This window comes from Phragmites australis, chromosome 17, assembly GCF_958298935.1.
Source record: "Phragmites australis chromosome 17, lpPhrAust1.1, whole genome shotgun sequence".
Taxonomy (NCBI): domain Eukaryota; kingdom Viridiplantae; phylum Streptophyta; class Magnoliopsida; order Poales; family Poaceae; genus Phragmites; species Phragmites australis.
In genome coordinates this window covers 16,997,823-17,069,911 of record NC_084937.1, presented here as the reverse complement: position 1 = coordinate 17,069,911, position 72,089 = coordinate 16,997,823, and the positions used below count along the sequence as shown (strand labels likewise).

General features: G+C 41.7%; 1 pseudogene; it reads right to left on the bottom strand.

Annotated features, from left to right (window-relative positions):
- Positions 1-14,991: 14,991 nt before the first annotated feature.
- On the bottom strand, positions 14,992-49,745 carry LOC133896922 (ABC transporter A family member 7-like; annotated as a pseudogene).
- Positions 49,746-72,089: the final 22,344 nt, after the last annotated feature.

The window sequence follows — 72,089 nt, the reverse complement described above, 5'->3', positions numbered from 1 at the left end:
GAACGACCGAAAACGTTTGTTGTGCAAATAGTTGTCCAAACAACATCATGGAGTGGTTCATGTTTTTCCTAATTTTGGTTCGATATAATTTTACCGACATTTATTTATTTAGTTGATGTAAAATTGTGTGAATAATTTTTTAGTGAAGTAACATTGGGATGATACAAAATCTAAATTTTTGAACAATAGTAGTAGTGAAGTACAATTATCATAGAACTCAGCATAGATGTTACATACGGCACGGATGAGGACAACAAACGTTGGTATGTATATGCCTAAAGACTAACCTAACAGCGTGCTGCTGTTAAACGTAACATGTCTTAGGGAATGAAAATAGGCCGGGTTACAATAGATGCTCTCTATTTAGTGCACCTAGGATATTTTCCCCATTTAGACGTCTATGGTAGAGATTACTATGGAAATCACAATGATCTTCCTTGCTCGTTTAGACGTCAAGTCGGCATGGAGATAATGTTGTAGTCTAAGTTTATGAGTATTTCGGTGACGCAGGCTGTCGATTCTTCTGTTGTCCATATTTCAGAGTACGAACAAATAATACTCACTTTCTTTGCGATTTTCTCCACACCATTTACTTATCTCATAAACCACTTTTCTAGATGGATGATTGTGATTTCCAATAATGGATTGACCCATGGATAGAACCACACATTCAAGAATTCATCCATCACCTCCACGTCGTTGTGGCGAAACTACAGGAACAATTGCACCAAGAGAGAGATAACAACATCAGAGGCCGCTATATCCCTCCTCGCATGATAGGTTGGAGGAACAACTATGAGTAATATGGATGTGTTCTAGTGGTCGGTTGAGGATTTGATTTCGTATATGTACCCAGGAGCCACCAAAAGTTTGGTCCTCCTCCAGAACCCCCGGTGCACTATGGTCAAGAAGGATGCTGGGAGTAAGGAAAGCCTTCACAGTTCATTCTTAGTCAGTATGACTAGAAGAAATGTCTCACAATGTACTGCCTTAGTCTTATGTAATATTTCATTATACTGTGTTGTCTGTAATTGAATAAATTGTACCCTGTCATATAATGTTGTATTATTTTGTTTACACGCGTACTAGTACTAGGGTTCGTAATGTGAATGGTTTTGATGTGGAAAGTTACAAGTCAACGATTTATTGCCTGACAGGCTGGCATGCACATACATTCAAAAGCGGATAAGATTGTACGATGCTACGCTTTGTGATGGAACGAGAATACGAGTAATAAAAACATGGCTGATAACATAGTATCAAAATAAACATCCTACATGACCACATACTAGAAATAACATAAACATGTCTGTCGGAGGATGAACTCCTGTCGCAGGGATCCCGAGAGACCCCTTTTTAGAGATTCGGCCGGGGGGATGATCCTGAATGAGTTCGTCGGAGAAATAAATGGAACTGAAAATAAATGCAACGGCCGATGGTGGGGGATGATCGACCTAGTGCAAAGAGAAATAAATGCACCGGAGTTTAGACAGGTTCGGGCCGCACGGGGGCGTAATACCCTACTCCTGTGTGGATGCAATATCCTTCCCCGAAGGGGATCTCTCAGGGATATGTCTGGTTACAAGAATATATTGTCTAACTTTGAGCTTGAGGCTCCCTTGTTCTAGCTCTGCTCAAGCTTGCTTGCGGTGTTCTTCGGATGATGTCTTCGATCGTCTCGATCTGTCTTCGGATGTTTTCTCGTGTGTTCGGGTCTACCTTCGATCATCTTCTTCTTTCTGTCCGCCCATCCTTTTATGCACTCGCCGGCCACGACATACCCCAAACAGGAAAGAAGGGGCACATGTTCCAAGACACCACGACTGAGAAAGGCGTCATCATTTCCTCTGGGCGAAGTGACAGGGGCGGTGGAAAAACGCGGCGCGCGTCCGACCACCCGTCACTGTGGACGCCCTGGCGCCGGGCGCCGTTGAGAGGGCCCACCGGGCAGCCACAGAGGCACCTGGCGCACCCACCCTGTCTTGTTCCTCTGCCAGGGCAGGGTGGCAGGTGGAACACTTTGATCCTGGCAAGGTTATCCCGAGATACACCGGATGATACGGGACGGGACCCGTGCAATTAATGGACCAGAGGCTGTGGCCCCGAGCACCTTCTCCCGGAACTTAGATTTTCCTCATCCCGCAGGAGGGACCTCACAGAATGGTGACACGTGGCGGACGGCTGGCCTGGCCTCGGGACTCAGGGACCCCCGGTTCCTGATACATCGACAATGTCCAAGTCCTATCTAATGGCGCAGTCAAGGGCGTCGCCATGGCCATGGGCGTGCTTGTCGGCCACGCTTGTCCCCCTCTGCCTTCCTACTGCTCTGTGACGCACCTAGTCGGTGGAGAACGTAAAGGGGTCGCACGGAGGGTGCCGAGGCCGTGCAGCATCTAGAGGGGTGCCAGGGTCGGGCTGCAACAGCTGCGTCGATGGAGGCACCCTGCCATCTGTGACGGGCCCTCCTTGTCGACCGTGAATGCCAACCAGTCATCCAGTACGGAGTGCGTCGAGCCAGACGTTGCGTTGTAGGAGGTTGGAAGTGTTGCATGCTATAACTATGTCAAAGTTCATGCATCACATTATAATTGACTTGAAAGGTGCAATCCCAAGTGATAACATTGATAGTGACGGACCTAGAACTGTACTACCAGAGTGGAAACCAGGAGTCGACATGTACCGTGACGGTGGTGGCTAAGACGACGAGGCTGATTCAGTGTAGAAGCGTGGTCATGTAGCCTGAGCATGTGGCGACGACCTCATCTGTGTGGTAGCCTCGACGACGTTTGGTAACCTCTCGCACGAAGCACGTTGAAACCCATTGAGGCAATGCCATGCCAACTGACGCAGACCGGCCATCAGCTCGCCTGGGTCAACCCACGGTGGGATCGACTCCCAGCGGTCCATGAAGTCTAGTAGCTCAATGCCGACATCCCTGCACGTGTCCAACTGCAATGCACGAGAGAACACATTTAATATAAGAATGAAAGTTAGTACAATCTAACAAGCCTCACGTACCATTGCGTGGTACGCCACTGCAGGCTCCATAGCCAAAGTGTCAGTGACCTCTAGCTCGTGTTGTGGTGGCTCCGGAGGCACTGGGATGCACCTAACTTTGACTTTATGTTGCCCTTCGAGCAACAAACAAGTGCACTGGCACTTGTTGTTCACTGGTCACAACCTGCATTCCATTGTAATTTCCTGCCTTCTGATACCCAGTCCGCCTTTGTTACACATCATCATCTCTAAGATGCGCTGACGGTTACCAACAACATGAAATCTATGGGACTTACCCTTCCCATTCTTCTCTTCCATATAAGACGTTATCTTCTCCGTGTACAACCCTTTGCGGGTTCCCCATATGTAGTGTGTCCTTACTGTAGCGCTCTCAGAGATACCATTGTGTCCCACAAGTGAATCCCTCCACAATTGCCACCAATGGTAGTGATCTATTCCCCATCATTAGCCAATTGTAAACCTCGGCGAGGTTAGTTGGCATAATCCCATAACGTGAACCATCAATATCCGCAATGAGTGCCCATTTCTCCAATGGTTTGTGTTTGATCAGTGTCCGCAATGAGTGCTCGTTGTCGCTGCTCCACCATCGCGTGTTGCCACTGTTGCCGCTGAGCCACCACCGCGCTCTGCCACCTCGTCGCACGCCCGTGTGTGTGGAAGACGGAACTCCGAGAGGGAAATCGGTGGCCTCCTAATTATTATAGGCTTGTCGGCATTCCACATGCCGATAGGCCTAAGCTGGCACCTATCAGCATGCAGAATTCCAACAGGTCATGAGGTGTTACCTGTCAACACGTGGAATGTAGCCATGCCACTACGTTGCACGAAAAGCCTATGTGGCACCCCCTTTAGCCAGGCCCACCGCCTGTCAGCTTATCGTGTGCTGATAGGTCCCCAGACCCAGTGTCACGTAGGATGTCGGCATTCGGAGTACAGACAGGTCACTAGTCGGTCCGCGGAGTACAGACAGGTGCCTATTCTTGCAATTTTATGAATTTGACTATTATTTTTGTAATTTTCCAATAAAATTAATATTATTAATTTTTTGTCTTCATCAAGGTTGCTAGAGGAGCACAAGGATTCAATGAGTTTGCGTAGAAAACTAGTTTGTACTCCCGAGAGTACATACTCCTAGCTCAATTCATAGTTGATCTCGTTAATAATTGAAGTATATACTAATTTTTGATATGTATATACTATTTTCTGAGATATATATACTTGAGTAAATTTCATAAAACTACAAATGTAAGCAATAGTTTCACAAAACTACAGATTTAGTGCTAATTTTATCACAAAACTCATATACTTTGGTCAAATTATCGCAAAACTACAGATTTAAGCAACAATTTCATAAAACTACAGATTTAGCGCCGATTTTATCGCAAAACTACAGATTCTAAAGGAGCTGTTCCCAACTTCGTTACCATGACGACTGGGCCCTACTTGCAGTCTCAAAGCAGCTGCCCAGCTCATGAAACGAACCATTCGAGAGTTCATGTGACTACAAGTAGGGTCCATTCATCAGGTTAACAGATATATGATAGAATCTGTAGTTTTACGATAAAACCGGCGCTAAATTTGTAGTTTTGTGAAACTGTTGCTTAAATCTATAATTTTACGATTTGCGATAATTTTGCCAAATTGTCTGTAGTTTCATGAGCTCATAGATGGTCCGTTTCATGAGCTGGCAGCTGCTGTAAAACTGTAAGTAGGGTCCGGTCGTCATGGTAATGGGGTAGCTCCTGTAGAATATGTAGTTTTGCGATAAATCAGCGCTAAGTCTGTAGTTTTGTGAAATTGTTACTTAAATATGCAGTTTTGCAATAATTTTGCCAAAAAATCCGTAATTTTATGATAAAACTGGCACTAAATCTATAGTTTTGTAAAACTATTGCTTAAATATGTAGTTTTAAGATAATTTTGTCAAAGTATCTATAGTTTTGCAAAATTTACTCTATATACTTCTTTATAAGTGAAATATATATTTTTTCTAAGATGTATATACTACTTTTAAAAATGTATGTACTCCTTTTTGAACACCCATTAGAAGGGGAGTATATACATCCGACAATATAGAAAAAAGGCTTCATATATATATATATATATATATATATTTCAATATTTGCATAACAACACGGCTGTTTAAAAAATTACAAGTCTACCCTACCATCACCTATTGGAAGGGTGACAACAAGGTGTCGCACATGATGTGGTAGGCCAGCATGGCGTGCCCATTGGATGGGCGATATCTTCCTATTGCCCGTTGGATGGGCAACATCTTGGTGTCACCCAACCAAGGGGTGACATCTTTCTAGGGTTTGCTAAATGTTGATTTTAGGGTTTCACCGTGTTTGTTTTGGTTTGTGCTAGAGTTAGTGTTGTCCATTTGGTGCTATTTGGATTTTTCAAAGTATTTAAAAGTCCATTGCCATATGATGTTTTTGAGATATTTTGATATGTGGAATTGTCGAAAAAGGATGGTTGAACACGACAATTTTAATCGGAGCTGCAACATACACGATGGTATGTACGTTACACGATCATTCTAACCTATCCATGTACCACCTCTAGCCTAACATGCCTTAGGGAATGTAAACAACATGATTACAATATCAACTCTACTGAGTGCAACGTAGGTACTTTCCCTTCCTAGCAGCTTCCGGTCCTGCCTCACACGCCTGACGTGCCCTCTCACGCTTCCTCTCCCTCTCTGCCTCATGGGCCTCCTCCTTCTTGCGGTTCTGCTCCTCCCTCATCTTCTGTTGCTCATCATGAATGTGTTTGCACTCAACCTCCCTCCATTCGTCAGCTTTCATTTCATGAAAGCGTATCCAAGCGACCTAGTGCTGCTCGTGTAGGAGGAACACATCTGTTGGTGACTTCTCAGTATCCAACCACTGTACGATGTCACATAGTGGTGGCGGAGACAGTAACAGAGACCAAAATGATCAGTGGTAAATCTTAGTTGTATTTGAAGTAGTTTGACGAGAAGTGTTTACCTGACAGCGGTTACCACCATGGATACTGCCCTAGGGTGAATCATACTTGTAGTTCTGGCACATGAAGAATCTCCTTTCGTAGGTGTTGGAGAATTCAGAGGACTTCATCACCCTACAAAGGTCTCCACGCCAGCACATGGGCACTTTGACCCGAGCAAGCATAGTATCTGGTAAATATTTCTTGAGGAGAGGATTAGATGCTATTGTAGTAGGAGTTGTGGAGGTTGAGGCTACTTATTTGGTTCTAGCTGTGGCCATCAACTTTTCTATTTATAATGTAGTTTCTTGTTGGTTCATGGACTATGTCTATGGAGATTGAACCTGGGAAATCAATTGATTCTACTGTATGGAGAGATCATGTTAACTGAAAAGGTTACTTCCACTAAGTGAAAAAAGTCATTAGTGACAGATGACAACCGTCATTAGTGATGGGTCCCATACTTGTCACTCTTACGCATCACTAATGACCTCGTCACTAAAGATAGGTCATTAGTAACGGGTTATAACCCGTCACTAGTGTTCAATCAATAGTGACGAGTCACTAATGACTGATGAACGATTTTCGTGTTTTTGGATATGAAAAAAGTCAAAAAAAATATATTATTACTCGAGCCATCCCAACGCAGGTCCATCGCATATGCCTCTCAAGTCACGCTATTTTTCACACTATTTTCAAGTTTGCGTTCCGTGAGAATCGAACCCGTGACCTCCCCTCATGCACGTAGCCACCTTACCACTATCACGTAGTTGTGATAGAAATCGAAGATTTTATCCTTTGAACTTTCTTTGCCGAAGGTCATTTGTGATGAGTCATAACCATAACCCATCACTAATGACTGATTTTGCCAAATTTCATTGAGGGTTATCATTTACATATAAAATTTTTCTTCATCCAAATTTGTATTAATATATGTGATGAATTTATGAATATGTCATGCAAACGATCACAATTTCATAGGTGACCCGGAGTGCCTTTGGTAAAATGGGCATAACTTTTGCATACGAATTCTGATTTCAACATTTTTTTGACTCTAAGGATACCTACAGAAAAATTACATCAGTTTCTCCCCCACTTTGTCAGGTTTGGCAAATTTTTCGAGGCCATATTCGGCCTAGAAGATTGACCCCCTGAAGTTTCTACATGGTTTTCAGAACATATGTTTGTGTCCATAGCTACCACCCCTTACATCAAACTTGAGCACAAATGTACAATAGTTCCTATTTTAGTGCTGCTGAGGTGAGAGAAAATAAGAGAAAAATAAAAATATTTGTGAATAACTCAAGATCAGATTTGCATTGCTGAGAATTTAAATGGAGAACAAAAATAACATATTTTATTTTAGTAGGGAACACTTGTTGAGTAGATGAAGACTAGCACATTATAAAACAGTCGTATGATTCTATTTCCATGTTTTTTTTTATCTATGGCAAATACCAAAGTTCCGCACTGATGAATACCGTCATTAGTGGCGGGTCATAACTTGACCCGTTACTAATGATTGGACTAGGATGACCCGTTACTGATGAGTAGGTCATTAGTAACAGGTCACAACTTGACTAGTCACTAATGATTAGCCTAGAATGACTCGTCCTTGATTAGTTAGTCATTAGTGATAGGTCATAACTTGACCCGTTACTAATAACTAGCCTAGGATGACCCATCACTCATGAGTAGGTCATTAGTAACGGGTCACAACTTGACCCATCACTAATGACTGATCTAAGACAACCCATCCCTGATGAGTTGGTCATTAGTGATGGGTCACAACTTGACCCATCACTAATGACTAGTCTAGAATGACCCATCACTGATGAGTCGGTCATTAGTGATGGGTCACAACTTGACCCATCACTAATGATTGACCTAGAATGACCTGTCACTATTATCATTAGTAACGGATCACAACTTGACTCGTCACTAATGACCACTCATTAGTGATGGGTCTATGCTAGAGCCTGATTAGAAGACACATTAGTGACACGTCCTTATTGGACCCGTCACTAATAGGACATTAGTGACGCGTGCTGAGCAGCCGTTACTAATGTGGTGTCTCATTTGCTAGTTTTTTACGTAGTGTTTTGAAAAGGCTACTTCTAAAAAGCATATCTCTGAAAAGGCTAGGTCTGAAAATGCTAGTTTTGAAAATGCTAGTTCTGCAAAGGCTAGGTTTGAAAAGACTACGTTTGAAACGAGTACAAGTGTATTAATTGGACGAGTATAGTAGAAGCCGTTAATTTTATTAGCATAGTTGGACGTCTACAAGTAAAATAAAGTTCACGATAATATTACAATGCTTTGAATTAAAAAAGAATTATACTGGGTGGACCGGAGATGTTTCCCCTTTCTTTCATGTGTAGCTTCGCGCTCAGCCTCTTTCTACCAACGCAGGAGTGCTTCACACCTTCATAGTTGTTCCTTACACCTTTGAAGCTTGGCCTTCTACCTTCTTAAAATGTCCTGTTGGAGACAGTGTTCCTCTTCACACCTTTGAAGTTTCTTGGCTTGTCGCTTGCAGTCCTGTTCTCGGTGTTGACATTCCTGTTGGCGCTTGTGACATGCCTCTTGCCATAGGCATGCTTCCTCCATCCTAATCTTGTACTCACATTTGGTTTTAGCCTCTTTGATGTAACTCCTATTGTAAGGTGGCCTGACAAGGTCAATCTATTCCTTGAAATGACAAGACTTGGGACAATAAACATGGCGTCAGTAGTGCTATCCACAATATATAGTTGGGAGGTGTGAACAAAGTGCAAAAGTACACACCATGAAATAATCATCAAGGTCCGGACACATGAAGAAACTTCTACCAAAAGTCTTGACCTCGAAGGACATCAACATTCGAGCTCAGTTGCCCTACCTGCACAAAGGATGCTCATGGCATTGTGGCACTCCCATGGTGGTTCCTCCAGGAATCCATAATGGCCCGTTTTAAGATGACATAAGACAATAGTTAGTAAGCAAAATGATGGCTTGTACGATACTAATATAGTTACAGATGTATGCATATTTGTTGTGTACTTTTATATGCTGCTTGGTGGAGTCATTTTGGTTCAAAAATGGATTGTGCGTGGTGTCAACTATTTGTAAAAGGCACAACAGTATCTTGTCATTCGATCAAAAAGCAATTCCTATTTGGCGCAACAAAAAAATTATGGCATGGTAAAAGGAATTCTGTTGCTCCCAGGCATCTATAAAAGACTCATGTATCTTCAAACCGAAACTATAGCGATCAATGGAGGCTAAGGACGGGAGGGGCTGAGGAAGAAGGGGGGCGGGGAGGCCAGAGGTGAGATGGGAGGGTTCCTTTGGTCCAACTGAGTATGACGATTTGCTCCACAACTTCCCTTTGCAGGATAAGAGTGAGTTTTGTCCTACAAGTCCCCTAGGGCATTACGATCACTTGAATGAGGCATGGCTCAAGTGCTCACATGGCTTGTCCAGATGTACAATGGGAGCATTCACGGGGGGCGATGATTCTTCTGATGTCCACTTGGGAGGGTGAGAACTATAACAACTTGAACATCAATATCGTATTTTTTTTTTGAACCAATGAAGATTGTGACCTCCATATTTCTGCAGGCCTTGGACGATGACCTCAACAACTGCCAATACATGAGATGGGTTTATCCTCTTGTTCTACAACATATCAAAGATTACACCCACCACATCCGAGACCATATGTTCAACTTGTAGTGGGAGGTTGATGCTATTCCAAGTCCTCTAGTCATACACTTCGAGGACCCTAATATATGCATCGATCCACGGCGCCCCTGCCTATGCCACAAAACAGCTCCTCCTCCGGCAGCGCAATATGGTGGTGGAGCATATTGGGAGTCAGGATGCTCCTCACATTTCACTCTAAGTCAATACAATTAGAACGACTGTTATGGTAGAGGGGAATGTCACTATTGCAATGTTTGTAGCGTACCTTTGATTGGTGGCATTTTACATTCCCTAAAGCATGTTAGATGAAACTCCGGTACGCCATACACGCCATTGTAATTTAGGTCGAGCGTGTTTATTATGTTGGTTATGTAATGTTCATGGTATGACTATGGTTAGAATAGCAGTACTAACAAAAACATAGTAGATAAAAGATAATATGACACTGATAAATAAATAGTAGCAATAACATAGAACAATAAGGTACTACTAAGTCATGACTGGTACAATTAAGGTACTATGAACATGCCAACTAAATACATCACTACGAGAGGAACCTAAAAGCGGCTCCACTTAGGGACCCTACGCCTCTGTGCTCTAATATGGTGAGCTGAGTACATAAATGGGTCAGGGAGGAACAATTGGCCGCATAGGTCGTCTATCTGGTGTGGCATCGCGTAGTCATCCTAGCTAGGCTATGCCCTTGCTTTTGGTGTGCCACGTAGCTGCGAAGCCCCGAGCTTGTCCCCAAGGCCAAAGATGAACTCGTAGCCAGGGACCTGAGTATCATCCTTGATCATCTGCTCCACGTACTATGTCATCGTATGCACATCCCCAAGATTTGGGATCTCTGCATGTGGAAAAAGGAGGAAACCATCTTAGCAAGAATGAAGATTGAGATATGTAACAAATACTTAGTCATGAAGTGGTTGTTGTACCTAAGCTGGGGACGTGAGGTCCCATCGAAACATTCGTGGAGGACCTACAGTTGGCAATCCTGAGGACCTTCTAGACTTTTCGGAAGCGACGTAAGCCTCATCAAAGTGAGGCCGATCCTCGTCAAAGATGTCATCGACAGGTTGTTCCCATTTGATGACCCCACGACTGCATATGTGACATAAAGGTGCTTGTCATATTCACCTTGTTATGTGTCAGCCTGCATAAAGATAAGGAAATGAGATATGCTTGGAAAATCACGGAGTTTAAAAAGTAATTACAAATTTACCTATGGATGTTAATAGGCACCGTCCGAGTGGGTGGGAGTAGGAACACCTGGAACTGCCAAAACTGCCACATCACACGATGCCAGGAATACTCCTTGACCCATATGTCGAACACGAAGGCACTCCTTGTCAGCCAGTACCCCCTGTCCCATGTGCACATGACAGACAGTCCGAGGGGGGGGGTGATTGTGCGTGTACCTCATCATCGATGTATGACCTCCACCTCATGTCGTGGACCGTCAGCTCATCGAACTGGGCAATAAAGTCAAGGTACGTGTGGTGGGTTTGGACACTAGACCAAGTTGTTTGTGTACAAAAAAAATTGTTAGACGAACAAGGTAATGGAAGGATGTAATGAATTCATGAAGAGTTGATAGCTCTTACCCGTCGTCAGCACCACAAAGACCTTATGATGGGCCCGTCGATGCCGTCTACTGGAAACGTGTACGTGGTGTGGTCGACAACTGGGTAGCCAATGGTGAGCATCTCGTAGGACCACAATTACAGGAGTAGCGGACACCCAGTGAAGACTGCATTCGAATCAACCTTCATGCAGGCCTTGCAAAGCCCCATGTAGGTAGCGGCAAGTCCAGCTATACTTGGGGACCTCCCCAGATCTAGCATCCGCTATCTCCATGGCGTATGGGACCATGCTCCACGACACCGAGTTGTCATAAGTCTCGGTGAACATGATCCACCCGAACAACCACAACAAGTACGCCTCCAAGTACTGTGAGACGTCATCATTGCTCGCTAGTGGGTGGATGTTGTCCTCTTGTGAATTATGAAATGACAAACAATATGTTAATCAGTGAGGAACATGAAGCACATGAATGAACATTACACAAACGATGTACCACAAACTGTAGGAGGAACGCTCTCCAGACAATGGTTCCGAATAGTCCAAGGAACTCCTCGTGCCACGCCTATGTCCCTTGTGCCAACTGTGGTGCCCACTCAAGGCAGGCTTAGCAGGAGGGAGACACCATCAAGTGTGGGCTCCATCTTGTTGCACGGGAGGTGGAAGGTATGCGTCTCGAGCCATCACTTGTTGATAAGGGCTGCTAGGAGGGCCCTATCATAGCTGAAGCACCTTGCTGACTCGGCGCCCCCAACACCGTGTCCACCTCCACCATCTTGCACATCGGAAGAAGCCTAGCAACACACAACATATAAATGAAATACATTTAGCGAAGTCTTTTGAGAATAAGGTGTACACAACGAGAGAGAAAAGTGATACAAACCTCATGATACACTGATTGTCAATCCTCATGAGCTCATCCGACACACGAGGTCGTAGTACCAGGATCTCGTTAGCCTGCATAGCAGTAAAGTATGATCGGTGCCTTATGTCGAGCTAAGGGTCAAGTAGTTCCAAGTGCTCTTTAGCCATACCTGCAAGTTGGAAAGTTAATTATACTTTGTTAAGTAAAACAAATAGAAAGTAACAAATAAGGGTGCTACATATGACATGACATATGAAAGTGTTGAATACACACAAACATATGTTAGCATATCCCATACATACATAACACATCACAAAACTTACTCGACAAAATAACAAGCCCGACTTAACATAGTCCCGTGCAACGTAACACATTATAACAACATTCATAATAACAGCCTCATGACAAGAATTGCAAACTACAATGTTCCATACACAAATAGTCCTCACATCACGGATTACAACATAAAGCAAACTCATTGAGTTGACGAAGCCAACGATTGATGAGCATGAGGACATCTCCTATCTCTAGCTGAGCCCGAAGGATCTGCATCAGCGAGGTTGGCACCTAGCACACCAACGATGTATTTTCTTGTAAGTGTGGCATGTTCCGTTGCACTTGCCGCAACATTTGACACAACGCCCGACTTCTGATTCGTCCATGTAATTATGGATCCTTATCATCCTATGCCATCCCTTCTTTTGCTTCATCTTGTCCGGATCAGGGATGAACACTTTGTCTAAGCCAGGGTCCTTTGTGAATGAACCATATTTCCGAAACCATATAGCTCAAGGTTCCATGTGCCGAAGAGATATTTTTTCTTGAAGTAGTCGGAGATGTACCTTCGAGTCCTCGTGTCTGTCATGGCACGCGCAGCAATCACATGCGAGCATGGCTTGTGCAATAGCATTGGGTTGAAGCAACTGCAAATGCACCTGTCATCAAATAGGGTGCACTCTTGAATAACTCTCTCACGCTCCTCCCGCCTGCCTTTGTCCCTGTATAGAACTTTGTATCTATGCTGTGCAGTACCCATAGGCTTCTCCCTGTGCATCTTTTCCTTCTCTATCTTATCTTCCATGTACTGAGTGATCTTCGTCCAATATATCAGATGAGCATCATTTTGTGGCGGCAAAGCTAATGCATAACGATTCATGAAATACTTGCATGTTTCTTGAAGAATGAACTCTACAATCCTGACTAGAGACGGGCCTCTCACACATTTCATAACCCAGTTGTACACCCCTGCTAAATTTATAGTTATAATTCCATACCTAGTCTCGTTGGTGTTGTAGAGTAGAGCCCACTTCTCCATTGGCTCATTCTCAATCCACTCGCTGAATGACGTGGTAGATGACCCGGTCCTCCTAGTCATTTCTTTATGGCTCATTAACATGGCTTCAAGAGCAACTAGTTCATCCTCTGGTCCCATTACCATCCTCAATGCACACTCCTATGTTTTCTTCTTGGTCAACACAACTAGTGTCTACCAAAGGGTATCAAACTTCCGCTGCTAGTTTTGATAACACAGTTTCTTAAACATATTTATGAGATTCTTGTTCTTAAGTTGCTGGAAGAAGTTAGCACCAAAATGCCTCATGCACCATATACTCTGCAAATCTAGCCACAAATGACCCATCATGCCATTATTCGTACCATTGTGCAGTTCCTAAATTACCTTCAGCATCCCTGCATGCCGATTATGTATACTGCACATGTCCGATTGAGCACCCACAATTATCATCCTCACATGGTTCAGGAACCAATAAACTGCTGGTGTTCTCACTCTCCACAAATGCAAAGGTCAATAGTAACACTTGGTTGTTTTCATCAACCCCAATAGCAGTACAGAAAGTCCCGTCGATGTAGAGGATATGGTGATAATGCTCAAAAGCTTTAATACATGCTCCTAAGGAAAAGAAAGTGCGCTTCAGGACGAACTTGCCAGGTTTAGACAATAATGGGTACTTATCAATGTCATAATAAGTCACAGGCTTCTTGCGAGAAATGGTCTAAAGCAACCATGGTAGATTTTCATATCATGCTTTATAGGTCCCGAACATCATCTCAATTACCTTATTTTTCGCCCTCTAAGTCTTGTTGTAGCTGATATTGTACTGGTACTGCTCCTCAATTGCTTTGATTATGGACCCTGGTTGGTAGTCCAGGTTGTTCATAATTTTGGCATACATGACATTGGCAATAAAGACTAATGTCAGGTTCTTGTGGCTTGGCTCAAGTTCATCAAGCGTGCAATTGTGGTCCACCACAATCGACACTTCCCAATAGTCAACACACTTTCCATTGAAGCCATGCACCCACCACGGATAACCATCCTTCACGGACTTCACATCGTACTACTTGTTGCTGGACTTCACAACAACAAATTGCTATCGAATAAATGTTACCCATTGAATCGCATCATATTTCATGGCCTGACTAGTAGGGTACCTAGCCCCCTCGGCCACCTCATTCTAAGTATACTCCCACGCCATCTGATTCCCTTCATTCACCACTAGGTTGTTAAAATCCGGATTGTTCCAGTTCGTAGGGACATGAGCATCGTCCTCATCATCCGATATGTCATACTTAGGGGCTTCGTCGGCCTCAAGATCACCCCGTTCCATCTGTTAAATTAAACCAGGGATACGTTCCCCCTTGTCTGCCTCATCGCTGAGTTCAATCGAAACATCTGATGATTTCCCAACATATGGTTCGCCAACCTCTTCTTCCTGTACCTCATCACCCTCCTCCTCCACATACCCTCCACCCTGCATCTCCCCAACTCTCTTCTTGTTCTTCCATTGTACAAGAAATATAGGTGACCAACCCCTTTGCACTACATAATGTAGGTATCTCCTCTAAACCTGGTTTTCCCTGAGCAAGTACACCTCCCAGTATACATCATCAGTCATATGGTTGCGCACAATGCTAATGGTTATCTCTTGAACCTCAAGGTCTATTTTGAAACCCTGCATCAACCAGTCGTATAAATATCCGACACTCTTTTAAATATCCTATTGACTCAAATACCGCTAACACTACCCCTTCCATACCATAAAAATGTCATAGTACCACTTATCCGACATCCCTACCAACAATCAACAAAAAAAACTCTACCATTATTACATGTATGGACAACTATATTCGATACATTTACAACTACAAAACATAAAAAATAACATATGTAAACCTACATCTAATAGTGCAAAAATGCTTAAGTCTTGTGTCCAACATTTTCTCTATACAGTTACAAAAATACATGCACCAACACTACGTCTAATATCACTAAATCATATATCTATTTGCTAAGTTATGTGTAAACCTATATCTCATTGCAAAACCATGTCTAAATCCTATATCTAGTTCTGAACATATATCTAAATAATAAATCTAATTGCTACCCTATGACTACACACTACATCTAATTGCTAACCTATATCCAAAGCTAGATCTATATTCTACACTATGTCTAAAACTATATCTAAGTTCTAACATATGTCTAAAGCTAGATCTAGCGGCTACCCTAATTAGTTTGTAAAAAAAGCAAAGGAAAAAATTTACCTTCTATTTCAGCAGGGCTTCGCTGCTTCCAAATCCCTCCCCTCCCCTCCCCTCCCCTCTCCTCTCCTTTCCTCTCCTCCTTCTCCTTCTCTCTGCTCTCTCTTCCTCTCTTTCCTCTCTGCTGGTGGATGACACAAATGACCGGGGTGTGAAGCCAGGGCACCGTGCCACCAATTTATATCGGAAAATGTGTCACCCTTTCAACGGACGACACATTTGTTATTACCCATCTAACGGGCGACGTCACCGTGGCAGCTATATCAGCGCCGCTATTTAATTCAATGTCGTTTGATCATGGGCTCCATAAGGTTAGATTTGCTATTTTTGAAATAGACGTGTAGTTTTGCAAATATTGAGAAAAAATATATAAAAAATTCTTCTCAGCTGTGTGAAAAACTTGGGCTATTTTCACCTCCTGCTTTGGCAGGTCAAACTTCTGAGTTCCAGATAGGTGATAGATCTTGTTTGCACTGGGCGAGAATTGATGGACTAGCTGTTCAACCTCTTGTTATTGGTCTGGCGATGTTGTCATCTTGAATATGTATGTTCCCCCATATCTACCCTTTAACTGCAGCGCATTGCAGTAACAAAGTCTTTTAGAAGTGGTTCTAGAGTAACTTTTTATGATTCAACAAGGTAATCTACCTCATTAATTAGGATTTCCGAGGCATTGGAAACCACCATCAACAAAGATCTCAAGACCATCACACAACACTTCTGACTCTTCCATTGAGTGTGCTGACGTACAGAATCACATTTGATCATCACTCACTTATCCAATAATCAGTCTTTTATTTTTGAAGTGATGGAGTAAGAGTCAAGGATTTAGATGTACAGGAGGAGAGCATCACTAGTGAGAATAATTGCACGGTTTCTCTTAGCCTCCTTCACAACATTCCACAGGTTATTTCTTGATGCTGGATCTAGTCCCGTGCTTGGCACATCCATGAAGACAACCTGAAGAATATTTACAAAGCTGCATAACTCATTTGTGGTTGGATGACGTTATATGAAATGACCAAAAAAATGAAAGCAAGAAATAGATTTACCTCCTCCATAGAGTCCCCAGTCAATGAGATTGCCACAGTAAGCCTTCTTTTCATGCCTCCGCTGTATTTCTTCACTTGCTTATTGCCAACATTACCATGAAATAGATTTACCTCCTCCACAGAGTCATCAATAGCCTGGCAGTAGAGAAGTTTAGACAAAATATTTTTTTTGAAGTTGTACAGTAGGGAAACCCCTACTGTGGAAATTCTATTAAAACTAAAAGAGAACGAAAAAGTGTTGTACACATAGTTATTAAGGCGTCGCCTAATTGACGCCTAGTCGTCGAGGTGCTCGTCGGCACTCGCCTCGCCATTTTTGAATGTGGCGTCCGCCTTGCCGGATATGGCGTCAATTAGGCATCGCCTTACTGCTACTGGATGCCATATTGAGGGAGGCGGACGCCGCAGGCCGAGCTAACATGCATGTTGGTGGGAGGAATTGGGAGCGTGCGCGGGAAAAGGAGTACGTGGGAAAGAGCGTGCGGGACAGAGTCCATACTTGATTGGAGTCTCCCGCCGTTAGGCTCCGTCTCATTAGATCTCCCGCAGTCTCGTCGACTGCCTCTGGTCGCCTCTTGTTATCTGCTGTCCACCGGTCCCCTTCCCGTTTGCCCGTCCCCTACCCTCCGTGCGGCGCCCTGCCTGTTCATCGGCACCCTACCCTCTGCCGGTCTCCTGCCCGTCCGTCAGCCCCTTGCCGTTCGTCGGCGCCTGGCTGCAGCTCGTTCACCATAAGTACACTCTATTTTGCTCTGCTTTGTGCTCTCTGCTCTGTGTTTGTTGCTCTGTGTAGTTGACTTGTGGAGAAAAGCAAATAAGCAATAGCAAAATATGTGTATTAGTTGGTCTGTGTATCAAGGATTCAAGGTAGAAGAGAAGTACAGTGCAAATCTGACTTGTGGAGAAAAGCAATAGCAATATCTGTGACTATGTGTAATTGTGTATTAGTTGGTCTGTCATTGTGTATCAAGGTAGAAGATTAGTTTCTGAATGTTGATAGATTGTGCTAAAAATTGAGGCTACTAGTTGAATTTTTTTCTCTCTTTGGATGGTTTGTATGACCAAACAATGGAGCACTTCCACTTTTGTGGTTCCAGACTTAATAGCTCTGTTATCATGAGCCATCAATTTTCAACCGCATGTATCATCCTAATTTTTGTTTAGATTAGGTGTAGTACATTGTTGATAACAGTATTTGCATAAATCATAGTTACGTTATTTTGCACTTGTGCTCTGCTTTGCCTTAATTAGAGGAGCTATTTATCATGTACTGCTATTTATGTTGTAGGAAAAGCAAGGATGACTGATATAGCAACAACAACTGCAAGTACCATGGCTAGAGCAGCTGAGCAGTTGGATCTAAAGAATGATCCAAAAAGGAAGGAAAAATCTAAAGACCTGGGATGGAAGTATTCATTTTGGCCAGAAATTGGAAATAGAAATTTGGTTCAATGTTCACTTTGTGACAAGAGATTAATAGGATGAATCAAGAGACTAAAGCAACACCTTGTTGGTGGATATGGAGATGCGCTAAAACGTGGCAAGGCTTCAAAAGCAATCAGGAAAGAAATACAAGAATATATGAACAAGAATAAAAGGTACCACCCACTAAACTTAGATGATGATGGAGGAGATGATGTAGTTGAGGTAGCAAGCGGTGTTGGCACTGCCTCTACTGTTGTTGGCTCTTGTGCTGCCTCTAGTGTTGTGCCAAGTTCTGGAACAGCAGCTAAAATGAAGCAATCCATCCTCAATTTTATGGTTCCACAACCAGTGAAGCAAACCAAGTCTGTTGTCAGTATGCTTAGAAAAAGTCCTGAAGCAGTTGTTCAGGAAAGGCATACCAAGGACATTCTTGCTCAAGTTTCCATTGAGTCAAATATGAGAACTAAGAAAGAAAGACATGTTGTGAATATGCATGTAGTGAAGTTCTTCTATGAGTGTGGCATTCCATTTAATGCTCCTAACTCAAAGAGCTTCGAGATTATGTGCGAGTCCATTTGACAGTATGGTCTTGGATACAAGCCTCCTAGCTACCATGAGCTAAGGGTACCCTTGCTGGAGGAGAGTGTGAAAGAAACGGATAAAATTAAGGAGAATCATGTGGAGGCTTGGAAGCAATATGAAGGCACACTCATGTCAGATGGTTGGACAGATAGGAGGGGACGTCACCTGATTAATTTCCTTGTCAACAGTTCGGAAGGAACCTTCTTCTTGGAGTTTGTTGATGCATCAAATGAAGTACATGATGCGAGGATGTTAGCAGATTTGCTTGAGAAGAGAATTGAGGACATCAGGAAAGAGCACGTGGTTCAAGTTGTCACCGATAATGGTGCTAACTACACGGCAGCAGACAAGCTTCTAATGGAGAGGATGCTGATACTGTTTTGGACTCCTTGTGCTGCACACTACTTGGACCTTATGTTGGAAGACATTGGGAAGCTAAAGGAATTCAAGAAGCCAATTCCACGTGCCAAATGAATCACCACATTTATTTATAGGCACGAGAGGCTTCTTAGTGTAATGAGAGAGAAGACAGGTGGGAGGGACCTTGTGAGAGCTGGAGCAACTCGTTTTGCCACATCTTTCCTTACTTTGCAAAGTTTGCACAAGCACAAAAATGTATTAAGATATCTATTTGTTGGTGAAGATTGGACTAGGTCCAAATTGGCAGCTACAGAGGCAGACAAAAGTGTGTATGAGGTTGTGCTTTCTAAAGAATTTTGGAATTTAGTTGAAGATTGCCTAAGAGCTTCTCAACCTTTACTTGTTGTGTTGAGGGTTGTTGATGGAGATGAGAAGCCTACCATGCCAGATGTTACAACACTTATGGCTGAAGCAAAGGACAAAATCAAAGCAGTTTTCCCTAGCCAAAACAAGTCAAGATTGCTCAAGAAAATCATGACAATTGTTGACACACGTTGGGTGAAGCGAATGGAGCAAAAATTGCATAGGGCTGCACTCTTTTTGAATCTAGGAAAGTTCTTTCCCATCCAAAAAAGAGGAGATGATGCATTTGTTGGTGAGCTAAGAGGGTGTTTCAATGATGTGTTTCAAAAAATGGTGCCCGATGTCGATCTTTGAAGAAAGATTGATAGACAAGCCATTCTCTATGAGGACCAGCGAGGAGACCAATTTTCAAATGAATCAGCTACCCAAAACCAAGCAATATTGAGTCCTGGTATGTTTTAAATTCAAAACTTATTCCAGCAATATTAATTTTAGCACAACTTAAATTTTTTAATTTTAATCTCTTGTTGTTCCAGTTGATTGGTGGCATGCATATGGTGGCCAGGCCATAGAGATACAAAAATTGGCAAAAGCGAATCACTAGTCTATACTGTTCATCCTCCGATTGTGAGTGCAATTGGAGCACCTTTGAGTTTGTAAGTGAAGATGAATCATTCTTTTTGAACTCTTCGGCTTTTAGCTATGTAAAATACATTTATTTTAACTCTCTTCGCTTCATTTGCCATTTGTAGATCCATACCAAGAAAAGAAACTGATTGGAGCACAAAAGATTAAATGATTTGACCTATGTTCAATATAATCAAAAAAATGAAAAATAGGTTTCAAATGCGGCATCAGGAAGGCCGCAACTATGATCCTTTAGTCATGGAGAATTTTGATTGGGGCAATGAATGGGTGGACCCATTGGCCGAACCAGTTCAAGGTCATTGTGGGACAAACCTTACATGGGAACATGTCGATGAGGCTATTGGTGAATCACAAAGGCTTCAAGGTCGCAATCTTCCTAGAAGAGCTTGTGGTGGTGATGTCATTAGCTATTCTCGGCGTCCAAGGGTGTGTGAAGATGAGGATGAGGTTGAGGTCCATGAGGATGAGGATGAGGATGAGGATGAAGATTTTATTCTTCATGATGATGATGATGTTGATGTTGATGACTATGGTGAAGTTCCACATGACACTAGTCAAGAGAGTGACGGAGAGAATATAGGCAACAATTTAGATGAATTCAACCTTGGTGATGATGACTATTGAGAGATGAGAGTGTTGGTTGTTGCTGTTTGCTTGTTTGTGTTTTAAAACTATGATGTTGTTATGTTACATTGTTGAACTATTTATGTTATTGATATGGACTTGTGGTATCATTTGTCTTGTACTCTTATTAAATTTTATTTGCTATTGCTGCGAGCCAAATTATTTCTATTTGCTGATGTTTGTGTTTAATTTCCTGCTATTGCAGTGCTGCTGAGTGCTAACTGTTGTCATATCTCATATACTTGTGGTGTTAGTTGTCATATACTAACATTCTTTTTTTTTAAATGCATATTGGCAGCATTGCAGATTGGGACAAGAGCAAAGAAAGGACAATGTCATCATCATTCATTAAGGTATGCTATTCAACATTACTGTTTCAAAATTTGTGCTTGTACATTCATGTGAAGTGAGTATGGCGTCGCCTCGCCGCACGCCATACTCCTAAAAGGTGTGAAGGTAGTCAAGCACCTCGTCTTGCCTTACCGTCGTAATAACTATGGTTGTACATCAAATGGACCCAGGAGGTCCAGAGAAAGAAAGGTTAAAGCTACAACACACTATTAACCCATGAGGATACAGACAAACTCAAAGGACTATTCATTCTGTTTAAATGAAGAAGAACATTATTTCTAAAGCAGGAAGCCCACAACTGAAAAGAGGGCACATCCCTGTGAAAGATTTTCATATTTCTTTGCTTACAGATCTCCCACGCTGCAATCATAAAAACCTCCATGAAGAAAGTGAATTGAAAACTGCTCTTAACTTCTTGAATCATGGCGAACAAGTGGCCTTGCATGGTTCCAAGCGATGTTTATGGAACATCAGTACCTAGTGGCAAAAGGGCATAGGAAGAACAGATGATAGGTAATTTCTTCCACATTTTGGTTGCAGAGGATGCAATTGTAATCATTACCATCAATGCGGATGTTTTTTTCTTCTGAGCAGATTTCTGGAGTTGAGCCTGTCCCTGAAAAGAAGCCATACAAAAACTTAAGTTTTTTTTGACATATTTGAATTTCGAAATCCAGTTGAAGGGAACTGGCGGGGAGATGGACTTGAAGGTGAAGGCATAGAACTTTCTAGACGAGTAGTTGCTTGACCCCCAATAACAGCTCTAGGTGTCAGTTTGATTGATCGAGATATGAGCTTGAGAGATCATCTCTTGCAGTGTCTGGAGTTCTTCATAGGCATGTTGGCTCAAGGGGAAATGAAACTGATCTTGAGTGACATGGAGCATGTATTGAGCCAAAGTGATGTTTTTGTTCTTAGCAAATGAGAAGAGCCTGGGGAGCTGCTCTTTAAGTAGTGGCCATTCCACACATCATACCATAATAAAATGGTGGAGCCATTGCCCAAAGAGTCTGCTATAATACTTCTGAAGTGGTCGCATAATTTCATAATGTCTCTCCACCAGATGGAGCCTCTGGGTGGTGTGATGTGCGGTATTAGAACCCCACTATAATGAGAATTCCATATGAGGTTGATCTAGGGGATGTCCATCTTGTTGTAGAATTTAAACAGGTGCTTCATTAAGATAGCTTCATTTAGTATTTGCAGGTTCACCACACGCAAGCCACCTTTATTTTTTTTGGGGTGCAAACTTAATTCCAAGCCACCAAAGGGTTCCCTTTAGCATTAATATCTGATCCTCTCCAAAGGCAATGTCTTCTAGCCCTGTCCATGCTATCGATGACTTTTTTTGGAAGTTTCAGAGTGAACATGGCATAAGTGGGGAGAGATGAAAGAGCTTAATTGACAAGAGTGAGTCTACCAGCCATGCCCAACAAGAAAGAAGTGGCTGACAGTCTCCTTTCAAACTTGTTCATCAGGGGTGAATAATGCTCCACTTTTAGTTTATGAGTTCCAAGAGGGAGGCCCAAATAAGTAAAAGGAAAAGAACCAATTTTGCAGCCAAAAACTCCAGCTAAAAGCTCCATCTTTTCTGCAACAACATTGATGGGGATTATGCAGGATCTCTGATGGTTGACCTTTAGCCCTGTGGATGTTGAGAAGGTCTATAGAAGCCCTTTTAGGCAAAAGATTTATCTCTAAGAGGCTTTCAGATAAGGATGGTGTCATTAGCATATTCCATTATTGGGAAATCAAGGGCATGGGGAATGCGCAAGGGATGGATGAGCAGACCTCTTTCAACAGCTTTGTTGACAATGTGTTGTAGAAATCAGCAGCAATGACAAAAAGCAATGGGGATAAAGGATCCCTTTGTCTGACCCCTCTCTTGCAATGAAAAGTCTTCCCAGGAACCCCATTATGTAGAACAGAGGAAGAACAAGAATTCAACATGGACCTAATGATGAGGACATCACTCCCTCGGATACATACAATGATCCTCCATTGAACTTTCAAGGTCCAATCACAAGAGCTCGCGCACGACAATTAAATTTAGAGGTGAGCTCGTTCCTAAGCAACTCTTTATATAATTTTGAGAATAGATTACTATCTAATAATTATGTGTTGTTTAGGAATCATGGAGAGGACAAGGAAACACATAGAGGAAGGCTTGGAGGCGTGGAGGAGCAGCTAGGACGTCCAACAACAGCAGGAGGTCCAGTCCAACTCGAGTCCGAATCAGCCTCGGCCTCCAGGACCAGCGAGCAATAAAACGGACGCCCAGGACGCATCCGGACTCCGTTTTCGACGATTCACATATGGTTGGAAAGATAATTTCATAAGGAAACCAATGGCGTTGGTTTGAGGTCCAAATTCCTTCTGAGTCAACAGGAAACGTCGAAACAAGTCAGCGTCCAGAATCTGTCCCGGTGCTGCGTCACCGTTTTTGGTCCGTTGGGCCATGTATCGTGTTGGAGTCCATTAGGGACGCGTCTAGGGGTCCTTGGCCGACCCTAATCCTTTATATACAGTAGCCGCCGCCCTAATTAGGGTTGGGTTTTGCTTAGATTATTCTGTCAAGAACAGTTTCGCCGTTTCGTCGGTTTGTGAGACCCCAACTCGTGAGATTAATCATTCATCTGCAATTTGGTTGCATTCTTCCTTGTTCTTGCTTGTGTTCTTCGATTCGCAGGCAAGGATTTTAGCCTTCTTGGCGAGGTCAACCGTGCAACGCCGGTGGATAACCAGAGGAGACGTGGTGCTGCGATTGCGGGGTTTCGGATCGTGTTGTTCGGAAGCCGGATCGACTTGTGTCTCGTTTCCACCAAATCGAGAGTTACCAGAACCTTTCAGAAGATCGGGAACCCTTGTTCATATTAAGTGGTATTCAGAGCTTCAGGTATACCGTTAGGTTCATATCTACCCTTAGTTTCGAGTGTTTTCGCCTTCGTTCCATAGTCCACTGCCATATCGTTTTTTTTCCTGTCCTACAACCCTTCCGCGCCTTTAGCTTTTGCATATTTCAGTTTCAGAGTTCGTCGTGTTGAGTTTGTGTCCTGGTCAAGGTCTTGTTGCTGGTTAGGTCGTGTTAGAGTCCAGTTCGTGTGTTTTCCCCCACCGTTTCCATCAAACCCTAGCCTCCGTCGCATATTTTCCCCACTTTCTTCCCGTTTTGTCCTCTAATTCGGAGTCGTTTCTCAAATCGGGCATAACTTTCGCATACGAACTCCGTTTTCAGAAAAGTCATAGAGTTTTTCGCATCGAAACAGCGTTTCGGATCCGTTCGTCCCCCGCTTTGCCGGGTTCGGCGAAATCAGAATTCCCAAATTCGCCTCCGAAGTTTGAGTTTTCAATTTCCAAATATTTTTCTCATTTTACGGCTGAACTTCAGAAAATTCTACAGGCCACGTCTTTCACTTGTTTAAGCTCAAATTTTCTGTGGTTCCCTCTTGTGTGCTCCTAAGTGAAAAAAAAATATCAAAAAAATAAAAAGAAAAAGTCGAATTTTCCCAAAAAAATAACGACAGCCCAAAAAAATAGAAAAAAGAGAGGGGCAAAAGAGGAACAATATCTAGAGGAGCACATAGAGAAGGGCAAAGTGAGCTGTGTTAGCGTGTGCTGTTTAGTTCTTTGTTTCTGTTGCTCTTGCTATCCATCATACTTGTTTCTCCACCTTGTTTAACACACATACTTGGTACTTGCAACACTTTAGGCCAGCAACGAGAACAAGTACTTGGGACTATAATTCAGCATTACTATCTGTTTCTGATTTGTGTTCCACATATACATATTTGTTCTCTTTGTGTGCCTTCCAAGCCCCACAGATTCTTCTGAACAGCACTGGTTTGCATCCCTGCAATCGCTCGCACGCCTTCCAGGTATCCTTTGCTTTGCTGGTAAGAACCCTGGTAAGAGCTTGGTAAGGTGTCTACCTTTGCTGATCTTGATTGAGAGGCACCACTCCATCTTTGTAGTACGATTATTAGGGATTACCTTCACTGTTTGTTGTTGTGTTTGTTTCCACAATGTCAGTTGAAGGAGATAAAACGCCAAAGGACTTCAAGGAGTGTGTCAGCCAAGAGCAGCTACAAGCTGTTGTAGACAGTGCTCAGAAGGAGATGAGGGAGACAGTCATCAAGGCTGTAACTGAAGCGATAATTGAGATGAAACTCGCAAACGCGGTTGAGCGGGTGGACAAACGGTTATCCGAGCTCACCGACAGGGTAAATGCTTTGGAAAACCGTCCTGTGCACAACGAAGATGTGAATGGAAGCAACACCGGTGATGAGTTGTATGATGACGATGTTAATGTTGATCCAGCGGCGACATTGCAAAACAGATTACGGCGTCGTCTTCGCACTAACACCACAGGTATGGGTGGCGTTCCACATCACCACCACCATCGAGGTATGTATAATCGAGCTCCTGAAGATCCTTATGCTAAGGTTAAATTTACTATACCTTCTTTTTCGGGACATTATGATGCTGAGGGATATCTTGATTGGGAGATGACAGTAGAGCAAAAATTTAGTGCCCATCAAGTACCTGAACAACATAGAGTTAGACAAGCCACTAGTGAGTTTAAAGATTTTGCTATTATTTGGTGGACTGGTTTAGCTGCAGATGGTGCCACACCTCGTACATGGGAAGAGCTTAAGGTTGCTATGCGTGATAGATTTGTTCCCCCATCTTATCATAGAGACTTGCGTAAGAAATTGATGCGCTTAGAACAGGGAGATAAATCTGTGCAGGATTATTATGGTGAGCTTCAAAAGGGCTTGATGCGTTGTGGCATAGTAGAGGGAAACGAAGATTCTATTTGTCGATTTTATTCGGGTTTGAGACGTGAAATCCAGGATATTATTGATTATAAAGAATTTAACAATATCAACCAGTTGTTTCAGTTTGCTATGCTTGCAGAGAAGGAGTTGCAGGGGCGTGAGCAGCAGGGCAAGTACAAGGCCAGCACCACATACACGCCGCGCACAGGACCATCCTTTGGGCTGTCCAAACCATCCACTTACAGGGCTCCCTCACCAGCGAGCAAGCAACAAGCAGCTACGGCACCAAATCCTGTCACTACACGACCTTCGGGCTCAGGTAAAAATTCTGTTTTGCAGGGACCTTCCAAGAGTGCTTCCTCTGTTGCATCAACGGGACGCACCTCTGGCATTCAATGCCGTCGCTGCCATGGATTCGGTCATGTGCAGAAGGATTGCCCAAGTCAGCGGGCATACATTGCAACGGAAGATGGGTACATCAGCGCCTCTGACATTGAAGAAGAAGAAGAACCAGTTGTTGAGGAGAGCAACGAAATCTTGGGCAGTGATGACACAGCGACCTATAGGAGCATCATTGTGCAGCGGGCGCTCAGCACAAAGGTACAACAACCAGAGAAGCTGCAACGCCATAACTTGTTCCAGATTTTCTTCGTCATCCAAAATCGGCGAGCACGTGTCATCATCGATGGAGGTAGTTGTAATAATTTGGTGAGTTCAGATTTGGTCAAGAAGCTTGGCTTGACCACACGCCAACACCCCCATCCATATAATCTTCAGTGGTTTAATGATGCTGGAAAAGCTAAGGTAACACAAACTTGCAGAGTTTCTTTTTCCATTGGTTCCTATGCTGATTATGTTGACTGTGATGTGGTACCTATGGAAGCTTGCTCACTTTTATTGGGTCGACCTTGGGAATTTGATAATGATGCTATACACCATGGTAGAAGTAATACATATACTTTTATGCATAAAGGAAAGAAAATTACTTTGGTTCCTATGACCCCTACTGAAATTGTACAAGCTGATAAAGAACGAGCTGCTAATTTGCGTGATACTAAATCTGAAAATCAGCAAGTTGCTAATTCTCTTTACCCACCTAAAAAGGATAAGTCTCCACCTAGTTCTAAGATAGAGGGCATAAAATTGAAGGGTGGTGTTATGCTTGCACTAAAAAGTGACCTTGCTGAAATTTCTAATAATGATATTTGCTACACCTTGGTTTGCAAACGAGTTTTGTATTCGCTTGATGATGTTATTAGTTCGATACCTCCTGCTGCCACTAACCTTTTGCAGGAGTATGAGGATGTTTTCCCAGCTGAGATACCCCCGGGACTGCCACCTATGAGAGGAATAGAGCATCAAATCGATTTGATCCCGGGAGCAACATTGCCAAATCGTGCTGCGTATCGAACCAATCCCGAGGAGACTAAGGAAATTCAGCAGCAAGTCCAAGAGCTTTTGGACCGCGGGTATGTACGTGAGAGCCTTAGTCCTTGTGCTGTTCCTGTGATTTTGGTTCCTAAGAAAGATGGTACTTGGCGTATGTGTGTTGATTGTAGAGCCATTAATAACATTACTATTCGATATCGCCATCCTATTCCTAGACTTGATGATATGCTTGATGAGTTGTGTGGCTCTGTAATTTTTACAAAGATCGACTTGCGTAGTGGTTACCACCAAATTAGAATGAAACTTGGAGATGAATGGAAAACAGCTTTCAAAACTAAATTCGGATTATATGAGTGGTTAGTAATGCCTTTTGGTTTAACTAATGCACCTAGCACTTTCATGCGTTTGATGAATGAGGTTTTAAGAGCTTTTATTGGACGATTTGTGGTGGTTTACTTTGATGACATATTGATTTATAGCAAGTCTTTGGATGAACATATGGATCACTTACGTGCTGTTTTTAATGCTTTACGTGATGCACGTTTATTTGGTAACCTTGAGAAGTGCATCTTTTGCACGGATCGAGTCTCTTTTCTTGGCTATGTTATTACTCCACAGGGAATTGAGGTGGATGAGATGAAAATTGAAGCCATAAAGAGTTGGCCGGTGCCCCAAAACATCAAACAGGTGAGAAGTTTTCTTGGACTTGCAGGTTTTTATCGTCGTTTCGTGAAGGATTTCAGCGCCATTGCTGCCCCCTTACACGAGTTGACAAAGAAAGGTGTGGTGTTCCATTGGGGTAAGGCACAAGAGGAGTCCTTTGACACTTTGAAGGACAAGCTTACGCACGCACCATTGCTGCAACTTCCAAATTTTGGTAAGACCTTTGAGCTAGAATGTGATGCTAGTGGAGTTGGCATTGGAGGTGTTTTGATGCAAGAAGGTAAGCCCGTTGCATACTTTAGCGAAAAATTGCATGGCCCTGTTCTTAATTACTCTACGTATGATAAGGAATTGTATGCACTTGTACGTTCTTTAGAGACGTGGCGTCATTATTTGTGGCCTAAAGAATTTGTTATACATTCAGATCATGAATCGCTTAAGTATCTTCGTTCTCAAAATAATCTGAATCGTAGACATGCTAAGTGGGTTGAATTTATTGAATCTTTTCCTTATGTTATCAAACACAAGAAAGGGAAGGATAATATAATTGCTGATGCTTTGTCTAGACGATATGCTTTGTTGTCCCAACTTGATTATAGAATTTTTGGACTTGACTCAATAAAAGAACAATATGTGCTTGATCCTGATTTTAAAGATGTATTGCTGAACTGTAAAGAGGGACGTACATGGAACAAGTTTGTGATCAATGATGGATTTGTGTTTAGAGCTAACCGTCTATGCATTCCAGTTGGTTCCGTTCGTCTTTTGTTGTTGCAGGAAGCACATGGAGGAGGATTGATGGGACATTTTGGTGCTAAGAAGACGGAGGATATGTTGGCCACACATTTCTTTTGGCCAAAGATGAGGAGAGATGTTGAGCGGTTCGTGGCACGCTGTACCACATGTCAAAAGGCTAAGTCTCGCTTGAATCCACATGGTTTGTATATGCCTCTTCCTGTTCCTTCTATTCCTTGGGCAGATATTTCGATGGACTTTGTTTTGGGATTGCCTAGGACTAAGAGGGGGAGGGATAGCATTTTTGTTGTTGTGGATCGTTTTTCTAAGATGGCACATTTTATACCTTGTCATAAAAGTGATGATGCCGTTTATATTGCTGACCTCTTTTTCAAAGAGATTGTTCGCTTGCATGGTATGCCTTCTACTATTGTTTCAGATCGCGACGCTAAATTTTTGAGTCACTTTTGGCGCACTCTATGGAATAAGTTGGGTACAAAACTATTGTTTTCTACTACTTGCCACCCACAAACTGATGGCCAAACGGAGGTAGTGAACCGCACTTTGGGTACCATGTTGAGAGCTATTTTGAAGAAAAATTTGAAGATGTGGGAAGAATGTTTGCCCCACGTGGAGTTTGCTTATAATCGGGTAACATATTCTACCACCAAGGTAAGTCCTTTTCAGGTAGTGTATGGTTTTACCCCTCGCGCTCCTATTGATCTTTTGCCTTTACCTACCACTGAAAGAACACATAGTGATGCTAGTGCACGTGCTGATTTTATTCGTAAGTTGCATGAAACAACTAAAATAAATATCGAAAAGATGAATGAAAAGTATAGAATTGCTGGTAGTGAAGGTAGGAAAGAAGTCAAACTTGAACCGGGTGATTTAGTGTGGTTACATTTAAGAAAAGATAGGTTTCCAGAGCTGCGTAAGTCTAAATTAATGCCAAGAGCTGCTGGTCCTTATAAGATAATTGAGAAAATAAATGATAATGCATATAAACTTGAGTTGCCACCCGAGTTCGGGGTTAGTCCTTCTTTTAACATTGCAGATTTGAAACCTTACTTGGGAGCCGATGATGAGCTTGAGTCGAGGACGACTCCAATTCAAGAGGGGGAGGATGATGAGGACATCACTCCCTCGGATACATACAATGATCCTCCATTGAACTTTCAAGGTCCAATCACAAGAGCTCGCGCACGACAATTAAATTTAGAGGTGAGCTCGTTCCTAAGCAACTCTTTATATAATTTTGAGAATAGATTACTACCTAATGATTATGTGTTGTTTAGGAATCATGGAGAGGACAAGGAAACACATAGAGGAAGGCTTGGAGGCGTGGAGGAGCAGCTAGGACGTCCAACAACAGCAGCCTCGGCCTCCAGGACCAGCGAGCAATAAAACGGACGCCCAGGACGCATCCGGACTCCGTTTTCGACGATTCACATATGGTTGGAAAGATAATTTCATAAGGAAACTAATGGCGTTGGTTTGAGGTCCAAATTCCTTCTGAGTCAACGGGAAACGTCGAAACAAGTCAGCGTCCAGAATCTGTCCCGGTGCTGCGTCACCGTTTTTGGTCCGTTGGGCCATGTATCGTGTTGGAGTCCATTAGAGACGCGTCTAGGGGTCCTTGGCCGACCCTAATCCTTTATATACAGTAGCCGCTGCCCTAATTAGGGTTGGGTTTTGCTTAGATTATTCTGTCAAGAACAGTTTCGCCGTTTCGTCGGTTTGTGAGACCCCAACTCGTGAGATTAATCATTCATCTGCAATTTGGTTGCATTCTTCCTTGTTCTTGCTTGTGTTCTTCGATTCGTAGGCAAGGATTTTAGCCTTCTTGGCGAGGTCAACCGTGCAACGCCGGTTGATAACCAGAGGAGACGTGGTGCTGCGATTGCGGGGTTTCGGATCGTGTTGTTCGGAAGCCGGATCGACTTGTGTCTCGTTTCCACCAAATCGAGAGTTACCAGAACCTTTCGGAAGATCGGGAACCCTTGTTCATATTACCTAATCCAGTCAATCCACCTGTAATTAAATCCAAGGTGCTGCAACATCTAAATCATGGTTTGGTGCTCAATAGTGTTAATTACCTTTTAAAAATCAAGCTTGAGGATCACCATTTCTTGTTTAGAGTGATGTCAGTGATGTAGGTACTCAAAAGCTCACCCTAGACAATCTTGAATGGACATGCCTTTGATGAGGCCATACTGGTTCTTGTTGATAAGATCCTTGATCACTGTTTGAAGTCTATTTGCCAACAACTTGATAATAATCTTAAGAGATGTATTGAGAAAAGAGATGAGTCTGAAGTCATTGAGCTTCACTAGGTTGTTGACCATTGGGATGAGAGTAATCAGGGAATTGTTTATAGGCTGAAGGTTTATAGATCCATGATAAATGTCATTGAAAGGAGAATAGAAGTCCCCTTTGATGATGTTCCAGAATTTTTGAGGAATAGTCCATTAACCCCATCTGGCCTAGAAGCTTTATCTGAAGGCATTGCTTTGATAATGGCATCAATTTCCTTACAGTAGAATCGATCAGATAGACTCTCCAGATTTGTTCTTGGCTGGATAAGCCCCTCAAGATCAAAACAAATGAGTGGTTGCTCAAAGTGACCCATTCTATTTTTGATGGTAACCCAGATAATAGCCGCCTTTTCACAATGGCTTGTTACTGATCTTCCATCCTCTGAATCCAGGCTGGTAATGGTGTTTACTCTGAATCTTTCAGTGGCTGCGGCCTGGAAGAATTTAGTGTTTTCATCCATAAACCTTACCCATCATATGGTACATCTTTTCTTCCAATAGTCATTCTTGTGCTTGAGCATCAATAAGGTATGTTTCTTGAGAATGGCTCTGAAGTTTCTTTCTTGCAGGAAAAGTGGACGCTGCTCTACTAGCTTTGTCCAAGACTTCCAAGGTCTAATTACAGTTTTTGATCTTTTAAGGACTCTCCTGAAGGCTTTGAACTTTGCCGAGATCTTGCTTGCACTGCTACTTGCCTTTACTTCAGAATTCCAAGTGTGTTCCACTAAGCTCATGAAACTTGATTGCTCTGCCCAGAAGTTTTCAAATCTGAATATTTGAGCTTTGAGGATGGATATGCCAATTTGCACTGTACAAGAAATGTGATCTGATGTTGGCTTGGCCATAGGGATAAGCAAGGTATTGGGGTATGAGTGAGTCCAATTTATCGAAGTGAAACACCAGTCCAACTGAACCATTAAAGGATCTTCCTGCATATTACTCCATGTGAACTGCCTTCCTTTGAGAGGAATTTCAAGTAGACAAAAGTTGCTGATAATTTTATTAAAAGTAAGGATGTCATTGATATTTCCTCCCGGCCTATTTCTGTTAGAGGAAGATTTGTAGAAGTTAAAAGTACCCAATGAGCATCCAATTAGGCAAAATATGATTGTACATGCTCTGAGATAATTGGATAATTTCCAAAAAATAACTGAAGAATAATTGACATAGCAATTAGGATTATTTAACACCAAAATATGAATATTATGGTCAAACTGAGGTATCCAGATTGGAGGTACCTTCACTAATGCAGCACCTTTAAGATTCTTCAACCCGCCATAAAAAAACAGATGTTCTTTTCCGGTCAATGTTTCCCAAAGCAAGCTGCATTTGAAACAACACCAGTTACCATGATCACATATTTTGATTCATGAAGGAAAACTTTTAGCCGGATGAGTGCTAGTTAAGAGCAATACTCATGTTGAGGGCACACACCCATATTTGTATATATGTTACCCATGTCCGTATTTATATCCATTCCATGGACATAGGAAGTACCAGATATAGGTTTAACGAGTCCAATCATCTAATGAAAGAACAAAAGAAATTCATCAAGTTGCATTGTAATCTATAAGACTTTATGCAACTTCCATCAAAAGAACAGCTTCCATTTGTCATTTTATCATACCATGTTAATGAGAGATGTTTTACCAGCTCCATTTGGACCAAGCATTCCAAAGCACTGACCCTTTTGAAGGACAAGAGATAATACTCGAACAGCCAGCTTGTCAGGGTTTCCATCCCTTACAGGATAAACTTTCCTGAGGTTGTCACAAATGATAGCTTGGTTTGCTCAACTCCTTTCCTCTATAGAAGTAATGATGCATGAATTTGAATCATATGTATGATAGAAAAGTCTAGAATTAAATGCCAAAGTATGACATGTAACCTACTTCTTGAGCAACATCTGGTTTCTCCAAATCGAGAATGACTTTGGAATCCTGATGGACAAAGCTAGGCTCATTCAATGATTGTGCGCTCCTTTTTTGCACATGTCTGAAGCAGAATAAAGGGTTTTTTCTGACACCACCACCTAATAGAGAGGTTTGATGCAAATAGAATGCTAATATGAGCAGTAGTGCCCATTCTACACTCATCATGATCAAGACGTCACGCATTCCGTTGATGGGTTCTTTCAGATTTTCCCATGTCATACCGGTGGCTCCCATAGCACTTCCTGGGACAATCTCCATGACTAATAACTAGCTATCTGAGTGGAGAAGACAAAGCTTGATACCAATATTATGTAAACTAAGTTATGAATCGCAACAAAGCTAGCAATTTACAGGGAAAAGTTCTATCCTCAACAAAAAAGCGGAAAAGAAATGCCCCTAGTAAGCCAGAGACGTATACATACATGTAACCAATCACTGTGGCTGGAGGCGAATGAAACTTGTCAGTTGTCACTTTCAGACAAGCAAAGTTTTGACTTGGAAGTTACAAATTTGAGTCACTAACCTGTGGTTTTCTTGACAGACGAAAAGAAAAATGCCACAAAAAATGCTATTGCAATCTGTAAATTTATGCAGATGAAGAAAAAAAGAAATTGTATGCTGTATTCATTGAAAAATTGAGACCTGCACAGAAGAAGACATATTAAATTTGAATTGTAGATTTATTTGCCACAACAGAAGATTCATGAGTAAATTATAAAGTGTAATTACCTATCAACAAGCCAAAAATCACAAATAATAACATATAGACAATTGATAGAGCAAAGAAATAAGAATAAGATATCAGCCAGTAAGGCCCATCCTTCAGGCCATGCATTTTCATCATAATTTTTAGCTTCTGCTGCTTCTCATACACCAGATATGTCAACATAATCTGGGGAAAAAAAGAGTCAGTTTGCAAGCTCTCATGATACTGACTATCAACATGTTCAACTTATTGTTTGCAACCATACTTACGGAATGTTACATCAATACATCTCATCATACTCGCTGGGAAATGCACTGAGAGAAGAGAAGACGGATGAAACCGAAAACTCGTCCCAACTTTGGGCATATCTTTTACATATTCAAGTAGCATTTCTACCCAAGTTCCTTTGATAAATTTGAGATAAGCATCGGATACCTGTAGGAAACAAACCATAAGCTCTAGGAACAGGTGCCATGTTTCATAAGGCACTAAATTACTCAGAGCTAATATTATCAAAAACAATGCACATACTGTATTCACCAAGCGTGGAACCTTAATGTTGCGATAAATGAATATGCAGTGTTATTGTTACTGAGAAACTATGTGGAAATGTGTCTTAGTTTTTATGTGATGTGAGAAACCAAGTCGTAATGTGTATTGGTTTTCTTGTGATGAGTGATTGATATTGTCATTTATTTGGTTTGATGATCTTCGATTTTGCATGAGCTTTGATGTGATTCGAATTGATTTGAGATTTCATTTGAGCATAATAATTATGGACTAATTGGAATTGGAGTTGGAGATATGTGTTTGCTTGTCTCATGGTGTGCAGGTGATGGATGCAACTTGGCGGTCGACGGCGGGATGATCGGGGCCAAGTGGAGTGCTTGGTGCCAGACGATCAAGGAGGTTGGGCGGAGTCAAGAGTGATCCTAGCTGAACACGTGGAGGTCAAGCAAAGCATTAAAGGCGGATGGAGACGGCGTGTTGACAAAGTCAAGCAAAGGGGATGCCGGTGCAAGTGACAAGGCGGCCCGAGGGACCGGGAGCGGGAGAGACTTGACGGCGGTCAGGATCGCATGACAGAGTACATGCGTCGACATCAAAGCGCTTGCTTAAGGTGTAAGCAAGGCGGTGAGTCATGTTTTGAGAAGCGTGCAGGCGGTTTCGCGATTTAGCCTCAAAACTGTGGGTGGACTGGATGAGTATGTGGCACCATCACGAAGCTTGCGTCGAGGCGAAGCTAAGTCATGAAGGCGCCGCGGCCGTCCGATGAATGGAGAAGAAAATTGACCAAAATACCCTCGGTGGTAGGTAGGAGTGCACTACAAGAGAGGGGTATTTTGGGGAAAAGATAGAAAACTTAAGGACCAAGTTTTTTAGGCCTATAAATAGAGGGGTATGGCTAGAGAGAGCTTTGAACCAGCCATTTGAGCCCCCTTGTGCCACTCAGTTGAGAGCCTTAGAGCTAAGGTTTTAGAGGAGAGAAGGATGAGTGCTTAGCCTATGTAATAGCTGAGAGTTTTGAGAGATAAATCTTTGTAATCCGTCTACAATAGGGCTGACCTCTGTTAGTAATTAAGTTTATATTTTTGCATATACTTGAATTCCCCTCCTTCTAGTTTCCCTCTATTGGTTCCCTTGCAAGTTTGCAAGTTTTTCGATTTTCGGTTTTGATTTTCGTTTTGGTTTTTGGGCTGAAATTTCAGCACCTTGTGAGATCATTCTTCTTGTTGCTAGAGGTATAAAAACTCACATACGAGTGTATACTCATGGGTCTTGAGTATCCTTGCCTCTAGATCATCAACTTGGAGAGGTTTCTTACCCGGTGATCTTTTTCTTTGAGCTGCAATATTTCACCTTTGCAGGGTTATTTTTCTTGATGCTAGTGGCTTAAATACTCACATACTCATGTATTTGAGCGGGTCTTGAGTCCCCTTGCCACTAGACTATCATCTTGGAGGATAACCTTGTCCGGTGTCCATCTTATCTAGTTTCTTTGGAAGTTGCGAGTTTTTGTGCACAAAGACACATGGAATGGTCTTGAATGGAACCTATGGTTCATATTCCATCTGTGGAGTTATGTTGCCATGAAAGTAGTCTTCTTGCTTTGTCTCTTTAATTCTTTTGCTTCCGCTTGAGCGTTTTGAGGTGCGTTGGGTGAGAAATAGGAAAAGGCCATCTATTTCGAAAGAAATTTGTTGAGGCGCCTATTCACCCCCCTCTAGTCGCCATTCTCGTTCCTACATGATGAGTGGTTGACAAGTGTGTTAATTTGGTTTGATGATTTTTGGGATTACAAATGCATGTAGATGTACTGCAATTATGATCATGACTAACTAAGTTGCAGAGAAAATCGGGTTGGCGTGTTTGTCTCTAAGTCTAGGAAAAATGTACACGCCAGATGATCCGACGCTCTGTAAGTAGAACACGCCGGATGGTCCAACGTTTAGACAGAGTACACGCCGGAGCATTTCAAACAGAAGCAGAGAATGAAGTGCATGCCGGATGGTCCGGTGTTGGGGTGAAGTGAATGCCGAAGCATTTTGTACAGAGTGGTTACAAACTAGTTTTGGCGGATTTGAACACACCGGATGGTTCAACTATGGGTGCGAAACATTCTAGACAGAGGGCTCTACTAAGTTGCACATGTCGGATGGTCCAGTGCTCAGGAGGAGTGTGTCGGATCATCTGTTGTTCATGATTTTTTGGAGATGTGTTTTGAATTGAGGATCTCGATTTGGACTAACTGCAAGTTGAGCTATATGTTGTTCGAGATGCATGTTTGCTTGTCTCATGCTGTGTAGGTGATGGATGCAACTTGGCGACCGACGGTGGAAAGATCGGGGCTAATCGGGGAGCTTGGTGCCGGACGATCAAGGGAGCCAAGCGGAGTCAAGGGTGATCTGAGTTGTACATGTGGAGATCAAGCAAAGATGGGTGAAGACGACGTGGTGAAAAAGTTAAGCGAAAGGGATGCTGGTGCAAGTGACAAGGCAGCCCGAGGGGTTGAGAGCGAAAGAGACTTGCCAACGGTCAAGATCAATGGAGTACACATGTTGACATCGGGATGCTTGCTTAGGGCCAGAGCAAGCGGCAGTGAGTGACACTTTGACAAGCGTGCAAGACGGTTTCGCAGTTTGGCCTCAAAACCGTGGGTGGATGGAGTATACATGGCATCATTGTAAAGCTAGCATCGAGGCAAAGCTAAGTTGTGAAGAAGCTACAACCGTTCGATGGACAGATCAAAAAATAGACCAAAAATACCCTCGGTGGTAGTTAGGAGTGTACTACAAGAAAGGGGTATTTTGGGAACAAGGAAATTTGGTATCTAAGGAAGCTCCCAAGGCCTATAAATACAGGAGCAGCACTGTTGGAAGAGGGTGAGCCAGCCATTAGAGAGTTGTGTGGTTGAGTTTTTCTCCCTGGAGAGACAAGAGCTTAGCCTTTGTAATAGGTGAGATCTTTTTGTGAGGAAAATACTTTGTAATCTGCCTAAAATAGGGCTGACCTCTTAAAGAAATGAAGTGCATGCTATTTCCGATGCTCATGTTCATCTCTTTCTAGTTTACTTCTATTGGCTCCGTTGCTTTGTTGCAAGGTTTTCCTTTTTAGATGAGATTTTCGTTTTGGTTTTTGGACTAAATTTTTTCCATCTTGGGAAGTTGTTCTTCTTGTTGCTAGAGGCATAAAATTCTCATACAAATGTATACAAGTGGGTTTTGAATCCTCTTGCCTTTAGATCATCAACTTGGAGAATTTCTTCTATAGTTGATCTTTTCTTTGCTTCAAAGGTTTGTTTCCTCAAGTTGCTATCTTTTGTGGCGATGACCCATGAGATGAGTTTCAATGGAACCTAGGGTTCATATACATCCACGAGAGCTATGTGTTTTTTCTGGATATTTCCTTAGCAACTTGATTATCTCTAGTTTTGCTTCCGCTATTGGTTTGTGAGGTGCGTTGGATGATAAAAGGAGAAGGTCATCCGTTTCGAAAGAAATTGGTAAGATGACTATTCACCCCCTCTAGTCGTCATTCTCGGTCCTACAATTGGTATCAAAACTGGTTTGATCACCTATTGACCTTAATCGGCTTTGTGATCCGTAGGCGACAATAGAGAGAAGTGGAAAGATTCTGATGTTTGATGACCGTGATTCCAACTATGAGATCCCTGCTGCTTGCACGACTCAGATTCAAATCGAACAGTATGAGGCCAACTATAATGCCCAAAAATTTTATTCACAAGACTGAGTCGGAATAAGTTTGATAGGGTCCAGCACCTCCGTACTACCCGTGTGTCACACCCGGTTTTAACGACCAAAACCAGATGCGGCTTATGTGTGCCCAGGATGTTCAACACACATAAGGACGTCACAGGTGAAGTAACAAAAGCAATACTTTTATTAAATAACGTTAAACTCTTACAGCAATTGACATATATTGTCTTCTATGAAGATATCTGCAGCGGAACAGAAGCACTGGTGCCCAACAACACCGCAGGCAACTGACCGGGAGACACGCGCCTAGAACGTCACAACCACGTCTTGATAGTCTTCAATATCTTCACTCACTGAGCAGCAGCATACATATCGCATGGTGTAGGGAAAATAGCAAGTGTGAGCACATAGAGTACTCAGCAAGTGGGGGGAAAGTAATGATATGCAGGCTTATACCAAGAATAGGCTAACACATGGTATTTTTGCGTAAATGCGAGTAATGAAAACATATTTAGACTCAAAAGCATTAAGCAATTATTAAGTGAATGTAACCCATACAATTCATCATCTAGCATACAAGGCTCCCCACCCTGCATACCACAACTGTCTTGTGCTCCCCACACTAAGACCAAGACCACAACATCTAGTACTCCCTGTACCAGAATCAAAACCAAATCATCTGGTACTCCCTGTACCAGAACCATAACCACAACTATCTAGTACTCCCTGTACCAGAACCATAACCACAATCCATAATCACAACCCAACTAATCATGTGAGGATCCAAGTCTCTCATAACCGTGAGCACGGCTGTTATAACAGTTTTACACTCTGCAGAGGTTGTCCAGCTTTCCCCACGAGTCAGTGAATTCCATGTTGCCGTGTTCGCGAAACACTTAACACACGCCAGTGGTGTGCCGCCAAGAATCACTGTATGACACTTTCCACTAACTAGAGACTCATCCAGTGCATGTCTGCCCACTAGGTTTCACCGCCAGGCTTTACGCAAGCAACAGCTCCTACCCAGAAGCCCCCTTTTGTGCTGACCCAACGCACACTGGACAGACTCTAATCAGTATGTCACACTTTACCCATATCAGCCTCGTGGTTGGTACGTTACTTCTTGGGTTGTCGCTCCACGAACCGGTCCTTACTTAGGTTACTTGAGCAAACACTAATCCAACATCATAACCATGACAGCCATCCAAACTACTTTGCTCAAGGCCTAAGATTCCATATTGCTAGACCATTATCATATTAATCATCATTACTGCATATGTTCATTAGTCAAAATTATGACACTTCCCAATATCCCAAAAGCAAGGCTAAGCAATCTACCCATAAAAGACTACTAACCATAAAACATCTAGGTTCCAAGGGATAATAAGGGAATATCTAGGGAAAACCCTAACATAGGTGACTACCCATCATATTGACGGACATTGCATGCAATTTTGTAAAACAAAACATTTAAAAACATAGGTTCAATATGATCAAGGACACTTGCCTTTTTCCCAATGCTGCTCAGTGTTGAAATCTTGGTCTTGAAGTCCCTCGAACTGCTCCAGAACGTTATCGACTAATCATGAGAACTACCGGCAAACAACACAAAGGAAAACACTAAGAACAACATACCAAACATCAGCAAAACACTTTAAAAACACTATGGTTGGATAGGGATGATTTTAGGAACATTCAGACGTAAGAATCGCCTAAATCGGAGTTAAGATGAAAAGAGAACAGCTTTCGAGAGATGGATTAGATTGAAAAGAAAGACTAGTTTACTGGAGTTATCTTCCTATGGGAAAAGAGTTTATTGCACAATTACTGTGTTAGGCTTGACAACATCATTGCGCAAGATTCAAGAAGTGTAGGGCAGACTAGACTTCACTGGCTAGGCTAAGGAGAATAATGTGGCGCTAACTTGGCATGCTATGCAAGTACTATCTTGGATTAAAGAAGGGATACGCTAGGGTCTAGTATCGATCACCAATGTTGGATCAAAAAGGCTAAAGTTTGCACTTCTAGGTTAAGGATACTACTGGTGACTCTATATAGCGGTGGTGGTTCGGGTTTCGTCGGAGATGGCGATCGGGCATATGGCCACAAACATCAATGTCGGTTTCAGTGGTGTTTCAATGGAACGAGGGAAGCATGGCGTAGAATGCGAAAAGACTAACTTAGTGGTACGGTTGGTTTTGTAAGGGGTCATCCGAGGTAGCGGCAAAACAGCGATGACTACTTCTAGGTTTGGTGGTGACCGCAAACAAATGCAGGAACGAAGACGCTCGCGTTCCAGGAGATTGGCTATCAAAATTGATAAACCGTTTGAATAAGGATGTTCATATAACCCGGGAACACAATGCTATGGCATGGGTTTTGGTAGATCATCCACTGAGAGGAAGAACGATCAGCACAAATGAAACGGTTGATGGCTGCGACATGCTGTGGTTGGCATTGGCGTCCTGGTCATGTCGCTGCACAAACGGGGATGGGCTCCTAGGGTAATGTAGAAGACTCCATGGGACACACCGTGAAGCGGTTGGTGCATCCATACGGCTTTCGGATTGATGGGGGACGCGAATGCAAAACCGGTGCGCGTGCTGAACACGTCCAGAAACCGGACAGCGGGTATGTCGACCTTGATTTCGATAGTTTGGCTAATCTACTGGCCAAACCGGTTGGTGAGGGCGTGGGAAACATCATGGGACATGTACCGGTGAAAGGGCTTGGTGATTTGACCTCTGGTCGGTCGGGAACATCGATGCCAATCAGCTACAGCGCGACTGTCTCGCGGCTGTCCGCGACGGTGACGACCATAGCGGCATAGATCGGGCTTTGATCGGGGCTAGGGCTTTGCTAGGAACTTAGTATGATGCTAAAACAGTAGTAAGGGAGGAGAAGAAGAGGTCCTCACGTTGCTTTGGTAGTCGAGGAAGAAGGATTCGCGGAGAAGATGACGTAGCGCATCACGGGCGGCGGCGGCGGCGACTCCGACGAACGGCGGCGCCCCGGCGACTCACGAACAGAGCAGCAGCGACTTATAGGGCTTGGGGACATGAAATAGAGGTAGGAGAGGGTGTGCAACTCATATATATAGGGCTAGGGACGGCTGGATGAGGTAGAGTCCAAACCGAACACGAGTTGGATTCGAGTTCGAGTCGGTTACGGTTTCCTTTTTCACAGCTCTGTATTGCGAGGATGATATCTCTGTCGTCCGGACTCCAAATTGGACTTTTCTTGATTCTAAATTGTAGTACTCGAAAATATCTACAACTTTGGTAGTCATTGGAACTTCTGAAAACGTCATCTTGATTTCCAAAAATGCGCCACAAGATAAAATGTCTCAACTCGGACTTCTCTGCGCAGCACTGATTTCGGGGGCCATAACTCCCAGCTCTATTATCCAAAAGGTGACTTCCATCGGTTCAAATCGAAGCTCTCGACGAGACCTACAACTTTGGTATTGTCAAGATTTGCATTTGAGGCCGTTTTGAACTCCGAAACGTCATGAGACGATGAGGCTGTCCAGAACTCCGCGAAAATTTACAGATTTCGTGGATCCTTTGTTGGGCCATCTAGAAGACTTGGCTAGGGCTTTGGACTTGAGTAAGATTGAGCCCAAAGATACTTTAGACATATCTAGGGTTTAGAAAAGAAACTTTTGCAGAGAAATTTGAATAGGATTTGAATTTGAATTGAGTTTGGAGTGAATTTGAGAGAAACGAAAAATGAGGTTGATCAAGAATAAGAGTAGGTAAGGAATTTGAATTTTAGATTTTGATAGAATTTTGAGAAAGAGGAGAGATTGACTTTAAACAAGAATTTGGATAAGATTTGAATTGACCTGGAGAAGGATCAGGTATAATCAAGGATTGAATAGATGATGAATTCAAAGACTTTGAATTCCAACCATTAAGATCCTTATCTTATTCACTACTGAGTTTTGTAAAAACTTTTTCAAAATCTTTTTCACTCAAAACACCAAAGAGAAAGAAAAGAAAAAAAGAACTCTAATGCATTTACCTGGCTCCTAGCAAAACTCAGCATACAATGCACACAAAATAATAACCTATATTGATTGATTGATTAAGAAAATAGGTTTTAAACCTATACTACTGGTGAAGCTATTCAATACTCTTGGAAAATTTTAGAAATTTGAAAAATCTGAAAATCAGGGTGTTACACCGTGAGATTTGGACTACCCTTAGTGTCTTTCATAAGGGTACCAACCAAATTAAGTCTAGGCGTTAGAGCACATACAACCCAGAATATCAAATATTTATGCAAGTGCCTGGTGAATCCTTGGATGCTATGTTTGCTAGATTTGATGGAATTATTAGCAACCTTAAATCCACTGGTGTTTTGCCCTATTCCGACCACGAGAGAGCGATCAAACTTCTCTATGCTCTTGATCGTAAAATATGGGAAATTAAGATCTCGAGCATTGAAGAGCCATCCGGTTATGACACATTGACTTGTGATGAACTCTTAGCAAGCTCAAGTCCATCGAGATAGCCAAGGCAACTCGGATAGGTCTCAAAAATCACCTATATCAGAACATGGCGTTGGTTTTCGGACCTAGTGATGGCAATCAGGCTGGAGCTAGCTTTTCTTATGCTAACACTTCATCGAGTGGATTTGCTTTGTCTTCCTTAGTCTCTATCACAGAGGAGCAGGTGGCTGTGCTTGTTGATGAGGATCTTGCACTGATTGTGAAGAAGTTCACCCGCTTCTATAACAACTGCCGAGACTGGAGAAGGGGTGGTTCTCGGGTCTGCTTTGAGTGTGGTGACACCACCCACTTTGAGGTGGACTGCCCCAAGCTCAAGAAGAGGGAAGACCGCAACCATGACCATGATAAGCACAAGAAGTCCAAGAAGCCTTTCTTCTAGAACCATGACAAGATGGTCAAGAAGGCGGCTAAGGCAGCTTCAAGGGCATTTGTGGCAGTGCTCAGTGACATCGACACTTGCTCAAGTGAGGAGGAGAGCTCAGAGGAGGAGGAGCAGCCCGTGAAGAAAAAGAAGAAGACTAAGGACTTCATCGACCTTTGCTTCATGGTGGATGACAACAACAGCGACCCCAAGCCTAATTCTTCTGAGGTATCACCCTTCTATGACCAGCTTTGTATTTAGATTGATGCCTTGAATGATGCGCTTGTTAGCCAGGATAGATTGCTTAAGAAAGAGGTTCGTGAGGTTAAGGAACTTAAATCTAGGCTAGTAGTGTTCATCTTCTGAGCTTGAGTTACTTAAGTCTAGAGCCAATGATGAGGAGTGTGATAGTTGTCTTGTGATCATGAGTGAGCTTGCTGAGCTTCAGATTTTGCATGCTTAAGTTGCCAGTCGGCTTGAGACTGCCAAGAAGAAGCTTCTTGAGGAGGAGTCTAGACCTATTCTTTTAGGCGCTTGCAAGAATTGCCCTTTGCTCTAAAGGATGTTGATGTGAAAGCCAAGCACGTAAATGAGATAGAGTCTAGATTGGAGAGTGTTGAGAGTTCTACGAATGTGTAGCCAAACTGTTCCACCTACATCATCCTGAAGAACAAGCTTAGCTGGGTTAAAGGGTAAGTTGAGAAGCTCATGGCCGAGAATGAGTACCTCCTTTCTCTTGTGGAGAAGTGCTCAGAAGGCAATAGCAAAATGGATTTAATCTTGGCCAAGTGCTAATAAGACGGGTTTAGCCTTGGGATTGGATTTCAAGAGGGTGGCTTACATTGGGGTTTGTAAGACTGTTTTTACCTCACCTACTTCTAGAGAGAAGGTTACCTTGTTGGATTTTGGTTTCGCCATAGGAGGGGTGAGCGGTGTGAGTAAGAGTGGAGTAATCGGGACATGTACCACCCCTCTTTTGATATACATGAGCATTTTCCTCATTCTTACTCATGAGTCTTGAGCGTTCCTCAGCTTCCTCCTAAAAGTGGTGCCCGGCGTGGATCTTACCATGATTCATATAGTTTTGGTTCACGTGTAAGAGGCTTTGAGTTGCAACATTTTGGCGGACCACATTTTCCCTATCATGGCACTCATCCTCAGCACACCAGTATTGATTTGCATGCACATGCTTCTATTGCTTCGGGGCAGATAACCCAATACTGGATTCCCAAGAGATTTTTGTCTAACCCCAGTATTGAGTCATCATCCACTTATTATTCTTCTCATATGTAGGTAGCAGACGAAGGTCTGGAGAACAAATAGCTCATTGACTCTGGTTGTTAGCGCCATATGACCAGAGATTAATCATGGTTCTCCAGCCTCACCTCGATGAAGAGACATGAGTACATCACTTTCGGGGATGATCGGAAAGGAAGCGTGAAAGCTAAAGGTGTGATAAAGGTGAATAAGAGTTTCACTCTCAAAGATGTGGCTTTGGTGGAACATCTGGGATACAATTTTCTTTTTGTATCTCAATTGTTAGATGAGGACTTAGACGTGCATTTCAAACGCGATACTTCTTGAGTTCTTGATTCTTCAGGCGCTTTGATTTGTCGGATTTCCAGATTTGGTAGAGTTTTTAGAGCTGTTTTTTCTGAGTCTGTTGGTTCTTCTCGATGCTTAATTTCTCAACCCTCTTCTAAGCTTTGGATGTGGCATAGGAGACTAGGGTACATGAGTTTTGATTTGCTTTCTCATTTAAGTGCTCTAGGCTTGATTCAAGGATTGCCCATGCTCAAGTTTGAGAAGAACCTTGTTTGTACTCCTTGTCAGTATGGCAAGATGGTTACCGCACCTCATCCACCAGTTAATCTGGTGATGACTGAACAACATAGAGAAGTTCTCCATATAGACACTGTTGATCCTTCCCAGGTTCGTCGGCGGGTGGGAAGTGGTATGTACTTGTCATTGTTGATGATTTCTCTCGCTACTCTTGGGTCTTCTTTTTTATGAGCAAGGATGAAGTGTTCTCACACTTTCAGTGCTTAGCTTTGAGATTGTTCAAGGAACTCTCTGGTGAATTGAAAGCAATTTGTAGTGATAATGGCATCGAGTTCAAAAATTATCTCTTTGATGCTTTCTATCTTGAACATGGCATTGAGCATCGATTTTCTGTCCTACATGTTCCTTAGCAGAATGGCATGGTTGAAATGAAGAATCAGCATATGACTTGGGCAGATGCTATTAGCACAACTTGCTATATCTCCAATTGCATTTTGTTGCGCTCGATTTTAAATTTTACTTCGTATGAGTTGCGCTTTGGGAGAAAGCTGAAAGTTTCACATTTAAGAGTTTTTGGCTATCGATGCTTCATCCTAAAGTGTGGTAATCTTAACAAGTTCGAGTCTCATTCCTCCAATGGAATTTTCTTAGGGTATTCCCTTCATGGTCATTATTATAGGGTTTATAATCTTGAGACTAACAACATTATGGAATCCTGTGATGTGACTTTTGATGAATCAACCCTGTGTGCTAGTTCTTCTTTCGAGTGCGCAGGTGACAAAGAGATTAGTGAAAGCATCTTCGTAGATGGCAATCTTCCAGCTCTCGGTGAAGATGAGGATGATCCACTACTTCCTTCCATCACACCTGCTCCCAAGCTGGATCCTGCTTCTTCTACACCGCAGAGGGTCCTGCAGCCTCTACTTCCACTTCAGCTATTTTCCATCCTGCACCAACGGTGGTTGAGGGGGAAGTCATCTCGCAGCGCGAAGCCCAACAACACATTCAGCGACAACACCCTCCACAGATGATGATCGATGACCTCAATGAAAGGGTAACGAGGTCAAAATCTGCTCACCATGCTCATTTCACTGATTCTACTTTTGTTGCTTCTTTTGAACCCCATGATGTTGGACACACTCTTTCTGATTCAAATTGGATCAATGCCATGCATGAAGAACTAGAAAATTTTGAGAGAAATCAAGTTTAGGTCCTTGTAGATTCACTCCCTAACATTCATACCATAAGCACCGAATGGGTCTTCAAGAACAAACAGGGGGATGATGGGTTAGTTGTTAGAAACAAAGCTATACTTGTGGCCCATAATTTCACTCAAATAGAGGGGATAGACTTTGGAGAGACATTTGCACCGGTAGCTAGGCTAGAAGCCATTAGGATCCTCCTTGCATTTGCGGCATCCCAAGGTTTTAAGTTGTATCAAATGGATGCCAAAAGTGCTTTCCTAAATGGTTTCATAGAAGAAGAGGTCTATGTTAAGCAACTCCCAAGTTTCGAGAACCTCAAATACCCACATAGAGTATACAAGCTTCAGAAAACTTTGTATGAGCTTAAATAAATGCCAAGAGTTTGGTATGATAGGCTTAATTCTTTCTTGCTAGAGCATGGGTATGTGATGGGGTTGGTGAATAAAACTTTGCTTACTTTTAGGTATGACAATGATTTCCTTCTTCTTCAGATATACGTGGATGATATCATTTTTGGTGACTCTTCTACTACACTTGTGGCCAAGTTTGTAGATACTATGAGTAGGGAATTTGAAATGTCGATGATGGACACGCTCAACTTTTTCCTTAGACTGCAAATCAAGCAATGCAAGAAAGGTACATTCGTCCACTAGACGAAGTACACCAAGGATTTACTGAAGAAGTTTGAATGAGCGATGCAAAGCCCCTGGTGACATCAATGGCTACCTTGATCGTGCTTGATCCGGATGAAGATAGTGAGGAGGCAGACCAGCTAGAGGACAAGAGCATGATTGCCTCCCTCCTATATCTGACGACGATAAGACCCAACGTCCACTTCCCTGTCTGCTTGTGTGCTCATTTCCAAGTGTCACCAAGGACATCTCACCACCAAATGGTGAAGCGCATACTAAGGTATCTCAAACACACCCTTGAGTATGATCTTTGGTTTTCTGGATCTTCTTCTCTCTCTCTCTTCGTGTTTTTCGATGCGGATTTTGCTGGTTGTAGAATTATTAGGAAGAGTACCTCCGGTACTTGTCATTTCTTAGGTACCTCTCTTGTGTGTTGGTCTCCTCAAAAACAGTCTTGTGTTGCACAGTCAACTACTAAAGCTGAATATGTTATAGCCGCTAGCTGTTGTTCTCAGATATTTTGGATTGTTGCCACCTAGAGGGATGTTGTTCTCAGATATTTTGGATTGTTGCCACCTAGAGGGATTTTGGGTTAGATTTCAAGAATGTGCAACTTTTGTGTGATAACACTAGTGCCATCAACTTAGCCAATAATCCAGTCCAACACTTCAGAACCAAAGACATAGATGTGAGATTCCACTTCTTGAGAGACCACAATGAGTAGGGAGACATTGTCTTGAGATACATTGATACCTAACACTATCTTGCCGATATTTTCACTAAGCCTCTAGATATAACAAGATTTGCCTATTTGAGGGGAGAGCTTGGAGTGTGCCATCCCTATGGTATTATGTGAGGGGGAGTAACAACTTTACATACTCTATTTTACTTTTGTTACATTTTCATTGCATCTCACCTTGTAAGATAATCATGTGTAGTTGAGCTTTGACTTGTATATCTTTAGCATGTTCTCTTGCTAGACTTGAATTTGGACTAAGTTGAGTAGTTATGCGGAGCAATCTTTTAATCTTAGGTTCATTTTAATGCTTTGACATGAAACATTTTAAGCAAGCTAGCTTTCCTAAAGATAAAATTTGGCAATTTTATGAATCTTGTAGACTATAAAATGCTACATTCTTGATCACTATATTCATAATTACTTTGGCTTAGTCAATGCTTGTGTTAAGGTTAGTGTGATGAATATCTTGTTCTAGGCTTCTGGGTTTAAGATAGTGGATTGAGTAACATTGCACTATATTTTCTGTCTTTGTCAAATATTGAGCTCATAATAGAACCTTGGGAGAACATGTGTTTATTGTGTCACAAAAAGCTCTACTTAACTTGATCATGTGAAAACTTGATAATTTGTACAAATTTGAATAATATTGAGAAATCAAGTTTCTTGTGCTAAAATATAATCCAATATGGTTGTCTTGAAGCCTTGAGGTATTTGTTGTACCCAGTCATGCGATATTTCGCTTAGATAAGAGGCAACTTGTGGATAAAAAGAAAAACAAAGAAATGTGCCTCAATGTTAAAATTTTTAATCACTTTAGCTAACTAAGTCTTGTTTTTATATGTGAGCGTTTGCAAAGTCTATTATCATAAATGCTTGTTTGCCTAGTTTGAGATTGAAGTTGACTAGTTCTTAATACTTGTATTGTCTCGGCATGAGTGGATGCTTATGTAGTGGTCACTTTTAACATGATTCGGCTAGATGAACCTAAATGTGCCAACTATTCTTCAGGTTTAGCTTGTGTAGCTTCATATTCTTGTGACACTGTATCTTTTTTTAGCATTTATACGATTGTGAGCTCTACATTCTACTCTCCATAGCCCTATGATGCTTCAATCTTTTGTAAATATTTTGTGGTATACTGGTGAAAGCTCATTAGGATTGCATATTCATGCATTGCATGGTGTTTTAGCCTTGATGTTTGTATTGTCAAAGGGGGAGAAAAATATGCACTAAGCTACAAAGAAGAATCTGGCATGATGAAAGGGGGAGAAAATATGTGAAAAATTTGCATTCATCAAGGGAGAGCATGAGCATTTGTGCTTTTATTGGCATTTTGAGGTTTTTGGCTTATCTCTATCTCTCTTAGAGCTTTTGCAATCTTCTTATGCCAAGTGACATTTTTTGCTCCTTCTCGAATTTTTGGTCATCTGAATGAGCTTTTCTTGTTGGATTTATTCTATCCAAAATCTTTGTGTTTTAAGGTTTGTTAATACACTCATTAAGGGGGAGGTTGAGAAACCAAGTGGAAATGTGTTTTGGTTTTTATGTGATGAGTGATTAACAAGTGTGTTGATTTGGTTTGATGATTTCTAGGATTGCAAATGCATGCAGGTGTACTACAATTATGATCATGACTAATCAAAGTTGCAAAGAAAATCAAGTTCGCGTGTTTGTCTCTAAGTCCAAGAAAAATGTACACGTCAGATGATCCAACGCTCTGGAAGTTGAACACTCTGGATGGTCCGGCGTTTAGACAGAGTACATGCCGGAGCATTTCAAACAGAAGTGGAGAATGAAGTGCACGTTGGATGGTCTGACGTTGGGGTAAATTGAACGTCGGAACATTTCATGCAGAGAGGTTGCAAACCAGTTCTGGCAAATTTGAACACATCGGATGGTCTAGTGATGGACATGAATACACACCGAACACATCAGATGGTCTGGTGATGGGAAACCCAGCAGGTACATGGCCACAAACGCCTGAGGAGATGGGCGGGCCTGCTGGTGTGAAGACGAAGGAGGATGCGCGATCAATCAAAGCCCCAACACGTAGGATGAAGGACCGGGCGACTGGTGAGGCCATACTTGCACGGTCCCTATCCAGGGGTTGAACCATGAGAGACTAGGTGCAGACGGTAAGGAGCCTTGGCCGCCGCCAGTGGCAGAGGAGCTATTGCTACCATCGCCCTTGCCATGACGACGACGGTTGCCGGTGTTTGCGGTGGGGTCGGGAGAGCACCAACATCCGATCGGTGATGGGATCATCAAACTTGGCGAGAGCGTCCGCCATTGTCTTGAGCTTCCGAGCATAGTTGTTGATGGACAAGGTGCCCTGAACAAAGCTCCGGAATTCAGCCTCCAAGTGCAAGGCACAACTCTCCTTGTTCCCGAGGAATTGACCCTCGAGAGCGACTCAAGCAGCACAGGCGATGGTGTTTGGGACCATGATGGACTCCAAAAGATTAGCGATGATAGTGCCATAGATCCATGTCAACACGGTGCAGGCCATCTGTGCCCAGTCATCTTGATGGGAGTGGTCAACATCGGAGAGGACATGGTCAATCAGGGCATACTTGTCGAGAACGACGAGGAAGAGTCCTTTCCACTTGCCATAGTTAGCGGCGGCGAGCTCCAGCACGACCGTGATCAAGGTCTTGATGGTGAGGACGGACATGGCCTCTGTATGTAGGGCGGCCTGCCCGTGGGCAAGGACGAGCGCGTGGTTTGCATCATCATCCGCCTACTGGCGGTGGTCATTGGCTTCTTGCTAGCGGCGGTCGGCTTCGTTCCGAGCAAAGCGAGTGTGCTCGAGTTCACGCTCAGCGACCTTCAAGAGATCGTCGGTGGCCATCAGTAGGCGGTAGTAGAGGAAGGTGACGACGAGGAGCAACTGGCGAGCAAGCAGGCGGCTGGCACAAGGTGGTTATGATGGCCATTGCAAGATCAGCGGCGGCCAAAGTTTAGGGTTTGCGGAAGCGGAGAGGCCGCAGGAGCGAGTCTTCTTGTGATACCATGTTAGTTTGGGAATAATACATGGTATAATATCTGATTATACGTTTACATATATAGGGCCTGGACCCGCAGTATCCTATTCGGTTAATAGAATCAATGACCGGGATTACTGGAGGTTTCCTAATATGCTAGCATGCGTACAATGATCATCCAACAGAACTGGTTGTCGCATCGCGGATCAGCATGAACGGCCACACGAGTCGGGGGATCGACCCGACCAGACTTGGGCCTATGATTGAAGACACCTGAACTGGTCTGGTTCGACCACAGATCGAAAGAGCACCGGCATCTGTAACCAAAATCGAACATAACGGTGTCATAAGACAAAGCTATACTCTTTTAGTGTCCTAAGACCAATTTGCCTACTGGTAGCTAGCTGAATATGCCAACCTTGTCTCCTTCGATTAGTTTGGCCGAATGGAGCAAGCTAGTTAAATCGATCGTGCATTTCAGTTAACTGTCAGACTGGAATGGTAATGCCATGGCGCAGCTTAAATCAAATCAAATGAAATGCTTGTTAATAATTAAGCTTCATTTTAAATTAGCTGGTAGCCCGGAGCAGATTTCTTTATTGCTAAGGTCCTGCTTGGCAGTGTTTGGATTATCTGAGAAATTTTTCGAATTCAGTTATGTGCTGATTTTTTGTGCAACAAAATCTGAAATTTTAATTTTAGTGCAATAAAAACACATGTAGGTGTAGAAGATCCATCACAAGTTAATAAAAACAAAGAAGAAAAGAAAATGGTGGTAAGTACGTGATGGGCTGCCCATTTGCTAGCCCACCAAGCCCACCCATATGGTACTCCCACTGTCCTAACCCATCGCTCCACGACTCCTAACCCAAATGGTACTCTCCTTTCCCATTGCTCTTCTTTCTTCCGCTCAGAAGCATCGCCCTCGTCATGATTCCTCACCGCCTTAATTCCACCATCTCACACCAGCGACCACTAAAATCGGTTGTCAATGCCCTCCTCATCTCTCTTGTTCTCTTGGTTTTGCTGGATGCCGTCGATGTTGATCTGGCCGACATTGCATTGCCACTGCTGGTGGTCATCTCCAACACCGACCTCCTCTCGGCTTCGACCCCGGCGGCTGTGACTATGATTTGGCCCAGTGGCAAAACCATGTTAATTCTTTGGACTAGTAGGGGAGCTATGAAAAGGAGAGAGCCATTCTGAAAGAGGTTTGAAGCCAAGAATGTAGGATCTGGTCTGTCCTCCTCGATCGTTATAAGTGAACAAGCATATCAATTAACAAAGCAAAGGATGGCCATATATGTCATCTCTGTTCCGTGGCGCTATTCAGCTAGCTAGCTAGCGCTGGCTGCAGCTAGCACTGTTCCTGCTGGTGTCACGTACAGCATAAACTAGAGTATAGCTAGCTAGCTAGTGCTGGAGCTGTAGCAGTAGTGTACACTAGATCTGAAGCACCGACACACAAGATGCTCGTTGTTGATAAGAGAACAAGATTGAGGTAAAAATATAAAATTAGATAATATATGTGGACGTATTTGTTGAAATAGATAATATACTATCGTATTTACAATTTTAGTATTTATATTTAGCACATTATTTATCGAAAATGGAATTTCGGTATACCATATGCCGAAAAATCATGGACCCGATTATATTCGGCACATCGTGTGCCGAATATGGCACTGTAGCTCATATTTAGCATACCATGACCTGAATATCAACCGTATTTGGGACACCGTGTATCGAATACGAGCTACAGTGTCATATTTGGCACATGATGTGCCGAATATGGCCTTTGCCTGCCGTGCGATCATTAATTCGGTACACGGTCATATTTGGGTGTGCCAAATACGGGCTACAGTGCCGTATTCGTTACATAGTGTGTCGAATATGGATATTTCGGCGTATGGTGTATCGAAAATCTATTTTTGGTAAATAATGTGTCGAATACGGATGCTAAATTTGTAAATACAACAATATGTTAATTTTATATTTTTACCCAAGATTGGCATACAGATACTCGTTCAAAGCTGATCGAGCTACTGATAGACCTTGCAAGTGCGATCGATATGGAGCCTCTAATAATGCGATGTCATGTAATGGCATGACTCTACCCGGCCGGGCTAGTGCTGGAGCTACATACGAAAGCTGATGCATCATATCCTGTGCTGCTTGTCCGTATCGAGAAAGAAAAACTATAAAATAAATAATAGTAATTTTACAAAACTACAATTATTTATACTAACTATCACAAAACTATAATTTCCTCTAGTAACAGAAAACTGTATTTTTTAAAGATAAAACTATAACTATTTTGTACAAATTAGCTCCAGTTTTGTGAAACATCAAAAATATAGTTTCGTGTAGAAAATATAGTTTTATGTTATTAAGTAGTATAAGTACTTAAAGTTTTATAAAATTTATTTTAGAAGATATAATTTTATAATACTTATATATAAATAGTTATAGTTTTATAAAATTTACTCATTCCATAAACAAACCGGCCGTGGAGTTACTGCCGTCCTGCGCCAGAGCAGATAGTGTCTCGTTCGGACCAGCGAGCTAATAGTGCGCAGAAGAAAAGGCCCAAGCAAAGCAGGAGACGCGCGCTTTGCAGTAGCTAGCGGTGGTGATTTAAAAAAAAAGTATTTCAGAAGAAAAATGTAAAAATAATATCTATTTTTTAAAAAATATAAAAAATACCATGTTGGTAGACCAATTACTGGCCTACCGACATGCACCGGTAGGCAGTTTGGTAGGCTAATTGCCGACCGGTCTCGTATTAGTATTTCGCTTGCCGACAGGAACTATATTTGCAAATTTTCAAAAATGCACAATAATTTTATAATTTTTATTAAATTAGTATATTATTTAAAAAAACTTCGGTGGTAGCTAGCAGCAGCTCTCGCTCGCTCCCAAACTGCGCGCATGCACGCATTAATGCATGCCTGCAGCTCGCTCAGCTCTGCGCTGCGCGGTGCGGTGCAGAGCTGCTGGCTGTACTGCACACTGGCGCCGGCCGGGCCGGCTGGCCACCGCTGAGCTAGCGCAGCTCGGAAGACTGATATGATGGCGGTTTCGTGCAGGAGAAATCCTAGCTAGCCAAGCATTGCCTGTCGCTGCAGCTCCAGCTAGCTAGGGAGATCGTCGTCAGGTTGCTAGCAACAAGTAGACCTCCCTTCACTCACTCATTCATTCAGAGTTGCTACTGCTACTGTACTACCCATCTGTCGTCTAAGCTCTGGCAATACAAATCTTAATACTTTTATCTCCCTTCCAATTCTCTCATTTGTTGGGGATTTGAAAACAATTGAGGCCCTTGCCTCACCGCAGACGACTCGAAGGCGATCTCCACCCTACGCCTCCCCACCTCAGTAGCCTACTCGGCGTGGCTGCCACCGCCATCACCGGCAAGCTGTGACGGTGACAGTGATGGCCAACAACGGTTGTTGTGGCTTCCCTCTCCTCTCTTCTCCTCATCTTCCCCTACGTGTGGCTCTAGATCTGTGGCACGCTCGGTGGAGCAATGGCGCGGGACGGAGGCCATATCCATGTGCCCGGTGATGCGGAGTGGCGGCTAGATCTTCACTCACAGTGGCTCGGCGGCGCGTCGCAGGGATGTTCACGCCCTGGCAAGGATCTACATGTCGACACCCTTGGATGGCCGTTGTCGCCAATCTCCAACACTCCGTAAGACTTTGCCGGCACAATTTTCTGCTCCTGTGTTTGGGCGGTCATGGCCATGATGGGAGAGAATACGCCCGTGATGGAATTAGCATTGCAGATAGGCACGCTAGGCTGCCTTCTCGTCGCTGGTCACCCTGTTCACCACCATTCCGAGTGCCACGACCTGTGCATGCTACTACAGCAGGCAGACCATGGTTGACGGTGTTCCACGGGGTCTTCTAGCTTTGTGTTGGCGGCCAACGCTTGCTACGCTCGCCCTTGTTTGCCTCTCTAGGCTACTTACGGCTCCTCCCCTTGCTAGATATATATGTCTATTCTCCTTGCTCATGAACTTGTTGACCTCGAACTGACATCTGGTCAGTTTGTTGGCCATGGCGCATCAAGCCTCTTCTCACGGCTCTTGTCCTAGTCACGGTGTCTTGCGGGCTCCTCTTCTTGATAAATTTGTCTCCTTCCCTAGATCTGGTGCACGGGGAGATCTGCAGCCTCGCGTTGGCTCTTTGGACTATGTGTGCTTGAAGGGGTTGCTATGCGCTCGTTGTTCGCCCCGCGTTTGGCTCTCCTTTACATAATTAGGGGCGGGATCACTTGGTGAAAGCCCTTATTCGTCCTCCTATCAATGTCAGCTTCGGCGACGCTCTTAGGTGTCGTTCCAATATTGGAGGCGTTGTTGTGGTGCTTCCTACCTTCTCTTGGAGGTTCTCCTGGTGAATATCCATTCCGGTTTTTTTCGGATGTGTGACGGTAGCGTCTTTGACATCGTTACCTATTTGGATGCGTTATCTACGAGTTTTTCTTCCTTGTGTTGTTGGGTTCGGCCGACTTGGGTCGAACACTGGGCTGTTCTACGGCGGAGTTGACTATCTCAGGTCTAGTGCAGCTAGATAGATGGTTAGGTGTTGTAATGCTTTAGGTTTATGTCTAATTTAGTTAGGTAGTTACCTATTGTATTGTAGTTTTATGCTCGGTTTTTCCAAATTAATTAAACATTGTTACCTAATCAAACTCTTCTTTTTATTAATATAATAGAAAGTTCTCATACTGGTTTAATTTCCTTGAAGGAAAAACAAATCTTGGTTGTTCTATGGCAATACGCTTTACTCATATACTTCCTCCGTTCAGAAATAGTAGGTATATATATTTTTTTTGAAAAGTCAAACTTTATATACTTTGACTAACATTTAATCAAATTATAATAATATTTAGTGTATACAAATTATAATAATTTTTACAACTAGGTTCACTATTTAAAATAATTTCACACTGTATATGTTTTGTAGCTATAAATGATATATTTTATAAGAAAATCTTAGTAAAAAACTAACTTTGAAGACCGAGAAAAAAAATACGTATACTATTTTTAAATGGAGGGAGTACTTTTGTAGGACTCCTTTACCCTGAAGGTATTTCCCCACAACTTCAGGGCTGTAACTGAAGAGGCCATGTATGGCCCCTGCTCCCAGGCCCTACCCCATTTAATTTTCTGCCATTGACCGTGGAAATTGATCTCAGGCTGACCAAGGTGCTCTAGCTCTACTCATAAGCAGACAAACTAACCTACCGGTTACCTTGCCATGTTGCTGATGCATCTCTCTCCTTGAATTCCAGATGGGTACGACACTATGAGATTATCATATTTTCCCGACGGTTATCATTTACAAGTGGCTAACGGTTTGAAATATATTTTTCTTAGTATCTACATACTATGGGCAATGAGTTTGTTGATATGTTGTTGATATTTTATCAAAACTATAGGAAAAGATACAAATAACTACACTAAAAAATTGTGGACCAGTAAAGAAAAATACTAAAAGTGTTGTCCAGTCGTAAATAAACGGTAAGGAACAATTGAAAATCTTATAGTGCAACGACATATTGTAAGCCCACGAGTGAGAGGACCTTGTGAGACCATCCGATCGCCATTTAGCCTCCGAGCATCAACCGGACGGTTGTATGCATGCATGCCAACAATAATATCGTCATTTTTGTATATAAATATTACTGGCTCGTTAAGATCACAAAGCTACATTAAGACACGGAACACAACTCTCTGGTCGGCAGATATAAGGCATGCACGCATTTTAAAAAACAATTGCCAAATCAAATCAGGCGTATAAAAATGAACGGAAGAAGTATTGCTCTCGAGCTGAGGCGTGTCTGTCCAAGCAGTTGGCGAGTCTGCGTTCTCCATCGAACCGCGAGCACGCCCAGCCGCGCGGCACGACCGCCGAGGCACCCGTCCCGAAAGCACGCAATGCCAGGCCGCAGGCTGCGGCATGCATGCATAGACTTCTGCCGCCCGCCGTCCCCTCCAAACTTGAATGCATGTGTGCTCGACCCCGCCATGAGGCCTCTGCCTCCCGAACTGTCGCCATGGGCACGCATGGGTCAGCATGGCCGGAGACAACGGATCTGCATGCCCCACCGACGGCTATAAATGCGCTACTGGCTCAGCGCGAATCGACCCATCAGGTGCCATGCCACTGCCAGCAAAGACGTCGTCTTTGTAAAAGAAAGAGAGGAGAGATCGATCGAGGAAGAAGCAGGCACATCATGATGCGGCGAGCTCAATCATTTGTTTGGCTGTATATGGCCGTCTCTGCACTCGATCTGTGTTTCCGTCGGCATGGTATTTGATAGCAACCACTCATGGTCATGCACTCCTATAAAACTGGGTCATGAGCGTGTCTGTAGGTCTTGGGAAATGGACAGTAGATATATATAATATTAATATGTAGTATTAGATCAAACATAAATGTGATAAGAAAAATCCATACTCGATTGATAGACGGATACGAATATAGATATATTCAAATTTGTTTACAAGATATGAATATGAATATCTCCAAATCCGTTTATCTATAAATGGATATAGATAAAGATGTTTTTCCATAAATAGATATGGATATGGATAATATCCCAATCTAAATACGTAAAAATACTTATGAAATATAAATATAAGTAACATAAAGTTATATTCTTTTATCCTATTCTTTTACTTAATTCTTTTGATCCTATATATTATTTTATTATTTGGCATTGTACCACATATATTATAGCAATAAATTTGATTCTTTCATCTCTCATCTAATGTTCTAAAATCATCTAAAATTATGGTATTGTATTATTAAAAATAAAGTTCCTTACATTGAATTATCATTATGCTCATGTTAAATAAATTTATTATTTCACAATTTGTTGTTAAAGCTGTTGGATATTCGCATACAAAAGTATGTCATTGTTTTGATTAAAAAAATAGCAAGATGCCAATTATATTGTCATGAACTTCTCATATACTTTTGTAAGGAATTATATGCACCATTAGTCTTATTCTATTCAATCAAGCTAATCCTATATTAAAAAAACAATCAGAAGCTTAAGACAATAATTACAGTCATACACGACTTCTGCCAAGTTCATATCAAAGTGCAATGATAAGCAGTGTCATAAAGAAAAAGTGCGACCATGCATACTTCCTTGATCTTTTACCTATCAACTATTATTCAGCACCTTTTCATTTCTTTGAGTCTTTCACATATAACATTTCAAAGATGAAAGCAAGCAAGAGAGTTAACCATGACAAGATTTAAATTCAAGTTGTCATTCAATTTAGAAAGTCATGACAAAAACTGCATCCTTCGTATATAGATATGAAGTGCAAAAACTCCCATGTAGCATAAGAATTGACTTTAAAAGTCACATATGTATCGGATATGATGCGTATTATTTTCATTTTTTTCTCATTTTTAAACTCCAACAAGCTCCAAGATATAAGAACTCCCCCTCAAAATAATCCCATATGATGAATAATGCCAAGTTCAATGTTCAATCTCCCCAAAGAAAAACAAAAGAAGAAGAATCAAAAGGTTTTATGAAACTGTATGCCAATTGGTGTTCAATATCTACACGAAGAAGTTCAATATTCCCTTTTTCAACATTGTCTCTAAGAAAATGAAATATGATGTCAATGTGTTTAGTCTAAGAATGTTGCACAGAGTATTTCACAATACTTATAGCACTAGTGTTATCACAGAAAAGTAGAACACTCTCTAAATTAACCCTATAATCTTTAAATGTAGCAACTATCCAAAGAGTATGTGAACAACAACTAGCAGCAGCTACATATTCAGATTTTGCAGTAGATTATGCAATAGACGACTGTTTCCTAAATGACCATGCAACAAGAGAATTACCCAAGAAATAACATGTACCAGTTATACCTTTTCTATTAATTCAACAACATCCAAAATCAGCATCAGAAAAAGCTCTTAAACTAATAGATGAAGAAGCAGAAAGCCAAATGCTAAAATCTTGAGTACGATGAATATACCTAAGAATCCATTTGTGATGGGGGTGGGTGCACGGTCTTTCGAAAGGTAATATGATAAGTCAATATTATGGAGCGTCGACGTTGATGATCCAAAGGCTCTAACCAGAATAGATTGAGAACCCTTACAACCAATATACCACTACTCTGTGATTATCAACCGTGTCAAGAAACAGTTGACCTTGCCAAGAAGGCTTTTCCTATAAGAGAATCGAGAACACAAGAGAGAATAGATAGATGCAATTTGAATATTGCTGATTACCAATGAAGTACTCTAGTTAGGGTTCCACAAACTGATATACAACAAAACTGTCTAAAATAGAATAATCTAAGCAAAAACACAGCCTAAACTACGATGATAACTGTATATATATATATATATATATATATATATATATATATATATATATATATATATATATATAGGACACCTATTCTATACTCCTAGGAGTATGTACTCCCACATGCAATATACCACATAAACAAACACTTTATACTCTTTTATCATTTTTAGTATACTCTAATACTAATTCTAAGATACTCCAATATGAGTTGTATGAAAAAAAATTCAATGTTAGCCTTTCATTTTTGCTATATACTCTTTTTTATACATAAAAGAAGTATATACGCAAATTATGATAAAAATCATGAAATTTCATAAAAAATTTCGTGGGATTTGTATTGTAGTATCTTATAATTACTAATGAAGTATATTTAAAGTGATAAAGAAGTATAACACACGTGTAAAAGTGGTATATGAGAGGTGGGAGTACATACACCCAGGAGTACATACTAGTTTTCCTATATATATATATATATATATATATATATATATATATATATATATATATATATATATATGGGGATGTGATGAGGTTGACCTAGGGTTGTGCAGCCATGGAAAGAGACGTATACAACCTGGACTTCGACCCCGACACGATTACAAGACCTGATAAGGCCCATAACGGTGATGTAGCACCTTATTTCATTGACCTTAACTAAGATATAAGGGATTTTTGGTCAATACTAGATCCATTGGAAAGGGCTCATCATAATCTTTCCAACAAGTCCAAGATCGTCTCAATCGGACTTTGTATGCGAGAGTTATGCCCGTTTTATTGATGTACTGTACTCGGACTCGACCTTGAGCTCGAGTAAACTTTATAGTTCGACTAGGACTCAAATTGGAGTCCGAGTAGACTTGGCACTTGAGTGATGACGTTCAAGTGAGCTTATGATGCTTCTCCTATATTCCTAAGCATTAAAACAACACAAAATAACACAAAAACTTAGTAGTATCCTATTTTTTACTAAAAAAGTATGAACAATGAGGAACGAGTTCACCTTGTGTGTATCCAAAGGAGTCATGTCCTCATCATACTCCTCTTCTTTACAACAAATCATCCTCGATTTGCTCATGGAATTATCTTGACTGTAAAGTTCTACACAAAGCATGATACGCAATGAACTCTCGTTATGTAATATCATAAGTTCTTTATCAAACAATTGTGATTCTTTCTGAAACAATTGTACCTGATCATAATTGGCCATAGTGGACGAAATTGGTACAATGTTTGCATATGTCACTTCTTGCTCCTCTTCTTTAAAAGAAGTGATATTGCATCACAACTTGGTATAAATTTGCATCTTCTGTACAAAGCTAGTTGTAGCAATGGTTGCCGGTGTATGGTCGCAGCCAACAACGCTTCCATTCTTGTGAACTATTCAGTGGGTTGCAAATATAACTAGAAAAATTTGATATGACATTAATGGTGCTACTAATATCCTTTAAATGATCATTTGGTGGTAAAAAATAGAAGGTTTCATATTTGAACAAATATAAACCCGATGCACCATATACTCTAATTTATCATTGTATTTGCCAATAATATGAAAAGTATTATGTGACAAGCATGGAAAGTCAGACTTGAGTTTTAAATTCTCCCCTAAACTATTCAGATCACAAAGAACATCAAATTCAATATAATCTAAGGTATTTAGAGAATATAACAATTTCAGCTCTTCTTGCTCACCAGTAGCGCATTGAACATGTTTAATTTTAGGACAACTATTCATTTATAAATTAGAATTAACACATTCATGCACAAGTTGTGGATGTAATATAAATGAAGCATTACCACACAACTCTTCTTTATCATAAGGAACAATAAACAAATCATCTTGTGACAAAGGTACAATAGCAATATGGTCCACTAATGGTTGCTCTACAATAACATGGGTAGTGGGTAATTTTAGCACATCAAAATAATCCTCACCTTGTGCGAGTGTAGCACATTTTTCATTACCTTTGTTCTCTTCCTCAGCTGATATAGGTGCATTAGCATTTGCACCTTTTAGAAACATGCATGGAGAGGTAAATGTCTCCTCTTTCTCCTTGTTCTTCTTCTCTTCATCCATCGTTTTGTTGATTTTGTTATCCTACAAAAGGTTAGCAACAATAGGAGACAAAGAGCTAGATATATCCTCTAATAAAGCTAAGAAATCTTTGCATTTCAAAGCATAGCATGGCAGCTCATTATCAAAAATTTCAGTAAGGTCAGATTAGTGGCAAACATAGCACATACTTGCTGATTTTCAGATTCATGCTCACTCTCTTTTTTCTCATCTTCAACTATCTCTTTTCAAATTTCATAATTTCAGTAGGAGTTAAAGGTAGAAAATTTATTTTCTTTCCTTTATGCATAAGGGTGTACTTATTACTTCTACCATGATGGGTTGCATCAGTAACAAACTCCCATGGTCGTCTTAACAAAAGTGAGCATGCTTGCATGGGTACTGCATAAAAATTAGTACAATCATGGTATGAAATTGGAGACTAGCATGGGTTGGCTATGGCATCGCCGACTAGCCCATGTTTGTAATGCCCTAAAATTTTGGAAAGAAATTGGAAGTCGTCGTTTCCGGTTTTTTCGGTATTGAATCGCTCTCGCCGGGAAAGAAAAAAGAAGAAATTGAAGCAAATTGCAGCAGTGTATTTCTTTTAAAATAGAGAAGCTTTAACAAGGAAGTGGGCTGAGCCAACCTGGGCTTGGGCCGGTCAGCCCAACCCCTTCCCCTAGGCCCATGCACCCCTTTTTTTTCTTTTCCTTCTCTCTACCTCCTCCAACCAGCCAAAGACCCTCCACTCGATCTGTTTTTTTTTTTGCCTCCACCCGGCAGCCCTAGCTTGCCGTTTTTGTGTGCCACAGAAGTCAGATGTGAAGATGGACATCTTGAGAGAGGCTCATCGGACTCCATATACAATTCATCCTGGTGAGACTAAGATGTACAGAGATCTGAAGCGGAGCTTCTGGTGTAAAAGGATGAAGGTTGATATTGCCGAGTATGTGGCAGCTTGTGGTGTATGTCAACAGGTAAAGGCCGAGCATAAGAGGCCTGCGGGGTTGCTTCAGTCTTTAGAGGTTCCCGAGTGGAAATGGGAGCATATCACTATGGACTTTGTGGTTGGTTTACCCTAATCGCCTCGTGGTAGGGATGCCATATGGGTTGTTGTGGACAGGCTCACTAAGTCCACGCATTTCATTCCTATGAAGACGATGAGTTTAGCTCAGGATTTAGTTCCCTTGTATATCAAGGAAGTGGTGAGGTTGCATGGTGTGCCTAAGTCGATTGTATCAGATCGAGACACCAAGTTTGTATCGAAGTTTTGGCAGAGCCTTCAGAGTGCTATGGGCACTAAGCTTTCTTTGAGTACCGCTTTCCATCCTCAGAAAGATGGGCAGTCTGAGCGGACTATTCAGACCTTGGAGGATATGCTATGTGCTTGTGTCCTTTCTTGGAAGGGCAGTTGGGAGGATCACCTTGCTTTGGTGGAGTTTGCCTATAATAACAGTTATCATGCTAGCAATAAGATGGCTCCATATGAGGCTTTGTATGGCAGGAAGTGTGTTTCTCTCCTGTGTTGGGATTCGTCTGGTGAGAGGGCTGTGCTTGGTCCTGAGATTGTTCAGCATACTGCCGAGAAAGTGCGGGAGATACGGCAGAACTTGTTGGCCGCTTAGAGCCAACAGAAGAGTTATGCAGATGTGAGGAGATGTGAGCTGGAGTTTGTGGTAGGTGACCAGGTTCTCCTCAGAGTATCGTCCACAAAGGGTGTTGTTTGGTTTGGCACTACAGGGAAGCTTAGCCCGAGGTACATTGGACCTTTTGTCATCACAGCTCGAGTTGGTAGTTTGGCTTACCGTCTACAGTTACCAGATTCTATGAGTGGTGTTTATAATGTCTTCCATGTATCCATGTTGAGGAAGTATTTGCGGGATCCAGAGCATAAGATTGATCTTGAGCCTATCAGAGTACAGCAGGACTTGTCTGTTGAGTGTTGTCCAATGCGTATCTTGGACACGTCAGAACGAGTCATGAGGAAGAGGATGATCAAATATGTGAAGGTTTTATGGACTAATCAGTCGGAACGTGAAGCTACTTGGGAACTCGAGGAGCAAATGCGTAAGAGGTATCCAGCGCTCTTCGAGGAAGGTCAGTTTTAAGTTTTGGTTTAAGTTGGTATGTTTCTTTTTCGTAGCGGTCGTAGTATAGCTGAATTCGGAGACGAATTCTTTAAAGGAGGGGAGGATGTAATGCCCTAAAATTTTGGAAAGAAATTGGAAGTCGTCGTTTCCGGTTTTTTCGGTATTGAGTCGCTCTCGTCGGGAAAAAAAAGGAAGAAATTGAAGCAAATTACAGCAGTGTATTTCTTTTAAAATAGAGAAGCTTTAACCAGGAAGTGGGCTGAGCCAACCTGGGCTTGGGCCGGTCAGCCCAACCCCTTCCCCTAGGCCCATGCACCTTTTTTTTTTCTTTTCCTTCTCTCTTCCTCCTCCAACCAGCCAAAGACCCTCCACTTGATCTATTTTTTTTGCCTCCACCCAGCAGCCCTAGCTTGCCTTCTCCCTTGTACCGCCCCTCTCCCTCCCCTTGGTGGCACCCCTGCTCCCTGCTCTGCCCTGCTGAAGGTGGCTGTTGCTGCTGGGATTTGGCCAAGAAGAGGAGAAGAAGGGGAAGGGAAGGGCAGCAAGGAAAGCAAGGAGGAGAGGGGAAGAGGAGGTTTGGAGCTAGGGATTTTGGGGTTTTCTTCCTGTGGACTCAAACTTATCTAAATTTCTATATTTCAGCACAAAGCACTTACAACCAAAAACTCTAAAATGAGATACACTAAGTCTATGTTCAAACCGCAGCTCATATGAAGTTTTACCCAATTTAGATATCAAGAAAACACGGTTTGAAACATAACAAGCAGTAGATATAGCTTCAGCCTAAAATTTTCTAGATGTAGAAAGTTCATCTAACATGGTCCTAGCTATCTCAACCAGAGTTGCATTCTTCCTTTTAACTACACTATTTTGTTGAGATACTCTAGGTAATGAAAATTGATAATCAATCCCTTTTTCAGCACAAAAGTGATCAAAAGAAGAATTCTTAAATTCAGTTTAATTATCACTCCTAATCGCTCTGATCCTGGGAGATCAACAGACAATCTGAGCACTCAACTTCTAAAATAATCAAAAGCTTCATCCTTAGATGTCATAAAGTAATCCCAAGTATATCTAGAGTAGTCATCAATAATAACAAGCACATACCATTTACCTCCAAAAGATTGAACTCTATTAGGTTCAATAGTATGAAGGTGTAAAAGTTGACCTGGCGTATTTTTCATAACAATGGTAATATGTGGATGTGAACCTGAATGCATTTTACCATGTCTACACAAAGAGCAAACTAACTCCCTATCACCTTTAAGCTTAGGCAAGCCACGAATAAGATCTAAACCGCTAACTCAAGTGAGATGATTTAGACCAATATGACCAAGTCTACGATGCCAAAAAAATAGATCTTTAAAAACATTAGCAACAAGACATCTAAGCTCGGAAGAAGGTGATGAATCAAAATCAGCTTTAAAAACTCTTTCAAAACGTGAGATTCTAAAACCCAGATCACTTGAAGCATCTAATACTTTGCATTTATTTTTCTTAAAGCACACCACAAGGTCTTCATCAATCATTTGTGAGATAGAAAGCAAGTTAAATTTCAAGTTCTTGACTAGAGCAATATCCTTGAACATAAACTTGTCATTTTTCTGCATTGTACCTTTTGCAACAACTGATGTAGAAGAAGCATCTCCAAAAGTAACACTTTCAACACGAGGTGCACGTACAAGGGAGGAAAACTAATTCTTATCACTGGACATGTGGTGTGAACATCTGAATCAACTAGCCAAATGTTCTCCTTCCTCGCTCGAGAAGCCTACAAAATAACAAAAGATGCCGAAACCTCAGTATTGGGGTTAGTAATAAAGCATTTAGGGATCCAATACCGAGTCACCTGACTAGAAATGTGAGTAGAAAAAATATGAGTAACCTGAGTAGACTCAACTCGAGAAGCTTGAGTAGGTTCAACTCGAGAAGCTTGAGTCACTAGCAGCCTAAGTAGGTTCACGATGAATTACACGAGCAACAAAAGGTGATGATTGTTTCACCCAAGGTACAAAGTGAGGTGCCACAACCTCATGAGGGATAAAACGTGCCTTTCAAAAATTAGACCTAGCCTGAAACTTTTCTTTCCTTTGTTGTTTAGTTAGTCTAAAATAAAAATCTACTAAATGTCCATCTCTACCACAATGATGCAAGTGTACTTAACCCGATGTGTGGATTTAGAAGAATAAGCAACATTTGCATTCATTTTAGAAGATAAAAATATAAAAAACTTAAAAACAACCTTCTTAGGTTTAGATTTAGCATGTGTTTCAAATCTACCACTACTAAGAGCCTGACAACAGTGTGTGCATTTGTCTTAGAACGAGCATAGGGATCAAAACCTAAATCTTGTTTACATGTGCTTGACTTAGATGAATCTAAAATCAGGTTCAGATTTTTCTTCCCTTAGAAAAATGATCTAAAGTTCCTTTCAAATTATCAACATATTTAGAAAGAGAAGCAACATTCATAGGTTTCTTTTGTTTACGACAATTAAAGCATGAAAGAACCTCATGAGTAATCATGTAATTAGCTATCTGAGAAACTGTAGCATTAGAATCATGCAACTTTGATTCAATAATTGAGCAATTAAAACATGAAGTTGAAACGAGAAAATCAGACATTGAACAACTAGCATTTTTAACATGTTTGCAATTCAACACAGTAAGTTTCTCATTCTTCTCAATTTTTTCTTTGAGTTTCTCAAGAGTAGAAGAATGAATATTTCAATGAGAAGTGAGCTTAGAATAAATTAAGAGTAGAAGAATGAATATTTCTATGAGAAGTGAGCTTAGAATAAATTAAGTCACATGACTTGCAAACATCATCATTAGAAATTAAAGTTTTAAGTCTTGCGATTTCAAAATTAAGCAATTCAATTAAAATATCATGTTTCTAAATTTTCATGTTACGTTTCTCTAAGAGTGTACCAAGACGAACAACAACATTAGATAGATCATCATAAGTAGGTAATACCTCGTTACCGTCTCTGTCAAAATCATCCTTAGTTGAGCTTTCTTTGTTGCTTGCCATGAGACACAACCCAGTCAAATCACACAATGTCTTACTCTTGGATGTTGTGTCATCCTCGCTGCTCCCTGAATCAACATCACTCAAGTTGACTTGTTCGAGTGTTGAAAGAACTCAATGCACAACCTTACGGTTAAGAAAGATCTTCTTCTTCTTGTAATTGGACAAGCGCTTCTTTTTCTCCTCCTCTTTAGACACCATCTCTGCAAACTTAGGACAATTGGAACGAATATGGTTGAGATCACCACATTCATAGCATCTTTGAGGACCTCCACTTCATCTCTTCCTCATACGCACATTCTGCAATGCTTTAGAGAAATAAGTAGAGAGTAGTGATAAATCTTCTTCAGGAATCAACTCAAGTTGATCATTAGTTAGTGAAGATATAAAAGATAATGAAAACCTTGATGAAAATGACTCAATATGAGACATGCTAGGTTGAGAGACCAAAGCAATTGATTTATTAGCGTTCTTCCTATCAAAGACTTCTCGCTCATGAGTTTTCAATTTAGAATAAAGAACATCTAATGTAAGTGCACTCATGACAGTAGATTCTCTAATAAATGTCATCTTCATCTACCATACCGACATGTTTAAAGATCCTAGTAGTTGTCATGCATTTTTAGCATCAATATATGCAATATTAACAGCACACAGATTGCTAAGAATCTTATTAAAGCAAGCAAAAAAATCATCAAGAGACTCACCAGGTTTCATCTCAAATTTAATTTATTCTTTCTTATATAAATCTTAACGTACCTCTTTAATGGTGGATGCTTCATGGTAATCACATAGTGCTTTCCATACCTCGTATGCTGATTTGAGATGTATCACTCGGTCAAAGTCGCTCCTTCCCAAGCCTTTGATGATCAAGTTTCTTGCCTTGCTATTTGCCTCAACGGCTAACATGTTATGTGCCATCACTTTATTATTCTCTGGAACCACATCTGGCTTGTAGACCTTTTCCCAAATTACGAAGTCCTATGCTTGGATGTAGGCCTCCATCTTCGACTTTCAAAACTGAAAATCAACTCCATCGTAAACACAAGGTTTTGTGGAATACCTATCCGAGGCCATGTTTCCAATTACTAATTAAGATCAATTAGAAAGGATTAAGTCTCTGATACCAATTGTAGGATTGAATATACACAAAATACCCAATCAGAGGGGGTGAATGATTGCAAAAACAAAATTCAAAGATTAACTCATCCAAATCAAAAATCGATTTAAAAGCCGTATTCCACTCAAAACAGATTGTACATGCTCTAGAAAAAATAATGTAGAGAAATATATGTTGGTATGCTTGCCCTCATGTTATGAAAGCTGAAACAAGATTCAAATACAAAACTATTTCAATAAGAATCGAGTAAATCGGATATGTGGATCAAGAATTATGCCTAGTTGAAGAGGACTATATTAGCCAGGGTCAAGTAGATCAAAACCTAGTCGAGTTGACCAAAAATGCTACTCGAAATCAAACCAAAACCACTCAAATTTTTTTTAGATCAGTCACTATATATTCTAGCAAGGTTTTGGATGGATTAAACCAAGATGAAACTCATTAAAAACACAAAATTAATCGTAAACCGAACCAAACACGAAGAATATAGAACATAGAGAAAATTCTGAATCAGCAACTCATCAACTTATGAAACCTGACTTTCATTGCATAGATGTGTTTACAAGATGCCTTTCCAAATCATCCAACATGGACTTTCATGAAATCCCAAAACAACTCTCTAGGATTTCTTTATTTTTCTCCGCTGCGTTGTCTACCCAATACAACAAACCTCTCTAAGTGTTGGATAGCCACAGGCACAAACGTGACCGAATCGAACTACAACTCCAAGTCATATTCAACCTGGTCTCTATCCTCCTCTAATCATAAGAGGACAAACAACTTCTGCTAATTAAGCTAATTAGCCAACAACTCTCACGTAATCATGCATGCAACATCTCACATGAATACATGCATGTACGTAACCAACTCAAAGTCCATCTCTGATACTAACTCTTGTCTCAAGTCCAGCCACCACACGACTCCCTCGTGCCTGCTCCGACTCAAACATGACTTAGTCTTCATGTCCTCTCACAATCAGATCGCCTCCTGTGTCCATCGCGAAACTTGTCCCCATATGCATTGTTCCGTCAGCTTGAATGTCCCACATGACATCCTCGATCACCAAGACCTCAGTTCCTACTAAACCTAGTCGCCGAACATTAGTTCCTCCAAGAACCTAGTTTGCCGATCCGTCATCGACCACATTCACCTTCGAGCAACACCTGCACATGAATCAAACAAGCACGAGCACGAGCACAAGTCCTTCCCGACTTGACTCAAGATCAGTTCACGCAATACCACACAAACTCCAAGCAAAACCAACATGCTAACATAAGCATACCCAACTTTTGACATCACATCAAACCATCTATGCTATCCAAGCATATCCAAGCAACAACTTAGAAACTCATGAATATTATCCTTATGTGATTATGCTAAATCACTTTGCTTTGCCAATTTCATTATTCAAACTAATTTTTCATCACATGATCTCCCAAGGTCCTAAAATTTTCTGTGGCAGTGGTACTGAACACTTCCTCGTTGTCAATATCCATCTCATGTTTGTCCTTATCACGTCTATGGTTAGCTGCAAAGCATATTCATCCTCAACATCATTAGTACTTACATTTGCACCATCTTTTGTTACATTGTACGCTCGCTGACTTGGATAATCCTTCATGACGTGGTCCATTCCCTTGCATCGGTGCTAAACAATACCGATCAAATGGCCTGTAGGAGTAATCGAATAAGAGCTCTTGGCTGGAGCCTACACACTAGCAGATTTACTTACCTCGAAAGTGTGTGACGGTGTCGAAGGTGCTACTGTATGCGCCCTACTCAAGAAGGGGGCAACATATTGTGTAGCAAAACATGAGGCTGTTTTGACTTGTCCCAGTGTTGATTTTTTTGATCATGCATTCTCTATGCCTGGTTGTAGATGGAACCATTATGTGTCTATGCACTAGGTGCTGGAACTTTGTTATGCATAAAAGGTTTATGATAGAGATGCATTTTGTGTAAATTTAGGTTTAAGGATGATTATGCAATATGGACAGCACATGGTGAGAGACTTGTTGATAGTAATTTTGAAGGTGGACATGATGTGGGATTTGGAGAAACTGGCCACATGGATGATATGTTGGTTGAACTTGGCAGCAACAATTCACCACCAATCAATGAGGAGCCAATAGAGTCTGCTCGAGCCTTTTATAGGATGGTTGCTAGTGCTGATCAATTGGTCCATCAGAGCACAACACACTCATCTATGTGTGCTGTAGCATGCTTGCTCACTTTGAAATCACAATACAACATGTCAATTGCACACTTTGAAGCGAACTTGAATTTAATCCATGAACCTTTGCCTCTGGAATCTAAGTTACCCAAGGACTTCTACCAGTAAAAGGACCTCTTAGAGGGTCTTGGTATGCAATATATCAAAATTGATGTCTGTTATAACAATTGCATGCTTTACTAGAAGGATAATGAAAACAAAGACAAGTGTGATGTTTGTGGTATTGTCACATCCCAAATCCGTAATCACATAATTAAGTTTAATTATGCTTCATTAGGATCATGATTAATTTCCATTTATTTTGGCACATCAGATCACTTCAATTTGAGTCAATCAGATGAGAGAAAGAAATTCAAGAGAGAAAAGAATAGATTTTGCAGTTAAAACGGACTAAATGCACATTTTGGGTGAGTCTCCTAGGTTCCCGTAGCATAGATGCACATTTTGGTTGGATGAATCCCGAATTTGGAGCTAAGGTTGTGAAGTTAGCTTGTTCTTGAGCTTTGAAGTGAATTAGAGGGATTTTGGTGAGATTTGAGTTAGAAATCGAGTTGCTAGGTTGTTGAGTGAATTCGAAACTCTATAAACAATCTCAAACATATTTTCCTCTAGTTTGGAGAGGCTCGCAAATGAAATTGGTCAAGTTTTTCCCTTTGTTGCTCTTTGCAGAAGTTCGGATACTCCGGATAAAAGTCTGGACTTCCCAGGGAAAAACCCCCTTGTTTTGTACTCGGAAATAGTAAGGGTTTAGGGTGCAATTTGAGTCTAGAACCCTTCGTATAGTGTATATGCATGTCTATGTAGCATCGATTCAACATGCAAGTCGAATCGACTCTACGAACACATTCTCCGTAGAAATCCAGAGAGTCTGGAGAAAAGTCCAGAGACTCTGGAACAACATGTTCTCTGTAGAACCCCAGAGAGTCCGGAGAATTATCTGAAGACTCCGTAGTTCAGAGAGTCCAAATAATACCGGAGACTCCGCAACCTGGAGAGTCTAGAGAATTGCCAGAGTCTTCGTCCTTGTGTACTTTTCCGACGTTGTTAGATCGTGAAGTTTGTTATTTCTTCACATGTCTTACACTTTTACACATTGTTATGCATATTGTAGCATACATTGTTGTACTTCATTCATACTCACTGTTGCATGCATTCTTCTTTAGTGAGTGAAGAACCGGTGCGTGACGCGGGCGCAGTTGAAGATGACAACAATCTCCCTAATTTCTATGAGGGTTGTGCAGGTAGCATTAGGCAACCATCTAAGCATACTTCTCTCATTAATTTGGATCATATGTGTCATATGTGATAAATTACGCTTTATGTACATTATGCATGAGTTCGAGTCGATGTCGGGTTTATGATGGGTAGAACCTATGTTGATGCGCTAATTCTCCTATTTTGAATAATTGTTGATCCGTATCCTTGTAGCCTGGTTTTAATATGGTGTTATCTAACTTAAAATGTTATTCATGATGCTTAGCAAGTGTTTAGGTCCTCGGTAGAAGTCGAGCGGTGAAATGTTTCACCGTTCGCGAGCATAGGTTTTAATTACTTGCACAATGATCATAATGATGGGTTGATGGTGTTGGTTGGATGAGTGGTGAGGATGAGACGAGATGTGGGCGGTGTTAGGGGTGTTTGTCCTGCCCGGATGTGGAGTTCCCCTGGGTAGGTCAGGAGAGGGACCTGAACACCGTAGACCGCTTGCATCATTTAAGCACCGATCGTTGTTATAGTTGGCTTAGCACTTTCCATGCTTACTACATGTAGCATATGGGAATGACAGACTGATTACGTTTGTAGTTGTGGCTCTTTGGTGTGCGGGTCGGTGATGTTGGGCATGAGGCTGGTTGGGGTACCCAGTTTGCTCCAGGAGTAGTTCTAGATGACCCTCACACCTATCGGCGTATGATCAAACTGTTGGGACTTATTGGAAAAGGTTGACATGAGTACCCCTTGTATAGACCTGTGTGGTCATGCAAGCCGTATGGTCCTCAAGTCATGTAGGTAAAGGAGTACCCCTTGTAGGGTGTAAATTTTTTTGAAATGGCGTGTTCTCAGTCATGAGCATGCTTATGTCCATTTGTAATAGTCGTAAAGTTAGGAATGTCGATTGAGGTGATTGATGAGTTGAGATGGTGCTTTATAGATATTATTCTTATGGTTCCATTTACATATATGTTTAGTTGAGTCTTATGCGTTAGATAGTCGTGTTGGTCAAGTATAGATGCTCACACATGTTTATATCAAATTTGCTTGCACATATGAAGCTTACTTAACCATGTGGCCTTTTCTTGCTAACATTCAAATACATAATCCTTGGGGTTGGGCTATTTATAAGTGTCCATTATGGATGAATTCTTGCAAGTACCTTTGTACTCACGCTGCTATTTCAGGTGCTAGCGGTGAGGAGTTGGTCTTTGGCTACTTCACTCTTGCCGAGGGTGGTGCTTGACATGAGCAGGAAACTACTCGGAGGTTGTGGTTTTAGGGTGAAGCCTAAGGGCATATAGCTTCACCCATCTTTTGCTATCTTTAGCTTTTGTTTCCATTGCATAGTTTCTTTTGTTGGTTAGGAGTTAAGTCGGTTTATATCTCCTCCTAGCTCTCTTTTGCTATAAATTATAATAACTTGGTAAATGCTTAAGAACTTGTAATTTAATATTAATTACTCGCTCTTTATTAAGCTGTGTTGTGATGTTAAATGTTGGAAATGCATTTGTTCTGATCTTGGGCACAAAACACTTGCGAGGACTACCTAGTATTCTCGTTAATTGTTGAAGTCATGATTAAATAAATGATCGACTTAATGATTAATTAGAATATTGTTTGGACAGTTCCTCACAATCTCATTATGAGGAAGGCCATAATCGAGTCCCACATAATGTGTTGCAGTACATTCCCATCACAAATAGACTACAAAGGTTATATGCACATGCGGAGATGGCAAAGCTAATGCGGTCTCACAAGTGGCCTCAAGTTTCATGGAGCGATTACTTTTGTAAAAGCAATGAATGTGGAATATCACATGCATTCGATAAAACGGGCATAATTTTCATCAAGGGTTATAATTTGATAGGTGACCCGGACTACATTTAGTAAAACATACATAACTTTTGCATACGAACTCCGATTTTGATATTTTTT